Source organism: Gymnoscopelus microlampas (genome assembly GCF_963454915.1).
Source record: "Gymnoscopelus microlampas genome assembly, chromosome: 11".
NCBI lineage: Eukaryota > Metazoa > Chordata > Actinopteri > Myctophiformes > Myctophidae > Gymnoscopelus > Gymnoscopelus microlampas.
The window spans coordinates 46,425,321-46,486,268 of NC_139948.1; the positions used below are offsets into that span (position 1 = coordinate 46,425,321).

A 60,948-nucleotide genomic window follows, 5' to 3' on the forward strand; every position below is an offset into this window, starting at 1 on the left:
ATGACAGTGAATGCAGAGAATTTCCTCCTTCCTCACTCACAGCAATTAATTCACAAAATTTGAACTCATACTGTATCATGGCAAGCTAGCTACACATGTTTGATGTTGTACTTTATTGTATTGTTTTGACATTTCATACTTTTTATAAATGAAAATGGTATCAAAAAGTTATAAGATAAATTGTGTTTGATGAAGGAAAAAAAAACACCGACAAAATTGGAACTAGAACACGTTTATCTAATATATTATCTTTGTGGGGTTTTCTGTTGGAGAAAACACTCTATAGCAATGATTACTATCATAAAGCTTTAAACCTTTTTTAAAAGCTTCTGGTCTGAGGAGCACCCTTTATTAGTTAATGTATGCAATGAGGACAGTGTACATTAGGCTCCATCACCTCAGGTGTGTGTTTATGTCAAGGAGTTGTACCTTGTGATATCCTTCTCTGTAGCATGACTCTATAACAAAACCAAACCCTACATTGAGGCTGCTTTTTGTTCATACGAACAGTAGATTAGTAACCATACCATACAATTTTATTCTACTCACAAAGTGGTAAATTGTTCTTTACTCAAATGGCAATGTTTAAAAGGAAACCTAAAGTGATGTTGATCTTTGAAAGAACCTTGTGTTTTGCAGCTACAGTAGCATCTTTATCAGATGCTGCTGTGTTGAGAGAAGATGGAGGAATATCATGTTTTCACTGCTGGCAAGAGACTGCTGTCTTCAGACGTAGCTGAGACTGAGTTTGTCTCCTATATCAGGGGTCTTCGATGTTTTTCAGGCCAAGGACACCTTAGCTGAGAGAGAGATGAAGCATGGACCCCCATTACATAGTGGATTCATGTTAAATGTGTGTTTTCAGACGTGTTTAATGTTTACATATTAACCTATATATGTTTTGGTTTTGATAGTTCCTGTTCCTCATATGTATATATAGTATTAGGGGAGAACGGGGTAAGATGAGTGACTTTTCACTTAAGTTGTCCTGGAAGCAAGGACAATTTGATAGCAGTAAAATCTAAACATCTACCCTTATATATATATATATATATATATATATATATATATATATAACAAAAAAAAAAGAATGTGTCCTGTGGCTGATCCAAGTCAAGTAAAGTAAATACAGTTTGTTATTCAGAACCTTTTAACATTTTCAATTTGAATACAATATTGAAAACTTCTCTTAAATGAGTATTCATCCCAATTAATAGTAGGACAATTTGCTCAATTTACCCCTGGGCATTTGGTTCATTTTGCCCCACAGCCACCATTTCAGACAAAATTGGTTAGAACAATACTTCAGACAATTCCTTTGCTAAATTATTCAACATAACATTCTACCTGAGGTGTAGGCATCTTACTTTGACCGACACCATTTATTTTGTGTGTAAAATGTGATGCATTTGTAGGTGACGTGTGTTATGATTGTCTAAAGATACAGTATGAGATACAATCGGCCCTATAAGGTATTATCATATTTTCAAATATGGCCCCATTTGGGAAAACAATAAGCTTTTAATCCATCAGTTCAAGTGGTTTGTGTGACAGCAGTTCTCTCAAATGTCCAGCAGAGGGTGATCTCATTACACTGAGTTTCATCACATTACAAGTCTTGGGATTTTGTAACAACATCCAGTAGGCCTAGTCATATTCATAAATAGTGCACAATCACATTGTGTATCAAAGATGTCAAATAAAGCAAAATCAACATGACTGACCAAAGCAAGCGAGGCAAGTTGACCCTGTGCATACTAGCCTATGTATTAGTTTTATACTATTATACTATTATTATATTAGATATCCACTGTTGAAGGCCAACTGATATACTGCTCAAATCAATGTCAAATTCACTGTTGATAGGTCTGTACATGTATCCAATCATATTCATTAAAGGAGTAGTTCACCCAAAAAATGACTTTTTTTTTTTTTTTTATCAACTACACACCCCATGAAGCCTTGAACTCATGGAGATTTTTTTAGTTTTTACCCCTGTTTGTGTACATCCAACAGCCATATATATTATACACAATTATTATAGACACCCATGTTATTTCCACATATAAAGGCTGGGTCGGACAAAAGAAACCTCGCCCTGTTCTCCCTGTTCCTCACACCATGAAGCAGTGCCAGATTGAGCCTGTGACTTTTCCTAATAAACCATTTTTACTAAAGACAAGTTACGCCCTGAGTCACAATTTTTTTTCCCATCCTGCAAAACACCCATATATATGACATTTCAACACACTTGTCACAATTATTGTTTTTTTATTGAGAAAATGCTTGTGCAGAATTAGACACATTATCATGAATATCGATCACATACAACTATAACATAGACCACATGGACAGTGTTTTCCACACACAAAATTGTACATGGGTAAACATGCTGCTAAAAGTTACTCAAACTCAACATGCATTTGAAAACAGAGATGGACAAAATCCGTCAAATAAATGTTTGTCATTTTAAAGACAATAATATTACAGATCATAACAATTGTACAAGCTCAAGATAAGATAGACAAATTGAAGTAATGATTTGAGACAAGCATGGAAGTAGAGTGTACCATAATAGGAAAGGATGAATGGAAATGATGGTCTATTGACCTAAATGTTTTCTATTCAAGATTTGACACTCTTGTTGTGATAGTGTGTTATTTTAACATAATTAAGAAGATGCTTTCCTTATGAAAAGCTTGAACTATAGACATCTCTATTAAAATTAATTATGATGTGATCAGCTTACAGTAAACTGATGAACAGCAGATGCACACTTGAAAATTACTGTGACTAGAGGTTTGGGCCGCTTCGCAGCCCTCACATCTAGGCCCGATCAGCTACATTGCACCAGTGATCCAACTGATATGGCCATATATGGAGATGCGCAGTAGGGTGGGGTGCTGTGGCTAAAATGTGCAACGTAGTTTTATATTAACTGTAAAATATGTAAATACATTGAAGATGGGGAAAGAAGCCTGGGTATTAGCCAGAGCACTGATCAATAGTCTGGCAAGTCTGTGGCAAGTTTGGAGGCAAATGGAGTGATCGTGTGCTGACCAACACCGGACGTATCGGTGGTCATTTCAATTATAGTAGTAGGATATGCATTTGTCTGAAATGTAAAATCCTGCTGCAGCACCTCCTGCAGCACACAAAGCTGCACCTACTACACCTGCACCTAGTGCACCCACAAATGCACCTCCCACTAAACCAATAGCACCACCACCTATTCTCTCTGTTCTGTGGTCATCCTTTGCAGAAGGGGCTTTTACATAACAGCTGTATCCTCTCTCACTGACTTTATCAAGGAGCTTTCTGACCTGCTCTCTGTTCCCTGTATCTTTGTTGTTGAACACATGATATCTCCCTCCACATTTGTCAACCAGTTTCTTCAGGTTCTCGTCCTCTCTGATGAATTGATCTACGTTTGTGTTTTCCAGTCTGTCTCCATAAGTGAAGAGAACTATGATGTTATTGCTGACGTCAGAAGACAGGATTCTCTCCAGTGTCTCCATGGCCTTGCGTTCCTGTTCGGTGAAGCGTCCCAGCTGGACAACATAGAGGAAGACATGTGGACCTGGAGCGCTCAGCAACAAGGCTTCTTCCAACTCTGCTTTCTGCTGTTCTTCTGACAGTGTACTGTTAAACAGTCCAGGGGTGTCCACCACTGTCACCCTCCTGTTGAACACATCTCCTTCTGCCTTTTCACTTTTCAGAGTGACTGGTGCAAAACCTAAACTACAGTCAAACACTTTCCTTTCCATGATGGTGTTTCCTGATGAACTCTTCCCCACTTTCTCCTGACCTACCAACACCACTCTCACTTCAGACCCTGAAAACAACAGAGTTAAACATGGAAATTAGTCTGGATTCTAGCAACTTATTAATGAAGAAAGGAAAAGAAAACTAGGCTATTATATAATTACAAAATATTATTACAAGATTCATTTTGAACACTATAGTATTTAACAAGAAGCACAGAACAACAAATGGTCTTGTCACAATTATAGTTTTTTTATTGAGAAAATGCTTGTGAGAATATACAGATTTAGACACATTATCATGAGTAATCAATTCAACTATAATAACCACATAAACGATAAACCATTATGGACAGTGTTTTCCACACAATTATTTTTACATGGGTAAACATGCTGCTAAAAGTTGTATGAATTACTCAAACCATGCATTTGAAAACAGAGATGGATAAAATCAATCAAATGAATATTTGTCATATTAATGTTCTAAAGACATTAAGATTACAGATTATAACAATAGTACGAGCTCAAGATAAGATGGACAACCTGAGGTAATGATTTGAGACAAGCATGGAAGTAGAGTGTACCATGATTAAGGGAGGAATGGAGATGATGGTCTATTGACCTAAATGTCTTATGTTCAAGATTTCACACTGATTATTTTGTCATTTTAACATAATTAAGAAGATGCTTTGCTCATGAAAAGTATACAAATCTTGATACAATTAATTATGATGTGATCAGCTTAAACTGATGAACAGCAAATGCAAACTTGAAAATTACTGTAATATGCATTTGTCTGAAATGTAAGCTCCTGCTGCACCACCTGCAGCAGCACCTGCTGCTGAACCTGCTGCTGAACCTGCTACTGAACCTGCTGGACCTGCTAGTCCACCCCCGAAACCACCTCCCAATCCACCAATAACGCCACCAATAGCACGACCTAGAACCACAAACACGGCTTTCCTAATGAAGCTATTATCTTTCTCAGCTCTCTTTCTTGCTTCTTCCACTGACAGTCCAGGTTCTTTCATCATGATCATTCTTATTTCCTCCGTTATGGCTTTCTCAGCCTCTTTGAACAATGCATCGGTGTAGTTGCGTCCTCCATTTTTCGTCACCATTTCATTGATCTTCTCCAGTAGGTCAGTGACCTGAGAGGGGCGGTCAACTCTGTTGTTAAAAAGATGATATCCTCCTTTGCATTGATTGACAAAGGTGTTGAGATCTTCTCTTCCACGGATTAACTCCTCTATCTTAGCTCCTTCAGCCTCCAGATCATCTCCCTTGGTGAACAAGACCATTGTATAACATTCTGCCTGTTTTCCAAAGGTCATCTGGATCATCTTTACTGTGTGCGCTTCTTCTGGTGTGAATCGTCCTGCCTGGATCACAATCAGGAACACATGGGGACCAGGAGCCGACATAGAGATGCATGTCTTCATCTCATTCAGTGCTTCTTTCATTTCCCTTTTGCCAAACAAACCTGGAGTATCAACAATGGACACATACTGTGTGCCCGACTGTCCATCTCGTTTTGAACACTTCTCTGTCACTTCAGAAGCAGACATCTTGGATTCAAAAGCCTGCTTCTTTCCCAAGATTGTGTTTCCTGTAGCACTCTTCCCAACTCCAGTCTTTCCAACAAGAACAATCCGTAGGGTCTGAACAGGCTGTACATCTTGCTCTGTTGAGAGTGTAACAAGCATGTTATTGATAATTAGATGTTTCAGTTCTGCCTAATCCAGTCTTGTCTAGCCAGGACTGCATGAAGTCCTACACTTCATGCACTATAGCCACACTTGTGAAAACCTCTTTTGCACCCACTTTTGTCCAAAAATGATTTGTTTATTTGGTAGGGACAGTGCACATTAATGAAATTTGAGTAGAATTTTGAGCTTAACTACTCTCAGTGGTCGCAAGTCTGGTTGTTCTTTAACCATTGTTTGAGTTGGCCTTTAAACTGAAGGTTGTGAGGGTAGGGCTTTTCATACCCTCACAACTTTCACTTTCATTGATTGGTTGGTTAGGGCATAACCAAGGGGCAAGGCTTGGATATTTACGATGAGGCCAACACGGAAGCTTATGAATGGCCAGAGTGGCGCTGTTTTACCCTGCGCCGACCTGAAGTGTCAGAAAGAATTTATTTTAGCGCGTGAATGGGTTTTTGACAAACTTTAGACTAGATTTTCTTACCGTAATAAAAATTGTCATAAATTCTATATGCTTTCAGTCGCTAGTTTAAAGTCTCCTTTCAATCATCATGATATGCGTTTGCTAAATTATGGTCCCATTTATTCTAAAATTTACGATAAAGTAGGCTATGCTCCAGGAGGGGCGGGATGATTTGATTGACAACCTACACAACCAATAGCATTCATTCCCCGCCCCCGCTCTTGATTGACAAGCTACCCAACCAATAGCATTTTTGGGGGTGTTTTTCGGTTCGCTGGTCACGTGTCTGGTCTCAACCAATAGCGTTTGAGTTCCGGACGTGGCCAACTGTATATATTAACGATGGAGGAATGCATGTTCCTGAACTATCGGCTTCATTTTCGTTCTGTAGAAAGCAGGGGAGTGGCTTTGTCCATTCTTTTTTACAGTCTATGGGCATAACAAGTTTCTCGGATACCGCCATCTTGAATATCCCGAACTGCACTATTGGTATGCGCAAAGCCCTATGGGAGTAATAAGGTCCACCCGCATCTCAGCCGCTTTAATAATTTGGGCTGTAATGTGATGACAGACACGGATAATCAATTCAGTAATTTAACTATCCGTCAGTTAAGACAGTATTTATTAAACCGTGATATTGTTGTGTCAAATGCATTAAAAAAGGATTTTGTTTGCCGTGCAGCGTGTGTTTTAAATCTCCAACCCAAGTCTACACCAAAATAATATGATAAAGAAATACAGAACCAGATCGAGGCAGTCCAAATTGTAAGTACATTTACTGAAGTACTGTACTTAAGTACAATTTGAGATATTTTTACTTTACTGGAGTGTTGTGTATTTGAGGCAGTAAACTGCGCGTTACCAGGCCCAGCTGGTTGTTATAAAGTAGAGGAGAAGAGAAGACGTCCGGAGTCCATGTTCCCCATTCATTCATTTATTCAGCATCAACAGCAAGCAGCATCATAGCAACAGCATGAGAACCAGGGGGAGCCGAAGCTCCCCGACCCCCAGCCTCACGGCGTGGTCAGTACTCACTAACTAACATTTTCATACACCTTTTATACTGTAGGTTCACATTACAATACAGGCGGGTGGGGGTCGGTGAGAATCCCCCCACCAGTTGATCAATTCCTCTGATCAGTATCACTATCTGTCTGTATCCTGCCTGTCAGGAAGCCTGGGTGATGTCTTCAGGTTAACAATGGAGATGTAAATCACACTTCACACCCAGGCAACGTCCCTGATTAGCAGACGCCAGGCTGGGTCTGAATCAACATCTGGTTTTGATTTGCATACTGATCATAAAATATAAGCAATCAGGGCCAATATACAACAGGAGTATTTACAATTTTCATTTTTTTACTTTCTACTCCACTACATCTCAAAGGCAAATATTGTACTCTTACTGCACTACAATTATTTTCTGTATTTCTTTATCATATTCTTTTGGTGTAGAATAGGTTGGAGATTTAAAACACATGCTGCACGGCAACTAAATCCTTTTTTTAATGCATTTGACACAACAATATCACGGTCTAATAAATACTGTCTTAACTGACAAACAGTTAAATTACTGAATTGATTGTCTGCGTCTGTCATCCTGCCGTCATCAAACTACAGCCCAAGACTATTAAAGCGGCTGAGATGCGGGTGGACCTTACTACTCCCATAGGGCTTTGCATGTACCCATAATGAAGTTTGGGATATCAAAGATGGCGGTTTCCGCAAAACGGGTTATGGATTTAATATTCAGTTACTGGCATGGTTAGGTTTATGCATGAGTTTAATTAATTAAATGTAGTTAAGACTATAGGCACTGTTTCAGTGTATTCATGGTTTGGTGTGGTTAAGGTTAGGCTAAGGTTATGAGAAGGGCTCTAACTATGGAACAGACCCATTTAACATTAAAAAAAAGCTGAAGCTACTAATGTTAATGGTGGGTGTGTTTCACACATGTAGGTGTTTCTGTGTGTCATCAGGAAGTTACAGTAATTGTACAGGAGCTGTCCATTTTGACACACTGCAATACTTAAATATTAAATCTGGAATATGATCATTCATTGTCTATTTGGGTTGTCAGTATTGAAGCCCATAGGCTATAGCTATAGCCTAAAACCACACAGGAAGCATTCGTTTGGTTTAATACAGTGGTTCTCTAAATGGGGCAGAGGGACCCGCAGGAGTCCATGAGTGGGTTTCAGGGGGTCCTCAACAAAATGTGTTAATGTAGCATGTAAATCAGTCTTACCACATAATGCTTTCAAAAAATATTCTACATGAACAATTTTGAATAATTTTAAAAACAAAAATACACAATGTTTCTATTATGGGAGTTCCGTTCCTTGAAGTACGGAGTTCCTAGCAAAAATATTTTCAGATGGGGGTCCATGGGGTCCTTGACATTAAAAAGTTTGAGAACCATTGCGTCAGGTTGACTGTCCTGCATTCATTCATGTTTGATGAGTTCAGCTCATTCATTGCTTCATCTCCGCCTATCTTAAAACTGGATTAGCAGTTATATTTAAAACCACCCCTGGAGAAGGTTTATTGTTAGGTTAATTTCAGTATTATTGACAACATGGCTAAATCCACTCAATGGGATTAGATCATTGGTTCTTAAACTTTTTAATTTCAAGGAGCCCCATAACTCTCAGAGTTACAGACCTGTAAGGGTCTATTTGGAATATGATAATGAATGATATCAATAGTGCATGACAGCAGCTTAGATCATTCAGACTTTTCAAGGAGCTAGTGTATATTCTCACATCCAGCAATTCGGGTGTATTTACAGTGAATATCTGTTATCTGCATTGATTAGACCCTCCAGAAAAACGTGATTATGCGATCGCATAATTCATTGCATAATCAACCAAATGGCGCAGATTATGCGGGGGTAAATCTTTTTTCAAAAAGGGTGAAAATTCAACACAATAATCGCATATTTCCACGCAAAATATGCAAAGTATGAGGCGCTCGCTTGATTTCACAATACCCACATTTTTCCACATAAAGTTTATGAAGTCATCGCCTCACCAGTTCGTTCAAGTTCACACACAGAAGCAAAACAAATCGTGGTGTGCCGTGAAAAAACAGTGCTCTGGTGTGTGTGTGTGTGTGTGTGTGTGTGTGTGTGGGTGTGTGTGTGTGGGTGGGTGTGTGGGTGTGTGTGTGTGGACGCATGCGTGTGCTGGCTGCAGGCTCTGTGCAGAGTGCCACAGAAGAAACACTCTCCTCCCTTGCTCAATAATTGTATAGCCTAAGTTAACCTGCTCCGTCAAAATTCATGAAACTTTCTTAAAGACAATTTTAAGTTTATTGTACTTGATGCAACATCCATTGCACTTCTTGTAAACTGAGCTTGAAACGTTGCCAAGTTCAAAAAAGTATCCAGAAAACTAGCCCTAGAATGTCTGTGATCTTACATACATTTCATGTATTCCAAATATACACAGCCATAGATCGGTCCTATCCCCGCCCGGTTAGCAGACTGATACGGGGGGGGGGGGGGGGGGGGCATAAAACTTCACAGCGCTGCGTGTGTAGTACACCCAATAATGAATTCCTTCGACATGCAGTCAGATATTGTCCTCTAGTTTCATATCCATTTGAAAGTTCTGGCAGAAAACGTGTGTTTAGTAAAATATCTCCACTTTTCCACAAGCTTCACACAACATTCTCTGTAAGCGACGGGCCAGACCCGAAATGACTGCTGGACTGAACATCCAACACAAAAAATCCCTTGGGAACAGTCTGTGTTTGGGAAGCACATGTACAGTATGGGTCACACAATTGACAGGTGCGTTGTGATTAGTGTGGGTTAATTCATCACACCACCTGTCAATTGTGTGCCCCATACATTTGTGCTTCCAAAAGGAAGTTTTGATATATTCAGTCCTGCACTCATTTCTGGACCCTCGCCCGGAGAGAATGTTGTCTATATTTAGATATTTTACCAAACACACGTTTTCTGGAAGAACGTTCAAATGGACATGAAACTAGAGGACAGTATATGACTCCAAGTCGCAGGAATTAATTATTGGGTGAGTGAGTACAGATCAGTCTGCTAACCGGGCGGGGATAGGACGGATCTATGGCTGTGTATTTGGATTACATGAAATGTATATAAGATCACAGACATGGGCATAGGGCTATCAAAAAACCAGCTCCTCAGACGAAAGTAACAGTATTCCATGGAAGCTGATAGGAACAACACTTGTAAGTGTTAGTAGTTCACTTAGCAATGACATAAGGTAATGTTTTTGCCTTGAAGTACGGTAATTGAAAGGCAGAGAGTTGACAAAGGTTAGCTTTTTGCCTTGAAAATAATGAAAGGCCGACAAAATTATGACTTCTGTTTTGTATTGCTCAACTCACTCAAGGACATCTAAATTAATATCTATCAGACTGCGGACCCCCATCTGAAAAACATTTTGTACCAGGGACAAGATTTGTGTTGTTATAGAATTACAAATTTCTCAACTATTTTCAAGATTACTTTGAAAATAGCAGATCTACACACACAACACGTCGCATTAGTAAAATGTTGTGAGCTTGTAGATGGGCTATTTTCAAATAGCCAGTTTACTGTATATATTATGATTAAAGTGGTTCTTTTTATGATATTTGTCCCCCCACTTTGAGAACCAATACCATAGGATGTAGAAAACTCACTTTAAAAAAAATAAAAACGCATATTTTGCATTTTTTTCGGAAGTTCCTGCAATTTTAGCAAATTCCCGTAATTTCACCACATACATTCACATAAAACCAGCGCATATTCCATCGCATAGTCAAGGATTTTTTCCCGCATCATGGTGTTTGATCCTTACATTTTGAGACATTGTTGGTCCGGGGAGGGGTGGGTGGGTTTATTTTTATTTTTATTATTATTGTTTGTTTTTGTTGTTGAAAAATGTATTCATTTAAAAATGTGATTGTACTTTCGATATAATAAAAACAATTGATAACAAAAAAAAAGAAGGTTTTTTTCCCGCATAATCAAGGATTTTTGCCCACGTTTTTCTGGAGGGTCTAATTGATTAACCACACCATAACCACTTGGTTGGAAGTCTGTTAAGACAGATCTTTCCTCCTTCTAGAAACTAGTGTCATAATATCTCTGTAAATTCAGTAGCATCAACTTCCCCAAATCAATCAATCAATCAATCCATCAAAATTCTTTACTTTCTTTACTTGTTTCTAGAGGATCTGTGGAGATGTGCACCAAAAAGCTCAAATAATTTGAACTTTGGAAACATGGTGGCTGAGTCCTATATTTAGCTCTGGTCACATACCAGTATAGGGGTCTTTAACAAAAGATATAATATATTGTTCATATATCGTTGTTGTCGGTGGAAACCTTGTAAGTCCAAAACTGTGCCTTTTTTGTTATTATTTTAAAAGTGATAAAAAGAGTGAAAATAGCCTATCTATAGGCTCACAACACCTCGCAATGCGAGGTGTTGTGAGCTTGTAGATTGGCTGTTTTCACTATACTTTTGTGTGACACTCTTGTATGATGAAGTAGGGCATTAATTTACAAGAACAAATTACAATTTGAAACTTGGAGATGAAAGGTTTCTGCATGACAGCAACAATATGATGCCTTCATATGATGACCTGAGCAGCAGTAGATAAGTACTTACCAGGACGAGAATGTTTGCTGGCCATGGTTGTGTCGGTAGTTGATTGATGGTGGTCGGTTGGTATGTTGGTTGGTAGTTGATTAATGGTAGTTGGTAGTTGATTAATGGTGTCTTGTCAGTGGTCTGGTCTTGCTGCTAAAGACTTAGACTTTTTCCACACTATTTTGTAATCCTTCCAGTCCCCACCCCTCAACACATCATCTGTAATGCAACCAATGGTAACTTGACAACATGATGAAAGGGGAAATGATCTCGTGAGCTTCATGGTGTTTTATGCTTTTGAAATATATCAAAACGTATTTTGGATACAAGTCCAGTGGGCACCTAAACCCTGTGGCCAACGTTAAATTGGATGTTTTTGTTTTTGTTATTTTTTTCAAATAAAGAATAATTTTATGCTTTGGAAAATGGTTGGAAATAATGTAAAGTATACATCATTTTAACATGGACGGTACATCATTATCAGACCCTTTACCCTTCAACTTCTTGCCAAAATGCTATCACAGGTTTTGAAGCAATTTGTAGCATTTGGCCATATATGAGTTTGGCCCCTCATTTGTAAAATAAATGTCAAATCAAGATTTGTGGCATTTTGTGCAAAACAGGCCCCTCCTGCAAACGTTTGAAAGCCAATCGTAGCCAATCGGAATGAACCTGACTCCCCCAGATCGCTGTACTGTATCTGGGTCTTTGCTTCGAGAGAAATGATTAAGAGACATGAGACAATAGATTTTGCCCATCGTGGCTTAATTTATGCTATGCAGAGGTTAAGTCTACAGAGGCATAAGTGTAGCATGTGTGATACAGATGGTCTGATCTTCATCTCCTTGACATTAGGTTTTATACTGCAATTATCAGTCCTAATTTCCGTCATCAATGAAGTGGCATTCATTGATCATGCCACTTCTTAACAATAGATTTTGCTATGGCATGGCCATCTGTCCTATAACCTTAGTCCATAGGGCTTTGTGTACGTTTCATATTTACTGGCAGTTACTTAATTTTCCTGAAATGATACATGTTTGTGCCCCAATTCCCATGACCATCATCTCAAATTTGGTTTGGCACGTTATGTCTTCCCATGTTTGGTTTGGAGTGCCACCTTATCTAACCTTACTCTTAATCCTGGATGTGTGCTTATCTATCGATGTACACCTGGCTCCATTTTGGGAAATGCCACTCATAAACATGTAAAACAAACAATTAAATTATTTGCTCACACAGTACAGGGCGAGATCTAAGAAAATAATTAAAAAAAAGTACAATGCATAGTACTGAATAGAATAGTAATATCACAGTATACAATAATATGAATAATATTGTAGAATATAACCTATGGTTTACCATTATTTGCATGTCCCTTAATACTATATCAGTAATGCACCACTTTGTTGAGTTTCCCAGAGCCATTTATCACCCTGATGACCTTAATGGAACAGAATATCGTGAGGAGAACCATTCAGAATCATTTCAGGCTTTTTGTATTTACAGAAGGAACCTGCACCACTTCCTCTGGACGTTTCTTCCATGCTCTTACAGCTCAAAGTGTAAAGTAGTGTCTGCTTCTTTGTCTGCTCTGTGTTCTCAGTGGTTATTATAAAACGTTATGTATGCTGAACTTCCACTCTTGGCAGTTCAGGTATAATATGCCCATCCAGGTTCATTCACAAATACACTGCTTAAATAATCTGAGAGCCTTTCCCTGTTTTTGGAGTGTTCTTATTTTCTTGGTTAACATATAGATCTCCTTCCCCTTATTGTCTCCGCCAGTCCGAAAGGCATGGCGAGAGTATGTTTTACCCCCTGTCCGTCCGTGTGTCCGTGTGTCTGTGTTTGTGTCTGTGAACAGCTAATCTCTGGCACCGTTGGCTTGATCGCAGCGAAATTGTGCACACACACTCCCTGGATGCCAGAGCAGAACCTCTGCCCCAAATTTTTCACATGGACCTTTTATAGCGTCACCAGGAGGCCAATTTGTGCAAAACACATTTTTGGACAGTACTCCTACAGATTTTGTTTAAAAATCCTGCAAATCGGTACACAATATCTCTATAGTCATTAAACCAAACGGGTCTTTGAGATTTTTCATAATCCATCCTCATTGGCTAAAATTGCCTTCCAAAGTTTGCAGGAGTACTCAGTTTTGAACAAAATGCCTCAAATCATGAAAAAAGCATGCAATTTCGTGAAATTTTGCACGCACATTCCCACTAGGAGGAAGAAATGCCACTTGAAGTTTTTCAAATCAGCCTCATGGTGGCGCTATAACAGGCCGATTCGTGTTTTTACCTATAACTGCACGATCTGTGTAAAACTTTGTATGTGCACTCCCTAGAGGCCAAGGAAAAACCTTTGCCCTGCATTTTTCAAATATTTCATCACGTAAACATATTTTTGGATATTAAGCCTTCAGATTGTATCAACATTTCACGCATATTGGTACACATGATCTCCATAGTCATGTGATCAAGACCTATCTGTTTGATTTTTCATATTCCATCCTGATTGGCTAAGATTGACATCTAAAGTTTGGAGTGGCCCGTTTTGAACAAAATGCTGCAAATCATGAACTCACCGTCCGATTGCGGTGAAACTTTGCACGCACATTCGGACTACGTTGACGAACAAATGCCACCCTTTTAACATTGCCCTATTATAGTGCCACCAGGAGGCCGATTTTTGCAAAACTTTTCTTTTTTTATATTACTCCTACAAATGTTGTCCAAACATCTCATGCAAATCGGTACACATTATCTGTATAGTCAAGTGATCAAGATGGTTCCGTCAGATTTTTCCTATTTCCATCCTGATTGGCAAATTCCAAACATTGCTGGCCCACAACAACCTAACTGACCTGGCGGAGACCTGTGCTCCTTGGAGCACTTTTTCTAGTTGTATTTGTTTTCAGCCTGAGTTATAGTTGTACACATTAGCCATTATGTCTAATTAGCCATTACATCTTTGGGTACAGCTTCAAGTTAAGTGACAAGGGTTCACGGGTCAGAAGGAGGAGGCGGAGACAGTGATCGTTCAGCCTCTATGTGGTATATTTACTGGAGCCAGTGTGTTGTTTGCTGTATAGAAAAGAACAGAGGCCTATTTGGAATTAATAAACATATTCAATAAATATAATAATAAATTAAATTCATATTCAAGTACCTATTGCAATAGAAAACAATAAATCAATCTTCTGAATGAAATCAATCCACATCATCATTCATAATTCAATTCAGTAGTCAATAATTCATCATTTCAGATAATAAATTGAGGCATCAAGATGAAAAATATAATAGATCATTTGAGAAGGATAAACAAACTCATTCTATATTCCATAATCAATAAACCAAAAGGGAATATACACCTAACTTAAATGAACTGCTTATAATTTCAGGGACGAACAAACAGGTGAGAATGGCTTCAATTGGTCAACATTCAAAAGTCCATAACATTGTGGCACAGTCTCGGAATAGGTGTATTCGTTAGCCCCCGCTGTGCGGGGACAACAAACAAACTTGGCTAAACGATCTACTCGTGCTGCACTCTGTGCAACAACAAGGCTCTACTTGTTTACATCTGTCTAAGTTTACGTTGAGCAGCTCTACTCTTCGTTTGCAATCCATAGCCCTTTTCTCATTTAGCGGAATTGCTACTGTACTCACTGACCAGTGTCTGACCTCTCAGCAATGCATGTCGTAAAACTAGAAAGGGAACTTGGAAAGAACCTTTCACATCACGAGAGGAGATGTGGTCACAAAGAAGGCTGTAGATCATCGTTCAGCACTGAGAAATGACACATGTGACCTAACCACATCCTATGCCTTGCAAACAACACCTGCCTCTCTGCAACCACCATCGAAACGAAAATATAGTCAGAGACAACTATTTCTGCATTGGCTTATCTTGCATTGTGGGAACAAACACCACCATCTTGTTTTGAAACAGTGAAGTTGATGATTGTGGTATATATGAAACTGCAGCTGATAGCTCTGTCTGGTAGGGTGTAGACAATAGCACGAGAGGTGAGGAAGAGGTCACAGAGAAGGCTATAGATCATGATGAGAAAGGACAGATGTGAAACCTTCAACCTAACCACTTTCCCTGAGAACACACTGCAGCCGCCATCTCTGCAAGTCTCCTTTCAAACAATAGTTAAGTCAAAAGTACACATCACAAAGTACATTTAATTTTTTATATCAATGCATTGCTGTAAAAATAGTGAAAGCTGCAGATCTATAAGGTCACAAAGTGTTACAAGATCAGCTATTTTCACTATTTTTTAAATAGGGCTCATGCCGTTAATATATAATGTAATGTTTTAGTGCCGGGTGTTGATTCTTAGAAATGTAGTGAAGTCAAAATACACATTTGTCTTTCCAATGTGGAGAGAGAGAGAGAGAGAGAGAGAGAGAGAGAGAGAGAGAGAGAGAGAGAGAGAGAGAGAGAGAGAGAGAGAGAGAGAGAGAGAGAGAGAGAGAGAGAGAGAGAGAGAGAGAGAGAGAGAGAGAGAGGACTTAAGTACTGTAGTATATGTTCTAGTTACTGTCCATCACCGGTGTCATATCATGAGCTGTTACTTATAATCTGGTGAATAAATATGTGTTTTATTATTTATTATAATAAAAGCTAAAGCTGGCTGCAATTTGGAACTGGTCCCTGTAAAAAGCTGATGGTGAAATGCAGTATACTCTGTATTATCAGCAGTGGTGGAAAGTAACTAAGTACTGTACTATTTACAATCATTGATTATTATCCTTGAGTATTTCCAGCTTTCAGTACTTCTACTTCTACTCCACTACATCTCAGAGGCAAATATTATACGTTTTACTCCACTACAATTATTTGAAAACTTTAGTTACTAGTTGTAGATTTGGATTATTATTACAAAACATACATTAACCACTTCACCCCTATATACATTTCGGCCATTTGAAAATAGCCGATCTACAAGCTTAATACGAAAAAGTTTTATCAAAACTCATATAGCAAAATAAGTTTGCTATAAGTTTGCTATTTAACTAGTGTGGGACCGACCGACAGATAGGATTTTATGTATTTATTTCGTTTCAGAGAGGTCAAACATATCCATATAATATGGATATGTTAGACCTCTGTGAAACTAATAGGTGTAGTCAAGGCCTTACAGTCACTTGTCTTCAAAACATGTATTCACATTTTTTACTTAAGCAAAAGTATCAATACTGCAATGTAGACGTGCTCTCTTACAAGTAAAAGTGCGTAATTACAAATTTACTTGAGTAAAAGTACGAAAGTATTGACATCAAAATGTACTTCAAGTACCAAAAGTAAAAGTACTCATTATTTATGCATAAGAAGAAGTTATTTGCATATGTACGTGTGATTGTGTGTGCACAGCTCCTGCTGACCTGTCCACAGTTCCCATTTTCAGTTCCTCTACCCCTGGTCAGGGTGGGGATCTGGCTTCTTTGTTTACAAAGTGTCTGTTTACCGTTAACCTCTACTCGGTTATATGAAGTTGAACTCTCAAACCTGGTGCTTTTTGCCGTCGTGTGCAAACCACTTACTAAATCATGCAAGAACATTATACAAGAGCTTTCTGTCCTTGTTGTTGTGTAAATTGGATTTGATCTAAAATGGGTGACTTGAATATTCATGTCAGGTGCCCTATGGCCTCACACTTGATTTAGTTTTATCCTTTACATGTTTTTAAGTCCTGTTGAAATATGTGACTAAGTACACCACTCATCGTGTGTGTGTGTGTGTGTGTGTGTGTGTGTGTGTGTGTGTGTGTGTGTGTGTGTGTGTGTGTGTGTGTGTGTGTGTGTGTGTGTGTGTGTGTGTGTGTGTGTGTGTGTGTGTGTGTGTGTGTGTGTGTGTGTGTGTGTGTGTGTGTGTGTTGTGCAGAGCTGCGCCCCTTGCAAATAAACTCACCTGCTAGATGACAAATGGGCCCCTGGACCATCTCAAATTGGCCTGAAACTTCCTCAGAAGAAAAGAAAACGTACATGATAAAATCCAATGTTGGTAATTCATATTTACAGTTTGAGTCCAAACCAGCTGCATTCAACAGATAACTATGCACTCAATGATAATATTAAATGTTTATGATTGTGACAGTCTGACTTGGGTCCATATTTACCTTAATGCAATGTTGTCTCATCAGCACTTGACCTATACAATGGTGGATAATAAGTGGCAAGATATACATTAATTGGTAGGCTAAATTAAAAGTTGATAATGCATTGAGGTGGATTGTTTTATGTAAGTAATCTTATCATTGTGACATAACACAATGCATGCAGATTGAATTATTTCAGCAGTGGTGGAAAGTAACTAAGTAGGCTACATGTACTGAAGTACTGTGCTTAAGTACAATTTGAGGTACTTTTACTTTACTGGAGTATATCAATTGTTTTTACTTACTCCAATACATCTCAGAGACAAATATTATACTTTTTACTACTTATTATTTGAAAACTTTAGTTACTAAATACTTTTTAGATGTTGATTATTATTACAAAACATATATCAACCACTTCAGCCCTGTTTAAACTTTGGCTATTTGAAAATAGCGATGCAAAGCATTGTGAGCTTGTAGATCTGCTATTTTCTAAATATTTTTTATCCATTTTTGACATAATAATATGATAGCTTGGGAAATGGGACATTCTGCATATTGAGTACTTTTACTTTTGGTACTTTAAGTATATTTTGATGCCAATACGTTTGTACTTTTACTCAAGTACATTTTTATTACCAGACTTTTTTTTCTTGTAGCAGAGTGTTTCTACATTGTGGTATTGATTGTGGTATTGAACGAATTTCACCCACTTTTTTACCTTGTAAACCTGTGATGTGACAATAAAACTGATTCTTATTGATGCTTTTACTTAAGTAAAAAATGTAAGTACTTTTTCCACCACTGTAATTCAGCACTATCATGTGTTACAAAGTGTCAACCGCTGGCTCACTTTATGCATGTCTCTCTGGAGACATTTTGCATCAATGCATCAATGCAATAGCCTGGTATCCAGCCTGCTTCGCTACGTTCGGCGGACTTTTTTTTCTCTCTTCGCTTCTCAGTCTGGAATGCACCCCATTGACTCGTTTTGCAGAACTACACTGGAACTACATATGTTACGTTAGGCAACGTCGTTGCTGATTGGATGTTGTTCAAACGAATGACGAATCACAATGATCACACTGTTTTTTTTGTCCCGCCCCGCACCACAGACCAATCAGAAGCCACGGCACGACTCGAAACGTTTGTCATGTCCCGCCTCCCTTGGAGATAGGAGGCATTCCAGACTGATAAGCGGAGAGAGAGAAAAAAGTCCGCCGAACGTAGCGAATCAGGCTGGATCCCAGGCTATCAATGCAACATGTATTTTGAAATGTGGCACTGTGTCCACCAGGGGGCAGGATAGGCACACCCAACATGAAATGGATTAATAGGGGCACAGGAACATCTTGTGACAATTATAATCTCAATTCACCTTATTCTTGGCCCTTCTCCAGGGCGGCACCGTTGCCCTTTTCTGCTGCTTCACTCTGGTCACTTCTTCAGTAATCAGTGTGTTGCCAGATTTTGCAAGAAAAACAAGCGGCCAGGTCTATGAAAACAAGCCCAAAAGAAGCAACTAGACTAAGTTTTACCACTTTACATTGAATATTTGAAAATAGCAGATCTACAAGCTCACAACATGTTACATTGCGACATGTTGTGAGCTTGTAAAAATCTTGTATGGGGGTCCCTGGCACATATATTTTCAGATGGGGGTCCGCAGACAAATACCTAGTGCTCCTGCTCATAACTCTATGGCCTGCTCTATTGGCTCCGATATTGGTACTTCCGGCAGACCTCCGGGTGCTTCAAACGCCACTGAGCAACATTCATTGAAATGAATAGCTGAGGAGGCAGGCAGTCCGCCCTATAGATATATTATAACTCTGTAGCTGAATTCCAAAACCCAAAATCTCGGCCACTCCAGCTTGACCCGGAAATAGCTTAGGCCCAATTGGTCATTTGCTTTTTGGAGGAGTCGAGTGGAGTCGAGGAGCCGAGTCGGCCCTCCGAGTGTACCCCCCACCACCCCCCTCGCCGCCCACTCGATGGCCATCACTCACACACACACACACACACACACACACACACACACACACACACACACACACACACACACACACACACACACACACACACACACACCACAGTGAAGACACACATTTTCATAATGCTGAATTATAGAGCTTCAGTTGATAAAGTAACTGAAAAGACCGCAACAAGCCGCTGGCTTTATTGCATTGTGTGGTATAACGCATAATACAATTATATACATTGTAATATTGCACACTTTTTTTTCTTCTGTCTCAAAAGCTAAGAATTGTTAATTTCTCTCTGTGCGTGCCTCAATGCACGGACTACTTTAAATGACTGTGGCAAAGATTATGTTTAAATAATGTATATGATGTAATTCAGAGTCAGACATAGGCCTACTCTTTTATATACATTGGCAAAGCAAATTAATAAATACGTTTGCTCATCCTGGCGCTTCATTCACTATTTCAGGAATAAATGGCTTTGCACAACAATTTGAATTATAAAGATAACGATGTGGCCATCCACATTGATGAATTGTCTATTCTTATGTTGTACTATTCTATAATGAATGAAGCAGCAGAAAAGGGCAATGGCGCCGCCCTGGAGAAGGGCCAAGAATATAGGTGAATTATAATTGTCACAAGATGTTCCTGTGCCCCTATTAATCCATTTCATGTTGGGTTTGCCTATCCTGCCCCCTGGTGGACACAGTGCCACATTTAAAAAGAAACCTTGTTGCATTGATGCAGTGAGCCAAGGGCCGACACTTTAACACATGATAACTCGGAAACACTCTGAATAGAAACACTACAAGTTACAAGTAAAACGTCTGGTAATAAATATAATAAGTACTTTTATTCCAGAGTTTTACTTCTAACAGAGTATTTCTACATTGCAGTATTGATACTTTTATTGAACTGATAAGTTCCTTCTTTTTGGGAATCAATCACACGCATCTTGCAAGTTCAAACAGCTCTTAATACATATACTATAATACAGGTTGTTAACCACCTAAACCCTATATTTAAACTGGACCTGAGAAGTCTCTGTACTTGGACGGCTTTTTTCTGACTACACCAAATCTCTTTGCCAAAGATAGCCGATCTACAAGCTCACAACGCATCGCAGCTATTTTGGCTATTTAGGTTCCCCTCAGAATATTAATGCTGGGGTTCAACTGGTTAATAGAATATACAAAAACTATATATATCTGATTGATTTAAATCGGAATGGAATAAAAGTGTCCATGAGCAACACTGGCAACACTGCTGGTTTGGGGAAAGACTATTTATCGTACAGCATCAGCTGGCCATACTGTTTCTACAAGAATGATTTCTGATCCTACAGTCTGGCCTGTACGGTTGAATGGTTCACCTGATTCTTTTAATACCACTGATAGTCTGCAGGTGACATGTTCAGGTAGCAAACAATGAATTCAACAATGACAGTATGTTGACTCTATTTCAGGACTTTTCCTATGTAAGCAGCTTGTAGTGTGTGTGATATCGTTGCTGTCGGGTATCTCCATATTTCAACTTTTGTCCCCCCTGTAAATGAATGTCCTTTCATCATTCATTTTGTTCTATTCTACAATCTGTCTGTCTGTCTGTCTGTCTGTCACACAAAAGTAGTGAAATTACCCTCAATCCAGAAGCTCACACTATTTTTTGTACATAATTTGAAAGAATATAAAAGGAGCGGTTGTGGACATACAAGGTTTCCAGCCGTCAGGGACGATCTGGGTGCAGTCACCTGCATCCACTCCCAAATGAACTGGATAAATATTGCAACACGCCTCGCTCGCTCTCCCCCTGGGGAAGTGTTCTGATTGGATGGAAATAAGCGCCGTTCGAGGTGCTCGCCATGCCTCTCCACTAATCAAGCGTATATTATACGCACACAGACACACAGGCACACACACAAGCGTGCACACAAAGGCGATTATACACACATACACGTAGCAAATACGAAAGGTAATGCAAGCAGTTAACGATATACCAGAAAGTGAATACACATGACACACATACACTTATGTAGCCTGACACTCAGCCTGAATTTTCATTTCGTTTCACTCCATTATTCAGTCTGAAAGCCCTCTCAATGCAGCCGATTGCTGAGATGGGGGCGTGGCCAAAGTTTTTTTTTTTCAAAGACTCTTTGGCGATTGGTTCATACTGGATTATCCCGATCCCGATTCGTCGATCAGATTTTCAACCGAGGCTGAGACCTCCTATGAGAGCGTCACCAGACCAGAATCGCCTGAACATATTTTTTTAATGGGCATGGCTAGCGATTCACGGGCTGGAGCCAGGCTAACACTTATGCACTTCGCACGCACTTCGCATGCACGCACGCACGCACGCACGCACGCACGCACGCACGCACGCACGCACGCACACAACATCCTGAAAGTATGTTTGCACAGATGATCTGGCCATTATGCTGTGACAACCGACATGGAAGGCGATCTCAACCAGGATATGGGCATCTTGGCTACCTACCTCCACAGATGGCGCCTGCAGCTCATAGCCGGTGTTGACGGCCTATACCATCTCAACAACAGGGAAGCGAAAAAGGAACTGAAAAGGAACTGATCGTTGACAACAAGCGCCTGGAGTTCCAAAAAGCCCCAAAGTGCCTGGATAGGACGCTTTCACACAATGAAATTGTTAATTGCAATTATTTTGACTGACAATTAATTGTCAACTTAAATTTTGAATCGTGACAGCCCTAGAGCCAATTTATCCGACGTCTCACTGGTACGAGCTCGAGAGCCTCGGCCAAGACGCTACAAATTTCCACGAAACCCCTTGTCTTCTCTGCAGCCAAATACTGTGCCCCAACCTGCTGTAGGAGCCCACATCAACACGCTCTCCGGATTATAACCGTCCGCCTAAAGCCCACCCGTGTCCCACCTGCCAGTCCTTGCGGGAATTTCCCCGGGCCGGCCTCCGGCGAGAGGCTGTTACCATCAACCTGGTGAAGAAAGCCCAGATACATGACGGGCATATCCTTCATCACACTACAACGACAACAGCGCCGTCAAACATACTCAAGTCCCGCCACCTGTATAACAAGGCACAAAAGATGCTCCGCTCCGTCTAAAAAAATATATTAATATGTATATTGAAACGATACAAAACTATGGTATGCCAGGTCAACAAATGAACCCGGCATCTGTCTAAATAACATACTATCTAAATTACATTTTAACCGTTGCATCTATCGTTGCTGAAAATAGGCGATCTATCTACCATTTTCTGTGAAGGTTTTTTCCCAGAATACGGTCATGCTGGGGTTTAATGCTTTAAAGTCCACCATACCAGTCCTGACGATAAAGGATAGTCCATTTTTATTTTAAAACAAAATGCCAGACGCCAGAGTGTCTCTCCTCACTCTGCTCTGCACAGTTGTCTCTCTCCGTGGGGGGTGGGGGGTGCATGCTGACCGGTTCCCCCCACTGGGTTCTGGGATTCTCCTCTGTCTGGGCCTCCTCAAGGGAGGAAGACGCAGCTGCTGGGTTGAACTCGGCCCAACTGGATGTCCTGGTGAGATGATGTAGGCACACTACCAGATGATGCAAACTGTGGAGACTACTAGACCAAACCAACACACAGATGCTCTATCTCAATTAGGGGACAATTACAGAGTTGGGGAGGGGGGAGCTCAAATTAAGTCACTTTATAACAGAAATCCTTCCCAGTCGGCATGGGGTAAGTCCATGCAAACGGAAAAATGAAGTGTTCAGTCAAGCTCCCTGAGTTGCCTATGAAACGAAAGAAAACACAATGTCTGGCTGGCTGGCTGACTGGCTGTCTCTCTTTCTCTCTCTCTCTCTCTCTCTCTCTCTCTCTCTCTTTCTCTCTCTCTCTCTCTCTCCCTCTCTTGCGCCCTCATCGTCGCCATGGTGACTGCAACAGCTCCAACCAAAAGGTGAAGCACACACAGCCTGTAATGAGTGAAATTAAAATGTAAGATTGAAAAAAAAAAAAAAAAAACTTGGATTCCCCCCCTCCCCTCCCACATGAATGAGTCAGACGTGATGCAGAGGAGAGCTTTTAGCCAAAGAGTGGCTAAAAGGTAGCATTTGGTCGCTGTCAGGTGGAAACCTCCTATGTCCAAAACTTTAAACATTTTCAGAAAAATGATAAAAAAGCACTGGTACTCACATTTTGTACTTAAGTAAAAGTGCCAATACCACAATGTAGAAACACTCTGTTACAAGTAAAAGTCTGATATTCAAAATATACTTGAGTAAAAGTACAAAAGTATTCACATTAAAATATACTTAAGTACTGAAAGTAAAAGTACTCATATTACAGTGTACCATTTCACAAGTATCCAAATGTACTGTATAAAAATGCTTTGAAAATAGCAGATCTAAGCTCACAATGCTTGCACATTACTTAAGTATGCATAGGGCTGAAGTGATTAATGTATGTTTTGTAATAATAATAGAAATCTACGTAACTAGTAACTAAAGTTAAACCGTAGTTACTATTTAGTCAGAAGCTCTTGTTAATACTTTTCATTGGTTCAATATTTATAAAACCCCACAGACACACTCTCTTTCAAAATGTTTAGAAAATATTGAAATATAGTCGCGAGGCAACGTGTTGTGAGCTTGGTAGATCAGCAGTTTTCGCTACTTTTATAAAACACTCTTTTGCGACAAGGTAGGGCATTCATTTATTTAGAAAGACAAAAAACATAGAACGCTGAAATACGGAGATACAAGGTTTCTGCTGGACTGCAACGTTGTGCTGAAAGTACTGCCAGTGTCATTCAAAGGTGCAATTATCCCAGGCTGCAGAGAGCTGTGGCAATTTTCTGCTTTTACGTTCTCTAACACATACACACAAACACACACACACTCACACAAACAGACGTATGCATGCCCGCATGCACGCACGCACGCACACGTAAGCATGCATGCATGTGCGCACCCATGCACACACATGACAGATATACAGTATGTATCCAAATACGTGATGTTAACATCAGTTAGGGAATGGTTCAGCACCACCACCGATGGACAGCGACACTTACTGAATTAATGGTTCAGCACCACCGCTGATGGACAGAGACCGGTCTAGGTTTGAGCTAGGGAGCGCACACAAAATATACCCTTTCTGTGGCTGGTCAAAGGTCGTTTCTAACCTGTCAGTTGACAGCTGGCCTTCACAGGTACAGTATAGTAACACACACACACACACACACACACACACACACACACACACACACACACACACACACACACACACACACACGCACACGCACACACACATAAACGTTTGCACATACACACACACACACACACACACACACACACACACACACACACACACACACACACACACACACACACACACAGTTGACACTGACGTCTCGGCAACCATGAATTTAGTCATTATAAATGTAAGAGTGTTTTCATTAGGTGGGAGGGATGGGGAGATAGGATGACACACACACACACACACACGCACACGCACACACACACACACACACACAGGAAATAGTTTTCAGAGGGATGAGCATGGAGGCGTTTAATCAGTCCAGCCCCTTGTAGAAACATTGATTTGAGCCCAGCAGCCATTACGCTTCTGTGTTACATATAACACAGGAAGAGATGACAATGAGGAACAGTCACATTAAACTGCACTACACACTGCAGTGTGTTTGTTCACACACACTAAACTAAACTACACACCACAGTAGATTGTGTTGTCGATTGCTCCACGCTGAGTACTTTGTCCACCACTGACTGTACCATCTACTTGTCTCACACACACACAGCGCGTGCACACACACACACACACACACACACACACACACACACACACACACACACACACACTTTGTGTGTGTTTGTGTCTGTCTGTCTGTCTGTCAGATTTTTCATATTACATCCTAAGATTGGCATCTAAAGTTTGCAGAAGTGGCTCGTTTTGAACAAAATGCCTCAAATCATTCTTATTGCAGTGAAACTTTGCACGCACATTCTCACTAGGCCGAAGAAGAAATGCCACCCTTTTCACATTGACCTATTATAGCGCCACCAGCAGCCCGATTTGTATTATATTCTATATATTCTACACTCCCACTCGTGTTTTATTGTTTTATTGGATATTGTTTATTCGATACATTTATTTGTTTTAGCCCTTGCTCATTTGATTTTCCTATTTTGTCTCATCTGTTTATGAAAGTAGGTAGCTGATATATTGCACTTTTACTTTAGCGCTAGGTATACTCTTAAGTTGCTTGTTTTAGAAGAGAATGCACTTAATACTTCTGGTGATTAGTAGTTTCGTTCCCTACCTATGTTGAATGCACTTATTGTAAGTCGCTTTGAATAAAAGCGTCTGCTAAATGACCGTAAAATCAACATATTGGGTCTGAGCAATAACATCATCAACATTAATCCCTCAACTTCTACAGATTCCACTCACCTCTATAATGACTGAAGTCTGAACATTGTTGGCCCACAATAACCTATACCTGACCTGGCGGAGACCTGTGCTCTGAGGAGCACTTTGTCTAGTTTATTTATTTGAACACACACAACACCAGAAAGAGTGCCATGTTTTCTGCTTGTTTACAATATACTAGACCATACCCGTAGGGGAATATGAGCACCCAAAGTGTGCAGTTTGGCTTATGCGCTGAGAACAGACAGTTTATCAGGGATCGAAAGTGAGTTTGTACTGTAGTCGTGTCCCGTTGTGGAGGCACAGAACACACACAAACACCCGTCGGCCGTCGCGAGCGCGCACAAACACACAGCGCGTTTGTTTAGATCCAAGTGATTTTCAATGATAGCGGCTACACCAGGCGCGCGGATACGCAAGTCCCCCAAGTAGACTTTTAAAATAGGACTGGATCTAAAAGTGCGACTAATGTGCATCGTGTGTGCGAGAAAAATCTGGTGTGTTTCCAGAATGTACTGAGAGAGTGGGCGGGGTGAGGCTAGTTGCCATATTGGCTTATTGTAAGCGCTTTAGTGGCAATATTGGTGGTATTGTGTTTTGGCGTTGGTTGTGAAAGTGCAGGTGGGTGTGGGGACGCGTTGTGAGCTTGTAGATCGGCTGTTTTCCAAGAGGCAAGGTATATGTGTGGAGGCGCTTCGTTTGGCCTTCTTTTCATAGACCTCGTTGCTTGTAGGGTTCGTTTGGTTTGGCCTTGTTTTCATAGACTGCTTGTTTCTCTCGCTAAACCTGGCAACGACGCATGCGCAGTTTGATCAAGAGTCCCCCCAAGACACAACCACCGTGAGGTTACTAGAATTATAGTAGGATTATATAGTTCCTGTCTGGTGGAAACCTTGTATGCTCAAAACTGCTCAAAACCTGTGTTCTTATTTTGCTGATACTTTTACTTGGTTTAATATCAATGGAACCCACAGACACACTTGACCACTTTCACATATCTTGTTTTATTTTTAAATAGAAAAAAAAATATGATTTACAATCTCAAAACGTGTCACATCACCACGAGTTGTGAGCTGTTGTGAGCATAAAAAAGCTGGAAAATGGAGATGTGAGGTTTCTGACCGACAGCAACGATATTATAATATTTTACCTACAGTACTGTGTACCAATGTTAGGAACAAACTGGGCTCCCAGACAGATCATTTGTCAAGCATAGCGCTTGGTAACAGCCTGTCATGACACCTGAGTTGAGGGTGATAATGTAGTCCCTGTTCTCCGTGTTCTTTCTGTCTCATTAAATGTGTTTCAGCTTCACATCAACTTCAACTCCACGTCTCACCACAGGCTTACAGGTGTAAAAGAGTGGGATATATACATATATATATATATTTATTAAAAAAAATGTATCCCACGATTTTGCAACCATTTTTCACCCAGTGCCAATTGTCTAAGTGATCCTGGGCGCTACACTCTCCCTGCCAGATAGGGAGCCCAGAGCCGAGCTCATGCCTCCTTTAATGCATGAGAGCCAACTAGCCTTCTTATCACCTGACAGGGGGGAGTTTCCCGGGTAGGACACGCTATTCCAACCAGTTCCCTTCCCCTCCATCAGGCGCCCCGGCTATCAAGGGGGAGGCGGTATAGCGACCAGGATTACTGCATGTTTTTTGTGAGGGTACCTACCCACGGGGAGAACATGCAAACTCCATCATCTCTATCCACAACAAAACGCAAAAAAATCCATCACAAAACTGTCTATTGACACCCTGTCAAGGAATGCAGTCTTGCGGTGAAAGGCAGCCTTCCAACACTTGCTTTTTATAGTTGCGGGTGGCATATAATGATGCTCTCAGAATCCTGCTTTTAAATGTTGATTTATGTTGTAAAAATAAACAATATCTAAACCACAGTCACTGCATAGGCAAGTCAAGGCAACTTGATACAGCACCTTTCATACACCAAAGGCAACTCAAAAGGTTTTACAGAATAAAAACAAGTACAATCAGAGTGCAATAGTGCACTTTAAAAACAGATAGAGCATAATAATGAATACAATTAAAATAAGATAAAGGATCATATATAACAAATACTCCCACCTTTGATACAAGAAATAACGTGACAGCACAGCTCATTTAAAGCCCAGGCAAGACCTAACTGTTCTTAGCCAGCATTGGGTAGAGTGAGCAATGTGAAATAAATATGGACTTACAAACGGCTATGGTTGGGGCTTGTCTAGCCTACTACATGATGCTATCATCACCATGACACATAGTCTGATATTGCGTTTGGCCCCGTGCCCAAAAGATAAAGCAAAGAAAAGTCATGGGGCAATTCCCAGCGGAAAAGGTATACCGTGAACGCCGAAGGCCTTAGTTGTTCCTCCTACGTCTCGTTCAGCCTGGCTGCTCCTCAGCGCTCTGCAGCACATCATCTTATGAATGATTCAATACACACACATAGTTATTATGCTGGAACTGCTGGAACGGCCTGTCCAGCATATTGTACACATTGCAGGTTACTTAACCCATTAAGACCTGAGGCCCATTCTACAAATGCCTTCTAAATCAATAGTTCTCAAACTTTTTTGTGCTTGACCCCCAAAATGATATGTATTTGGCTGCGGACTCCCCATCTGAAAATGTTTTGGGCCAGGGACCCCGAAAAGAGAAGATTGGTGTTAATAAAAATAAAATCAAAATTTTTCAAACACTTTCAAGATTTTCCAAAATGTTCAAAAATAGCAGATGTACAAGCTGGCAGCGCGGCACGAAGTGACAAGCTGTGAGCTTGTTTATCTGCTATTTATCTGCTATAGAGCGTCACACAAAAGTAGCTAAAATATCAGACTTACGAGCGATGCATCACATTGTGAGCTTGTAGGTCTGCTATTTTCACTGTTGTTGAAAAGTTTAGAAAGTGAGGGTGAAAGTAATTAAGTGTGTCTGTTGGTTTTTATTAACCATACAGGGTTTAAGGTTAATTGTCGCCATCAGGCCGACAAGCCGGAAGGCAGACATTATGTTTTCACCACTCGGAGTCTGTCTGTCTGTCTGTCTGTCTGTCTGTCTGTCTGTCTGTCTGTCTGTCTGGTTAAAGGAGAAAAAAATCTGAGGGTACGGTCCATGCTCTAGATTGCTATTTTATGTATTTCTTTTTTTCATATCTGACTTTCCTAATGACAGAAAACTGTCCACGGTGTCTGTGTGAGATGCGCCCCTGTGGATGTCTCGCGAGCCGAGATTTCGCCCGTGATCAGAATGTAAACACTACGGTGGCCCAAAACACTGTGGCGAGGTTTCTGTCATTGTGAAAGTGTGAACCAAAACATTTTTAAAAATCGCGATAAAAATACTTGATCTAGACTAGAGCATGGCCCGTGCCGTGCGCTCTGGATTTTAGCTGCGGTGGACTCGGGATGGAGTTATGAAATTTTGGATTGGATCTTGGATTGTCTCTTCCTGGCAGTCTTAAAGTGCGGTGCTGGATGATTCTCTGCCTGGCAGTCTTAAGTGCAGCGCTGGCGTGAACGCAGGGTGTGAAACGACCCTCGCAGCAGGTGCTTTCACTCAGCGGGCGGTTCGACACCTGCTGCTGCAAACAGTGTTTTCTATGTACACAGCATGGCACACACACACACGCACACGCACACGCGCACGCGCACGCACACACGCACACACACACACACACACACACACACACACACACACACACACACACACAGCTGAAAGAGAAGACACAGACAGCAAACTCACAAAAGAAGAATGCGAGTCTCTTGCAGCATGTTGAGCCAGCGGGGGGGGGGGGGGGGGGGTGTATTTCAGACTCATCATGGCCTCCAAGGACTTTCGCTTTGAGCGCAAACAACCTCAATCTTCTTTGAACGTGTCAAATTCCCACCATCTGCTCAACAGATCTTGTGTAATGTGACATGCAGAGCCTGTATCTTTTATAAGCCTTCTGCTCCTATCAACAGGGTTCGATTTAGTGGAAGAAAAAAGGGGTGCTAATACGAGTATTTGGGGGGCGTGGCTATGTCCCACCGTTGTCTTGGAGTTGCAAACAACACAGTTATCAGCATTGAGTTTGTGAGCAGGATTTGTATTTTTTCAAATGCAAATATATAGTTGTAAAAGAGATCCACACATTGTTAGACTTTTGTACTAGGGAGGGTTGGGTTTTTTACATGAAATGAAATGAAAATGATGAACTTTGTAATCTTGCAAACATTTCTTTTGTGCAGATTTTTGTAATTGTCCATGTAAATGAATCATCATTGCAAAAAAAAAGTAAATAAAATAATAATTAAATAATTTAAAAAAAGAAGCTCCTTTGTTTGCAACTCCAACACTCACACCATGTTGATTGCCTTCTCATTTACTCATGTACTAACTAGGGCATGGTGTCACTGTAGCGATACGATGCCTTTTGTGAGCTTGTAGAGCTATTTTTGGTCACATTCTGGCAGATTTTGAGATATTTGGCCAAAAGGGATGCCAGGGTTGTAGACAACACTGTTTTTTGCAGTAGTGCAATAGTGCAAAAAAACTGTCATTATGTCTCACTACCTACACATACTGTATCTAGGCTACTACTTGACATGTGCAGAGGAGGGATGAGCATCTGGCAGAAAACTACAAGTGGAGATAGATATTAAATCCCCTCGAGATGAGGGGTCATACACTGCCGCCAATTTTCCTTTTTCTCGTCTGTAAATATGGCTATTTGCATTTGTTGATGACAGTATGCTCTGTTGATGAATTGAATACATAGAACCATGCACGATGGAAACAAGTCCCCGGGACTTTTTTTGTGTCATCCTTTTAGCCCAAGTGTTTTACTGTACTTCCGTGCTATTTACATTTTTGACTAATAAAGTATTCAATCAATAAATCAATGAGGGGTACATAAAGGAGAAGGATGCTGAAGATGGAGCTGCAAGGCACGAGGAGAAGAGGTTTATGGATGCGGTGAGAGAGGACATGCAGGTGGCTGGAGTGACCGAGCTAAACGCAGAGAACAAAAGCAGAGGGAAACAGATATCTACTACTATGTTTTAGATTTGCACACCGCTGGAAGCAGAACAACTTACACTAAATGTACTAACTTAAATGAACATAAACATAATTCTGTCCAATTAACAGATTGTGAAAAGAGAATCACAGAACTGATTGTTTGGTGATCAATTTGTTTATTTCAACTCCTTTGAAGAAAAAAAAAGACATTTGTTGACATTATTATTAATTAAAGCATATACAAATCAAAACTAAATTAATTTAAAATCCATAGTACTTCCAATGAAGCAAGGTTTGTTTGCACTATGACAGATCATCTAGTAGTTTCATTGATTGATTAGTGTTTTTATTGGCAAAAATGCATATAAATTACGTGACCAAATATTTGTACACATCAAAATGATACAAATAAAAATAAAAACCTTGAGAGGTTTAAGTATTCAACTCTCACAGTTATATAAACACCCCAGATTTTACTGTGTATATCGGTACCACAAAGAAACATGTTGCTCTTTGATCGAAACCTCTCAATTCTGTGCACTCGTTGTCGTATTATAATGACAGTAATCAAGTGGCTGTTGCAGATTCAAATTAACCAAACGTGTAATTATGCTTCCAGTACTCGGCAGCGTTCACACCTGCTGCACAACTGGAGAAAGGAATGGAAAATGACATTTTCAAAAGGACGTTAGGTTAGAGACAAGTGTAATCATTGTCTCTTGATTTCCCCCAGCGAAATGCTCCAGATCATTTACAGAAGTTTTATTTCAGTGCACCTGCAAGTGCTTAATGTCTCTAGAGAATATTATGTTCATGGAGGAATAATGACTTATATATCGTCGCTGTTGGGTGGAAATCTTGTATATACAAAAACGCTCCTTTTATCATTACATTAAAAACATTTTTAATAACAATATAGTGAAAATAGCCGATCTACAAGCTCACAACACATTGCATTGCGACATGTTGTGGGACATTAATTTACGAAAAAAACATAACAATTTTGAACATGGAGATATGTGGTTTCTGCATGACAGCAATGAAATGCTCCATTGTGCGTTCCTCGTACAACAAAGGCTTAAAGGTGCCGTAAGTGTTTTTTTCTTTTTTTTTGTTACAAGTGTTAAAGGTAGGGTAAGTGATATTTTTTGGTTAAAACAAAAAGTATTTTGTTAAAAGGTTAAAGCACTATATTCTGATAGTAATCATTGCTATAGAGTGTTTGTTCAGTAACAGGAGACTCCCCGTCTCTCCAGCTCTTTAATAAACAGAAAATACATTTTCCGGTAGGTGTCAAAATCTCAGCCAATCAGGAGAAAGTACCTATTTTTAACCTTCATTTTGAGTGTTCCAGTTCCAATTGTGCCTGCTCATTTCTTAGTGTCATCACTTCCAATTTCACTTGTTTAATCTATATCCTGATTGAGTTCTCTATCCTGATTGGATAAAATTGGAAATGAAACTGAAACTGAAACGAAAATGCATTTTCTGTTTTATAAAGAGCTGGAGAGACAAGGAGACTCCTTTTACTGAACAAACACTGATAGCAATGAGTACTATCAGAATTTAGAGCTATTTAACACTTATTTTAACCAAAGAAAATCACTTACCCTACCTTTAACTAGCTCTATATTCAGATAGCAAGCATTTACTATAGAATGTTTGTTTAGGAAGAGGGGTCTCCATGTCTCTCCAGCTCTTTAGTAAACAGAAAATACATTGTCAGGTTGGGATACCAATTTCATCCAATCAGGAGAGACAACTCGTACATGCTACAGGACAAACGGGTGGAATTGGAAGTGATGAAACAACAGGGGACAGTACACTATAGCAATGATTACTATCAGAATATAGAGCTTCAAGTGTTCACTAAAAAGCATTTAGTTTGAACCAAGTAATATACTGTATCACTTACACTTATTAGGTGATAATGATCGCGGTTCGCTAAGCCTATCCTGGTGTACAAGCTTTATATAAGAAAAAGGAGCTAAAACAAAACAGCTAAACTATACTCACATTTTATAAATGTTTCTGTTGCTGTGGACAATAAAACACATTAAAAACAAATATTTCAAGAGTTTCAAAATGCCTGCGCACCAATCTGAAAACGAGTTTAAACACAACTAGAGACTAGAGAATTCAACACACTTTTCCCCACCGAATAAAATAGTATTAATAATAATCTTCCAGCTTTGTATCATTTGATATTTTTAAAGGCCACATTTTACGTAAAAAGTCAAGTTTTCTAATTGTTTTAGTATTAAAGGTAGGGTAACATTTTATATTTTCAAAATAATGTCTATGTCTATGTCTCTCCAGATCTTGATTAAACAAAAGATCTTCAGGTTTGGTTACCAATTTTATCCAATCAGGATAGAGAACTCAGTCAGGATACAGATTAAACAAGTGCAATTAGAAGTGATGTCATAAAGAAATGAGCAGACAAAATGGGAACTGGAACACTATAAAAAAAAAAATCACACCCAGTGTGAAGAGAGTGGTGCCTTTGATGCAGATCTATACAGCCCCGTATTGATGTTGTCATCAATGTTAGTTTATTGGACATAGTACATACATACACCCGGACACACAGACAAAGTCAGATATAGGAGTGGTTGGCACCACTCAATTAAGCTGATAAAAGGGGTACTCTCTCCTGATTGGCTGACATTGTGTCACCTAATGTATTTTCTGTTTATTTAAGAGCTGGAGAGACAGGGAGATCCCTGTTACTTTAACCAAAACCACTTACCCTACAAGTTAATGTCAATACTGAATATACAGTGCTTTCTTTCTTTTTTCTTTGCCTTTCCTCTAAATCTGAAAATTATAGGTTTACACCACATTTATTTACTGAGAGAGAGAGAGAGAGAGAGAGAGAGAGAGAGAGAGAGAGAGAGAGAATATTGTTAATACAAAGGGGTGCATTTCTCCTTTCCGACATGTCGCCTTTCCGACGTTGACGAACCCTATACCTAACCCTAACCCTAACCCTAACCGCACGCGGAAGCCACTAGTCGGAGTGGTGAGATGTCGGAATGGAGAGTGAACACCAATACAAAGCATAACATGAAGCATGTGTTCTGTACAATATGTTACATCATTGGCTCAAGGCTCATTGGGGACATAACAGGTGGACCTAAGATAATTTTTAATTTAAACGAGTTGGTTTCTAGACGATCGGTGGCACACATTGATTAGGACTGCATCCATTGAAGTCGTAAAGGACTTGAAGCAAAGATATTGTGCAGTGGTTTACCCATGTCATCTAGATCTGGGTAGCCTGGGATCAATACCTTTTTCGGGTTTATGATCCGGTCGGGAGCGGAAGTAACCCTGCGTTACCAGGCGCGTCATCCGCGTCATCAGGCGCCCAGAACCCGCAAGCCTCACCCTCCGGTAACTCTGGCCGCGATGAAGGGCTTCGTAATAGGGCCTACCTAATAAAATCCTTGATGTGGCTTAGTTTAGCTAATTTTTAAAAAACTAAATAAATATAAATGTGAGTGTACTTTCCGGAGACTATTTAGCGTCTGCTTACCTTTGTTATCCCACAGGGAAATTCTATTCCATTTAAGGGATTGGGGAAACAAACAGGGGGAACCAAAACAAAGCGGCTCCGCCAAACCGGAACCCGCAACTTCCGTACATAATTGCTTTTTTTTTTCTTTATTCAGTAGGCATGGCCTAGACCTGATCACACAGGCCTTTAATAATGAATGCCAGGCTTTCCTCCGAGGTGGAAAGACTGGTGATGCGAGGTTAAGATCTGGGCTGGGCTGACATGATTTAGGCTTTCCTTGATTACAATATTCATGAGCTATTAGCCAATTCAGTTCCGTGTGTTTCAGTCTAGTCCTTTCAGATTCGGAGCAGTCCGGTTAGGTTTGAGTAAGTCACGTCTAGTTTGATTTGGTTGGATCTATTTCAGTCGCACATTTCAGTTAACCTGCCTGGAGTGTTACTAGTTAGTATACTAAAAATATTTGGTGTAGATGGAAAAAAGGAGTGGACCAATCACAGAGCCAACTCACAAGGTTAGAGAGTTTAATGGACGACTTCACCCATTTTCAACCTATCTTCATATAATTGGTCCTCACTAATGCTCATTATAATATGATGCCATTTTTGTCTACCCCGTCTGTGTCTCAGAGGAGGGCTGTGGACAGTTCAGAAACCCGCCCTACGGCCCGGACGGTTGGCGTAGCCGTCCGGGCACCTGGGCTGGTAGTCCAGCCTGACAGCGTGTTGCGGGTTTGACTCCCGATCCCGATGACCTTTGCTGCATGTCACCCCCCCCCCCCCCCCCCCCCGTCCCCGTCTCTCTCCCCATTGCCTGTCCTATCAATAAAGGCAGAAAAAGACCCAAAGAATGTCTTTTAAAAAAAAGTTTGGAAACCATTGTTCTCGCGTTAATACGAATCAAAATATGTATTTTTTTATCTTGTTTGAAAAAAAGGGCATTAGTGAGGACTAAATACATGAAGGTAGGTTGAAAATTGGTGAAGTCGTCCTTTAAGTGTTTTTTAAAGGGATGTGAGTTCAGGAGATGCGTTTGATGTTTCTCCAGAGGATGCTAGTCCAGTATGGTGTCGGGCTCAGCATCCATGCACGTCTCCCAGGGGTTGCGGGGCATCTGAGGCATGGAGATGAGCAGCAGGGCGGCGCCGCCGAGCAGGAGCAGCGTGAAGGAGGTGCAGGCGCAGGCGAACGACCAGGAGTAGTAGTACTCGATCCAGATGGTCTCGTCGCTGGCGATCATGCGCTTCACGGACTGACGCATCACCTCCACCGAGATGATGATGCACAGACCTGTAGGCAGGCAGAAGACAACCATGGAAGTCAGAGAGGAAGGATTCCCGTACCGTTTCTTTCCTTTTCTTTTTTTCTTTTCTTTTTTTTCCTCCCAAGTAGTAATCGTTATGCTAATTAATTCCTCCCACTGCTGTTGTACCCTACTGGCGCACCTGCCAGTGAGGAGCCCCCATCAGGAGGATGTCTTCCATCCTACTCCTCCCGTTCAACATTCCTCGCTGACAGGCTCCACCCCAACCTGAAAGATCCCCCATAGCTCCCCGCCTGGCTTCCCTCCCCTGAACATGGCCAAATGTGTTTGATGCTCTTTCACACCGGATGCACCGCGGAGGTACTTGGTTAAAATCCTCTGGCGTTTAGCATTTTGTTTTATAATGCAATTTTGAGTCATAGAGACACACGGGCGGAAACGGAAGGCCTACAAATTCACGCCCACTTTTGAGATAGCGCCGCTACTCGAGGTCCGTTAGAACGACGAACTGCAGCTCTCAATGCATTCCCTATGAGAGGATATGAGAATTAGCCTACTTTTAAAATTATCCTGCATTAACTGGAGACGATATTGATTTAAATAAAAATATGTTTCCAAATGTATGGAGTGTCTTTGTCAACATATCTTCTTGTTTTCTTAATAGTTGATGTGTTTCACATTTAATTTGCCACTTTAACAAGTTACCCATAATGTTAACACAGCAGAGGGTAGACGGCAGACAGAGAAGTTGTCGCATTTCAGTGACATCACTGTCTTTACGAGCGCCGAGCGCCGACCAGTGGTGTACCCACACTGTAGAGGCAGGACAGGCGGTCGCCTGCCCAACTAAGATCTCGCCTCCCCTAAAAAAAAAAAAATAACCCGAAAATGTGTCATTGCGTGCTTAATGTCCTCAAAGTCACGCACCCAACAAGCTTTGAACTGAGCAGATTGGACCTTCTGTTCCAGAGATAATGACCAAAACATATTGAAAACGTCCACTTTCGCCAGTTTTCTGGGTATTGAAAACCTCAAGGGATGCGTCCGTGACGTATATACCATGCGACCACTTAAAGTCTAGATCTCCGATGCTAGCGGTTTTGACATAATGATGGAGTATATTATAGTATATTGTGGGTAGTATATCGAGATGACAGATATGGGACATTAAAAAGGACAAATCAAACAAATGGGACACTTTATTAGAACACCAAAAAAGTCGCTACAGCCTCAGTAGTTAACCAATGAAATGACGGTATTTTACAATGCCTCTCATAAAGATTGCATTGAGTGCTGCAGTTCATCTTTCTAACGGACCCCGAGTAGCAGCACTGTCTCAAAAGTGGGCGTGAATTTGTAGGCCTTCCGTTTCCGCCCGTGTGTCTCTATGGGTGTGATGGTCGACTTGGAAGGACTGTAGCGTAAGAAATATAGTGTCTGAAATGTGTCATATCACCACACACACACACACACACACACACACACACACACACACACACACACACACACACACACACACACACACACACACACAAGAGAGAGCTTCTGTTATAACAGCATCTTCTCTGTAGTACTAGCAAATCTAATCTGCGTCATGATGGCGCACAGAACCATCCATATAGCACGGCAAAAACGCAATGCCTGACCTCCGACGGCCGTTCCATAGCTGACCTGCGAAGGCGAAAAACATTCCGGCGGGCCGGAGCAGGTACTCGCGTCCCTTCCCGAAGGAGAAGATGACGCAAACCGTGCCGAGGATCATGAAGAACAGGCTGAAGATGGCGATGGCAGCCGCCGAGATGTTGTACTCTGCAGAGAAACGCACACAAACACAAGCAGATCTTGGAATACATCTGGATAATAGAGCAGGTGCGCTTCCTCTGAACGCTTTTTGAGCGGTGATGGCAGGTGATCAGCCTGCAGTCACTTTAACTGAGGCTCATTTAGAGGATAAGTACAGTATCTATTAGGGAGGTAATGATATAGTAAGAAAAATAGTTACATTTTTTATAGTCGAAAAATCGTTTTGAATTTTCAACGATCTACTATATCGTTATGCAAACAGCAAAATATCGTATCGTTTGACTTTGTATCGTATCGAATCGTTTTGCAATGCAAATAATCGTATCGAATCGTTTTACAATACAAATAATCAATTTTATCAATACTAAGTACTTTTAAGAAGAAAAAAGAGAAAGAGGGGTTTATATCCAGTATCCAGGTATTTATTTTTCACACAGAATTTTTGGGTAAATAAATAGTTACTATATCGATTTTAAATCATTGAATAGAATCGTATCGTTCTAAATTAACCTGTCCTGTATCGTTCATGTATCGTATCGACTAAATCCTTGAATTGAAACGTATCGTATCGTTCTATATTAACCTGTATCGTTCATGTATCGTATCGACAACCAAGTATCGTGATACGTATCGAATCGTTGTTAACACATATCGTTACACCCCTAGTATCTATGTCATAACTCTCTAGTGCAATATTTAGGTGCCTAAATTCTCTAAATGATACAAAAAGAATTGTCACTCTGTCACCCTCTCTCTATCTTTCTCTAGTTTTCTCTCTCTCTGTGTGTCTCTCTCTCTCTCTCTCTCTCACTAACTAAATCAGTCGTTCTCAACGTTTTTCTTGAATAGGGCTCAAAAATCTTGAAAGCATTCAAGGCCCACCCTTCTGGCCAGTTAGCACGACAGATGGAGCACCAAAGAGAAAGAGTTCTCTTGCTGTTGCAGTGGGATACAAGGTGTAATGCTTTGCATACTGGAATGGTCACATGAGCAACATAGATCAGATTGAGGTGCAGTTTAAACTAATCGAAAACTAATTGAGAACTGATTGAAAACTGATTGAAAACTAATTGAAAACTAATTGAAAACTAATTGAAAACTAATTGAAAATAACCAACAGTGGAAAACAGCGGCACTCCAAAAAATGTAATGATGCAAGACATATGGCTCATGATGTATAATGTTTTTATTCAGGCTAATGCGTTTCGGCCGTCAGCCTTCCTCAGAGCAGATTAAAATGTAAATCACCTCATTCAGGTTAATCACTTAATTTCATGTCTTCAAGACTTCTTTGCGTAATTACATTAAATCTTGTTATTTTTTTACTTTTTTGACATCTTGTGTTTACTCTTATGATGTCTTCATTTTAATTTAATTTGTTTAGATGTAGTGTGGTCAGGGATGGTGGCAGTGTTGATTTCGTCGACTAAAACTATGACGAAAAATGTTAGTCGAGTACCTTTTTTCACTGACGAAAACAAAATAAAAGCTAGACTAAAATGTTAGTGAGGGAGTAATGGAGAAGAGATCCAGTAGAACTAAAAATAATTTTATGCTTGGCTGCGCTCGGGTGTTGCGCTCTAAAAATAGCAGATCTACAAGCTCACAACGTGTCGCGCTGCGACGCGTTCTGAGCTTGTAGATCGGCTATTTTCAGCATGCAACCAATTGTTGACTAAATCAACTGTAGATTTAGTCGACTAAAACCAAAACATTTCAGATGACTAAAATATGACTAAAACTAAACAGAATTTTATTCAAAAGACTGTGACTAAAACTAAATCAAAATGTGCTGTCAAAATCAACACCGGATGTTGGGAGAGTCCTTATGTGCATGTCCTTGTTGATGTTACAGAGCTGATTGTTCTGTGTTGTGTTTTATTGTAATTGTAGTTGTTTGTGTGTTGTGCCCCGAGGACCCACATGAAAACGAGATGATCGTCTCAAGGGGGTTATCTTCTAATTTGATAAAAATAAAAATAAAATAGAGGAAGCAGACAGGAGAAAGACAGCAATACACAGAGACGGCAAGAAGGAGTCGTAGAGCACTGTTTCTCAACATGCGTTCCAGGGACCACCAGCAGGGCCCCAATGGACTCTTATGGGTCTGTAACTCTGAGAGAGTGTATAAATGGAAGTCATTTTCCATCTGAGGTCATGTAGTTCCAACTGTGCCAGACCATACTGAATAACTATATCTTGCCTAATGTCTGCAGCATCCAGCGTGAAGACACTAATGTGTTGAAAAGATGCACCTCAATCTGATTTAGTATATGTTGCTCCTACTGTATGTGATCATCCCAGTATCCAAAGCAGAGAGAGAGAGAGAGAGAAAACTAGGGCAGAAAAAGAAAGAGAGAGTGGTGACAGAGTGACAAAAATTGTAGTGTCATTTAGATAATTTAGACACCTAAATGTTGCACTAGAGAGAGTTATGACATAGATAATTATCCTCTAAATGAGCCTCAGTTAAAGTATGGCAGTTATTATTATCCAAACGGGCAAATAAAGTCATCTCCCATAACAGCCAACATGCTGGGGGCCTGGAATAGGATGGCTTGTTGTCACGTAGCACTGCTGTCACGTGGAACCCGATTAAGTCTGTTACTGTTACTGTTACTGTTCAGGATATGGGGAAAAAAAGAACCTGTATTCCAATGGATCTAACGTAATTATTGTTTAGTCTCAAGCTCTTGTTAATACTTTTCATTGGTTCAATAAAGCAATACGCCACTAGAGGTCGCAGTTTTATTTTATTATGGCTGAGGGGCGTAGTGAAGCACAAGGCGCTAGCTGAGGGCCTCCGACCCCCTAACATAACCCTGATTTATACTTAGTTGCAAACCTGTGTTGTGCACAAAAAATAGGCGATCTACAAGCTCGCGCTGTGACGCATTGTGAGCTTGTAGATCTCCTATTTTTGGCTTCAGGGTTAAGTCAATACATGCTCCTTCCGTCTCAGAACTTTTCCTCAGAACTCGCGCACACCCGAGCCGAGCTAGTTGGGAAAGCCTGTCCGAACCGGACATCGAAAGAAGCACGTATTGAGGGGGAAAAGGGCGCATTTCTTTTTAGAAATGGCAATCATAAAATGTATCCTCTCAAATGTATCCTCTCAAGTGTAGTAGCGTGTGTGTTTGTGTGTGTGTGTGTGTGTGTGAGTGTGTGTGTGTGTGTGTGTGTGTGTGTGTGTGTGTGTGTGTGTGTGTGTGTGTGTGTGTGTGTGTGTGTGTGTGTGTGCGTGCGTGCGTGCGTGCGTGCGTACGTGCGTGCGTGCGCGTGAGTAGTCACCTTTCTGGGTCTTGACTTCAAAAAGTTCTGCCTCCTCCCCCGATGTGAAATGTTTGAAGTAGGAACAGTTCTTTACTGAGAGAGAGAGACAAAGAGAGAGAGAGAGAGCGAGAGAGAGAGAGAGAGAGAGAGAGAGAGAGAGAGAGAGAGAGAGAGAGAGAGAGAGAGAGAGAGAGAGGGTTAGGCTAGCCAAGCTCACAACACGTAAATATCCTATTTTCTGCACACAACATCGTCATAATAATATGACGGGGGATGAATTAGACAAGAGAGATGGAGAGATTTCGGTCAGATTGTCAACTGCTTCTCCGAGTCAAATAAAATCAAACTTTATAGCACATAACCCAAGCTGCAAAGTGCTGTACATGGTTAAAACAAAACAAATCAAAGCATCAAAACAAATAAGACTTCAACGAATTCTATGCCGAATGACTTGATACCAGGCACGGCACTCCCCACCATCCTTTCTTTGAGACATTAAACCCATAAAATACATATGTGTGTGATGTGCGAGAGTGTGTACACGTGCGTGCGTGTGTGCGCGTGTGTATGTGTGTCCAGGCAACAGGGGAGCTGTTTGTTTCTCTGTATGTGAAAGACTCACTCAAGAGGTAACCTAGCAACAGGCTGCTTCCGCGCCGTCAAAGTCCTGAGTGCTAAATGAAACGGGAGGGTAAAAAATGCATCCATTCGCCCTCTCAGAGTCACATTAACACTGAGGAATTTACTGGGTGAGCCTTGCCGGCCTTATCTGTTTTCCCCATGTAAAAGCTTACTGTGTGTGTGTGTGTGTGTGTGTGTGTGTGTGTGTGTGTGTGTGTGTGTGTGTGTGTGTGTGTGTGTGTGTGTGTGTGTGTGTGTGTGTGTGTGTGTGTGTGTGTGTGTGTGTGTGTGTGTGTGTGTGTGTGTGTGTGTGTGTGTGTGTGTGTGTGTTTACTCCAGTTTAAAAAAAAAAACAGTTACCATCAAGTACCGCACTCCGGATTTGGAGGTTCCATTACTTTGCCTTAGCATTTAAATTTTATTTATACTACACAACATCTGTCATTGAAATATTGTTCTTTTTACTCCCCTACAACTCTTTGAAAACTTGCCATATGTAGATTATGATTGCAAAACATACATTAGCCAATTAAGGCCTATTTTATACTGCGTCTTTTCAAAAATAGCCGATGAACATCGCGACGAGTTGTGAGCTTGTAGATCGGCCACAAATGTGTGGGGGAAAAAAGATGAAATGGGACATTCTGCTTTCAGTATATTGATGGCAAGACTTTTGTACTTTTACTCAAGTGATTTTTTAAATCCAGGACCTTCACTTGTAACAAAGTATTTCTACATTGTGATTTTACATTTGTAAAAATCTGAGTACTTCTTCCACCACTGCCTGTTTGGTAATGTGTAGCACGCGCTATGATGTAATGGAGGCCACACCAAGGTCTAATAAAATGCTAATTAAACTAAATTGAAGAGATAGGGTTTTAAGCATCTGGTAAAAAAAAAAAAGAAGAACATCTACAGTTTAGTTTTTAATTAGTATTTATAAGACACATGAATAGTTTTTCATTAGTATTTTATAAGACCAATTCATGGCTTTTAATCAGCATTTCATTGTTGCTGCTCTCTATGTTGATGTTATTGCACTGACGTTTTCATTTGCGGTAACTTTTTCACTCTTTTTTTGCTGCTGAGCAGAATTTCTGAATGTTTTAGTTTTTTACCCCATCCGTTTTTCCTTTATTTCTCACTGTATTGTAGATAACTTTGTGAATATGTATGTTAAGATCACAGCCGCTAGTATTGTTAATGTGTGCCTCTTCAAATTTAAAGGTTTGGTGAGAAAGGCCTCTTTCACTTACATTGGAGCTAGAACAGCCTGTAAACCGCTGTTAAACTGACATTGAACTTGAGGTCATTTAAACACTTAACATGGACCTGGATACTGGAAAAGGTTCCACCGTTCCAGTATAAGATAGGTACAGTAGTATAGTGTATGTAGTGCAGGCGTTTCTTTTTTTTGCACATTCATTTAATGCACATGACTGGACATATATTGTTACAATGGAAATAAGCCCTGGACTTTATTGTGTTTTAACTGTGTTTTGATTCTTTTCGAATAAACTAAACTAAACTCTGCACATGTCCAGTTTGGGCCTTGTTTTGTCCCTGATGTGACTGAGGCTTCGTCCACACGTACACGGGTATTTTCATAAACGCAGATATTTCGTTTTCGTTTTTGAAAACCTCCGCGTCTACACGGCCCTGTTTAAAAAAATCTCTCTGTCCACACGACAACGGCTAAACGTTAACGGCTAAATGCAAAAACTCCGTTTACCGTGTCCACACGGGAACACATAGCCGGAGTTTTTAAAAATCTACACTGTGGCTTGAGTTTTCCAAAAGATGCGTTTACATGGAGCAAAAACGCGTTTGCGTGTGGACGAACCCCCCAAAACGCATATAAAAAGCTACGTTTATGAAAATACCCGTGTACGTGTGGACGAAGCCTGACTGTTTCTGCTTGCCACCGAGTGTGCCTGTCTCTCCCTTGCCCTGCTCCTATCAGCCAATCTCCCCGCCCCTCTCCCTGATTGCCCTGAGTGCTGTCACCTGTGAGGAGCAGCTGAGCCTGGTTGGGTGACGAACTCCTGACACCATAAAAACTGTGTTTTTGTGTGTGATCACTGCTGGGTCATACTATTGTAGTGCCAGGCAGCTTCCCTGTTAGTGTTTGAGTATTATGTTGTATTGTATTGTTGTTGTGCAGGGAAGTACAGACAATGTCAGAGGGGCAGGGTCTGAAATTTAGATTTTGTTCCGAAAATGGACGATCTACAAGCTCAACGTGTCGCGACGAGCTTGTAGAGCGCTCAACTAAGTATAATTTACTGGAGCTGCCGGCGTACGGCATGGATTTCTACACAGGGAGGGCAATTATTTTCAAAATCAAATGCTGCATTCAAGTGCAGGAGAATTAGACAAAGACAATTCTCTTGAATGCTGCCTTTGGGTACAGCATGGAAAGGAGGCATTTGGCATTTCTTTTACCATAATAAAAGTTGCATTCATGGTCTGGGTAGAGCACCTTTTTGGCACGTTGGCAAGCACTATACACCCTCTGTTCCTGACAGTATGAGAAGTCATTTATAAGCATTATTAAAGGTGTTTAAGTGATAGTTTTGGTTTAATAAAACAAAAGACTATTTGTTAAAATAGTTAAAGCTCTATAGTGTGATAACAGTCATTGCTATAGATAGTGTTTGCTCAGTAACAGGGGTCTCCCTGTCTCTCCACCTCTTTAATAAACTGAAAATGTATTTTCAGGTGGGCTTCCAATATCATCCAATCAGGAGAGAGTACCCATTAATCATCTTCAATTATTTAGTGATTCAGTTCAAATTTTGTCAGTTCATTTCCTTGTGTCATCACTTCCAATTTTCATCTTCTAATGGTGTGTTTATATTGTAGACAAACAGGATGCTCTCACCTCTGAGACTTAAACTCTCTCACAGTTCTGATAATAATCTACCGCCTCGTAATAATCAGCATGAACGCACGCACCCACGCGCAAACACATACGCACGCACGCAAGAAAGACACACACACACGCACGTTTGTATACCTGTACGTGAGGACATAAACCTTGTAGGATGGTGATTTAAAAAAATTGCATATTTAACAATTGTTTTGTTTGCCCTTTTCAACCATATCCCTAAAGCCGAAATAGCCGATCTACGAGCTCGCAACGCGTCACAGTGCGTTGTGAGCTTGTAGATCAGCAATTTTCAGATAATTCTGAAATGGCAATTCTGCATAACTCTAACCCTAACCCCTGAGCCTAACCTGTAAATGTCTAATCCCAATCCTAACCCCAACCTGAATATTTTACTAATTGTAAACTTTACTCCCCAAATCCTTTTTTAACCATTTAACAACCATTTATCTTGTGAAGGCCTGGAAAATGTTCCCTATTTCACACATTCTACTACACCTGTGGGGAGATTTGGTCCTCACGTGTATAGTTATATAAGCACACGCACACATGAAAGACAACTACACACAAGGGAACACATGCACATAAGACATCCACACACATAAAACTCACACATTTGTTCATGTTATTTCCCCAGCTGAGCACAGTGATTGAAGCTTGGTAACGGATCTGGTTTCTACAGCTATCATGCTGTCATGTGTCATTTTGTGGGAAGGTAATTTCACAAGTCACCGTGGGGGGGGGGTTCGCTTATACAAATTAAGTACAGTAGTTGAGTAAATGTACCAAGTTACTCTCCAGGACTGGTGGTGGGAGATTCACTGCATTGTTGACATTTCATTTCAAACCTTTATTTATGCTCAAAAGGCACTGAGGCTACCCTCATTTACAGTGACGACGAGCGAGCAGCAGCAAACAATGAAACAAACAGACAGGAAGACATATTAAGTGGTGGGAGAAGTACTCACATGTTTTACTTAAGCAAAAGTAGCAATACCACAATGGAGAAATACTCTCTTACAAGTACAAGTCTGGTATTAAAAATGTACTTGAGTAAAATTCTCAAAATATTGGCATCAAAATATACTGAAGTACTAAAAGTTAATGTACTCTTTATGCAGAATGTCGCCATTTCACAAGTTTCCAAATGTACAAAAAGCCTTTGAAAATAGCTGATCTACAAGCTCACAAGGACAGATTGGTTTCCTCTACAGAAACAGGTCCTGTTTTTCTTTTTCCAGCAGAAAAACTGTTATTCAATCTGTCATAATGTCTGTGTTTGACTATGGTGATGTGCTGTACATGCATGCTTCACTCTCCACACTGAAGCCTCTTGAAGCAGTCTACCACAGTGCCCTACGTTTTATCACACCCATCACTGTATTTTATATGATAAAGTGGGTTGGCCATCTCTCGCACGTAGAGAGCAACATTGTATTCTTTTTATTTATAAGGCCTTGTGTGGTAAGCTTCCTCTATACCTATCTTCGCTCTTAGAACCAAAGGTTACTGGACATTCAACACGTTCACAAAAACACATTAGATATACCAGTCCACGTAAGAGCAGTGAACAAGGAAAGACTGCCTTCATGTACAGTATTATGCTCCACACAAATGGAACAAACTTCAGGACCATCTGAAACTGGAGCGATTCGTCTCAATAGAGACATTTAGGGTGCTTCTCGAGGACACATTTCATAGTAACTGCACCTGTTTCATGTAACACTGTTTATTTGCATCTGTGATGATTGTAATATGATTCAAATGTTTGTTATTGTTTTTCATTATGTATGTATTTTATGTTATCAGGGCTTCCCTGAAAAAGAGAGCTTGCTCTCAGTGGGCTTCCCTGAATAAATAAAGGAAAAAGAAGGAAAAGAAAGAAAGACAACACGTTGCAAAGCTAAATATACTTTGGCTATATTTTCAAATAGCCAAAGTATATATAGCGTTGAAGTGTTGAATGTATGTTTTGTAATAAGAATCCAAATCTACAAAGTAACTAGTATACTACAGTTTAAAAGAATTGTAGTGGAGTAAAAAGTACAATATTTGCCTCTGAAATGTAGAGAGGTAAAAGTATTGAAAACTGGAAATACTCCAGTAAATACAAAATGCCTAACATTGTCTACTTGAGTACATGTACTTACATTACTAGTTACATTCCACCACTGCTAACATATATATATGAAATACTACTAGGTAGGTTAAAAACAATTACACCATTAATAAACAGATACACATTGCTGTAAGTGATGGCATAGAAACCAACTTTAAAATGTGTTGGAGGGCATTCCAGGGGTTGAGGGCATTAAACGAAAAAAGAGCATTTGCCAAACTCAGTGTGCGCCCCAGGGATGTCGAGGAAAAGTAAGTCAGCTCTCATTTTTCCAGGACAACATCTCAGACAGACACAAAGGATGTTTCCTTATGAGAGTTTTTGACTTTGACTTTGATATCTTTATTGATAATAAAGCATGTAAAATTACGTACATTAGTCACACCATTATCAAAAGGATAGCCGCAAAAAAAGCCAGTGGCTTATTTCCATTGTGGTCCTTTCATGTGTATGTGCAAATGATGTTGTGTTGCATGATGTGATGTGTATGTATGTGTGTATTTGCACTCGAGTCCACGCACCCAAAGGTGCCAAAAGTGTCCTTGTGCATGTCAGTCCATGCATTGCACCCATAGGTGCAGGAACATGTCCTTGTGGGAAAAGTGTGGGTGTTTTAACTCATTCAAACCAGGAAAGCCTCTGTGTCATTTTTTATTTTTGCGTTGGCTATTCAAAAATAGCAGATATGCAAGCTCACAGCGCGTCACTTTGTGCCTTGTCACTTTGTGCGCGCGCTGCGAGCTTGTACATCTACCATTTTTGGAATGTTTTTAAACAAATATCAAACCCAGGGGTAGAACAGGACATTTATACATACAGTAGTAGTAGTGCAGCTTTAACCATAACAACCCTGGGGACTCATCATTGTGCACTGATTGATTGAATTTACTTTATTAGCAGTTTGCAAAAACTGCAAAAAACACAGGAAAGAACAGTTCAACACAAGGTCTGCCAAGAGGATTTTAAACCCAAGAAAGCCTATGGCTTGTTTCCATTACAAACTCCATTACGGAACATTTAATGTCAGACACATAGAGACCTGAGGCCGATTCTACGAATGCCTTCTAAATCAGTAGTTCTCAAACTACCCCTAGATTGATATATATTTGGCCATCGTTGAGAACATAATCCTGTTATTATTGTTATCATCACTACTATACTGATATTAATACATAATAAAGATCATAATAATACAATGTTTTTATGTTGGCCAATGATGGGATGCCCCAAATTGGTTGAAACATGTTTAACTCTCTCCACTGTTGTCAGCCCCCTTACAGTATTAGACAGCTGTACAATTATTAATCTAAAAAAAAAACAATTTGGGGGTCCTTGACATGAAAACCATTGAAAACCACTATGTTAGACAGAGGACAGAGTTACACTAATCTTCCCTGGTAACGTTTCCAGAGCTGGAGAATGTTCATGACCATAGCAAATGAATGGAAAGAGTGTTTCAGTGAAAGTGTGTGTGAAGGTGTTTGTTAGTATCAGGATCAGAGAAGGACAGTTGTCCTCGGTTCCAGTCCAGCATGGACTCTGATCCTCCAGGGATTCTGCTTCACTGAGAGAACAGTGTCTGACCCTAATGAGGAGACTGCTCTGCATTCACCTGACCATAACCCTATTCTCCATTATTGACCCCCTCTGTCTCCCCTCCTCTGGTGAGACTCTGATAACACACCTACTGACCATCCTGCATTGTCTCTATAACCTCAACATCCCAGCTGTCCCTGTCCCTGAGTTAAAGCCCTCAGAACCCAGGACATCGGCATAGTAGTCTAACCTCTCTGTATGACCCCGGCCAGGGATCGAACCCCCGACCTCCCACTCTCGGGGGGGGGGGGGGGGGGGGGGGGGGGGGCACTCTAAGAGAGCTTGTAGATTGGCTATACATTTTCGCTACAAATACAGGTGCAACGTCCATGAGATTTTGATTTGCCTTCCAAGGTTGAAAAGAAGGAATGAGTGAACAATCAGTGACCAAACGTGTGCTCATCATCCCCATGACGTTCAGTGGAGACCAACAGGTCAAGGGTTTCTCTCCCAATGCGACCTCATCATATCAAAAGCAGAGATATACGGGTTGTGATCCCTCCCTGAGGCTTCCACACTTTATTACAGGCAGCTGCTGCCACCTCTCTTTTAGTTCTCCTCACCCTCTAAACCCACCCCACCCCTCCAACCCCCAGACCCCACGTCCCAGTGGTGCTGTGGCTCATGAGGTGATGACAGAGATGAACGGAACACTTCATTAAGGCTTGTGCTGATCCTTGTTGCACCCGGGGGGTTGTTCTGTCAATGAGCCTGTGCAAGGTCTCTCCTCTCCATTACACTGTGAGGCACACACACGCACACGCACATGCGCACACACGCACGCACGCATTCATGCATTCATGCATGCATACACTAGCTGTGTGCATCCCGGGCATGGATAAACCATTCATCCAAACAATAGCCTGCCTAACTGCCTACTCTATCTAATGTAAAAAAAAACATACTTGACGCAACCAGCCCTTATTTGACGTGTCTATAGACAAGATTCACCTACATGTAGCAGCTATGTATAGACAACTCTGTCATACCTGCCCCAGGCTGGGGCCTGCACTCAGTTAAACGTGCACGCACGCACGCACGCACAGACACACACACACACACACACACACACACAGACAAACACACAAAGCATCTTAATGTCTAAAACAAGAGATATGAAACACATTACACTAACTGGTCCATTGTGACACTCAGAGTTGTACTTTACCTCCAGGTAAGCTGAGGGGACCGCAGCCCCTCCTGTCGGGATCCTCCTCCATGATGAAGATGGTCTTCTTGCACAGCCTCCACAGGCCAAAGTGAGCCGCCTGCCACCAGACCAAGGTTATGAGAGTTAAAGGAGCACTTTACACCATTTTGCAACATATAATATAGTAGGTTTAAAGCTTCTACTTGATCGTACTGCAGTGTCACACAAAAGTACCAAAAGTAGCAGATCCACTCAAAACGCAGTCAGAAAAGCGACACTTGTAGATTTGCTACTTTTGCTGTTTTTTTTTTATTTGAATCCTGAAGAGTAACACTTTTGGACATAATGAGGTTTCCACCCCACAGAGACAATATAATTGGTCCTCACTAATGTTCATTATGAGACGACACCATTTCTGTCTGCTCACTATGTGTCTCAGAGGAGGAGGGCTGTGGACAGTTCAGAAACCTGCCTACCAGTGACATCATCGGCGGGCAGGTTTGGTCATTTCAAACAATATTTTGAACTTTAAAAAATGATGTTAATGCAAGAAACAATGGTTTCTATTTTGGCATGCTAACCTTCCAGGAAGAGAGAGGCTGTAGTTTCTATTAACTTGGAATGCTCATCGATGATGTCACTGCTGTTAGCCCTCATGCATTGAAGGAGGCACGAGTTCAGCTCTGGGTTCTCCCTAGGTTGGCAGAGGGAGTGTAGCACCCAGGATTACTTAAACGATTGGCACTGGGTGAAAAAATGGGGTTGCAAAAATGATGTCACTGCTGGTAGGCAGGTTTCTGAACTGGCCACAGCCCACCAATGAGACAGAGCGAGTAGACAGAAATGGTGCCATCTTCCATTGAGCATTAGTGAGGACCAGAGCCTTCTATTGGAGAGTTACGTCGACTAGGGGGCAGAAACAGTGCCGGTCAAGTGGTTCATGTAAACTCGAAATAGTGACAAACGCTCATAGACTCCAGTGTATTACGTAAACTTCCGGTTCAGGGCTTTGTCACTATTCGCCAATAGAAGTCTCTGTAGAAGACTGGCCCGATGAAGTGAAAGGAGGTGACATAACTCTCCTTATATGGCTCTGGTGAGGACCAATTACATGAGGAAAATGTTTAAAATGGTGAAGTTGTCCTTTAACTAAAACTAGGGAAAGAAGTTAACTGCAATAAAAAAAGGTTTTACAAGAAAGAAAAATGACTAACTACCGGTAACTGAAACGATCAGGTGTGTTAACAAAAATTGTAATCATTGAGAAAATGACCTTTTTGTCAATATTTCATGCACAAATCATTTAGCTGTGCCAGAATTAAGCCTTTTGTTAACAATTGTCAAAAATAGAAGATCTACAAGCTCACAGCTTGTCGAATCCTTACGCGTTGTGAGCTTGTAGATCTGCTATTTTCACTTTTACCATAATAAACTGAAAGTAACCCTAAAACTGATAAAAGCTAAAGTAAAACTAAGTATTTTCAAAGAAAAATAAATAAAAACTAAACAAAACAAAACTAAGAAAGCACGCTTCATACAAACTCATCAAAAACTAGAAAAAGTGCTCCTCGGAGCACAGGTCTCCGCCAGGTCAGGTAGGCTACTGTGGCCTCCTGGTGGCGCTATATTAGGCCAACGTGAAAAGGTTGCCATTTCTTCTTAGGCCTTGCACGACAATCGGACACTGCATTCATGATTTGAGGCATTTTGTTAAAAACATGTGTTTCGCTAAATTAGACCTGTTGGTGGCGCTATAACAGGCCAATGTTAAAAGGGTGGCATTTGTTCCTCAACATAGTGTGAATGTGCGTGCAAAGTTTGAGCGCAATTGGACGGTGCGTTCATGATTTGCAGAATTTTGTTCAAAACAAGCCAATAATGCAAACTTTAGATGTTAATCTTAGCCAATCAGGATGGAATATGAAAAATCAAACACATCCGTCGTGATCACATGACTATAGAGATCATGTGTACCGATTTGCGTGAAATTTGGATACAATTGGAAGGAGTAGTATACAAAAATGTGTTTTACACAAGTCGGCCTCCTGGTGGCGCTATAAAAGGCAGATGTGAAAAATGCAGGGCAAAGGTTTTTCCTTGACCTATAGGGAGTGTGCATACAAAGTTTTACACAGATCGGTGCAATTATAGGTAAAAATACGAATCGGCCTGTTATAGCGCCACCATGAGGCTGATTTGAAAATGTTCAAATGTTAGTTCTTCCTTGGCCTAATGGGAATGTGCGTGCAAAATTTCACGGAAATTGCATGCTGTGTTCATGATTTGAGGCATTTTGTTCAAAACGGAGCACTCCTGCAAACTTTGGAAGACATTTTTAGCCAATCAGGATGGAATATGAGAAATCTGAAAGACCCGTTTCGTTTAATGACTATAGAGATACTGTGTACCGATTTGTGGGATTTTTGGACAAAATCTGTAGGAGTACTGTCAAAAAATGTGTTTTACACAAATCGGCCTCCTGGTGGCGCCATAACAGGCCCCTGTGAAAATTTTGGGGCAGAGGTTCTGCTCTGGTATCCAGGGACTGTGTGTGCACAGTTTGGCTGCGAGCAAGTCAACGGTGCCGGAGATTAGCTGTACACAGACAGATCGAATGACGGACGGACACACGGACACACGGACGGACGGACAGGGGGTAAAACATACTCTCTCGCCATGCCTTTCGGCCTGGCGGAGACAATAAAATTGAAATTGAAAAGAAAAAGTAAAAAAAAAAAACAATTATGGAAAAATGCAAAACATGTACTAACCTGGCAGGTGACGTTGACACGCTCCACCCAGGGACTGAGCACGGCCCAGTGGTCCGTCACTACGGCCACCACCATGGACGCCATGCCCACCACGATCACCACCGACGTCAACTTCACCTTGGTCGCCTGCTCCCCGAACATGTCACCGTGTGTGTGTGTGTGTGTGTGTGTGTGTGTGTGTGTGTGTGTGTGTGTGGTGAGCAACGGTGCAACAGTTAATCAAACCGATTTACTCGATTATTAATTGATTGTAAAGTAAATAATCAATTTTGGGGGGAAAAGTTAAATTTAGATTTATTTAGTTATTTTCCAAATCTTTTGAAAATGGCACCGTTGTAAAACAAAGTTTCAAATCCGCCTTAAGTATCATACTAATCAACTCAGTCATTATAAACAATCAATTAGATCTGCGTGATATGTGAGTGGGTTCGGGGTGTTCTTGAGGTGGTATTTGGGGGCTCGTCCAGGACGCTGTGAGGAAGATGCAGGGTCCAGGGGGTCGTCCTATGTTCTCCGCAGCTTCCAGACGTTGTTCTGATGTCCTCTTCGTTCGCCCGTCCGACACGCTTCCTCTCTCTCGAACTGCCTGTTGCGTTGTGGTTGGTGAAAATGGGCCAGATAACAGTGCCCTAGTTTTTACCTCTCTCTCTCTCTCTCTCTCTCTCTCTCTCTCTCTCTCTCTCTCTCTCTCTCTCTCTCTCTCTCTCTCTCTGTCCCTGGCTGCCTGTGCTTCTCTGAGGCCGTTGCAAAATGAAGATGTAAAATCGCGGTCAACCGGGGAAGGCTCTCAACATGTCAAACAGTGGTGGCTAAGCCTGTTGCGCATGTGGTGACCCTTCTTGGGTTGACCGCGATTCGGGGCATTTGAAGGATTCTCATCATGTGTTGAGCAACTTAAAAGCACGAATACAGAATATGCAGCGGAAACACTTCTCTCAACATTCGACACTGTGTTTTTCTGTTGTTGTTTTTTTATATTTCAGCGTTGTGAATAGATCTGAGGTGGAAAGTATATTTTACTATACTGTAGGCCTACTTAAATAATGCGATTTTTGAGTTATCGTTGCTCAACTCAATTGGACTAATTATTTTCATATGGGGGGACCGCGGTCAGGTACATGTTAACATGGGGGTCCTTGACATAAAACAGTTTGAGAAAACAACAGCTCCAGAACATTCTCTGTCACTCTCTCGCTGTCAAGGATATTCTCGTTTACCGTCCAATCCGTTTCCAGCTCAGCTGTCTGGGGGGGGGTGCGGTGCGGGGTGGCCGGGGACCCCCCTGGGAGGGGAGGGGAGGGGGGAGGGTCTGAATGAGCTGGTCTACTTTCCCAGCCAATCAGCATCATGAGCCGAAGACAAGGGTCCCAGCCGAAGGCAGAGCCTGATCCAGATTTGAGGAGACGAGGAAAAAAACAAAAGGCCTAAAAAATAAAAATAAAAATGAGGAGCTCAGGTGGTCATGCTGTGATGTGCCTGACAAGGCCGTGGCCATGAACAGTAACAAGGTACATTCACTTGAGTACTGTACTGTACAAAAAAAGTATATATTTTTTAGTATCTGTACTTTACTTGAGTATTTGTTATTTATTTTTGATAATAGTGAAAGAACCTGACACTTCCAATGGATCCAGTGTAGTTATTTAGCCAGAATCAGAATCAGGTTTATTGTCACATCACAGGTTTACAAGGTAAAAAAGTGGGTGAAATGTGCTTTTCGTACATTGTTCCCATACCACAAGCTCTTGTGAATACTTTCCATTGATTCAATATTTACAAAAACCCACAGACACACTAATCCACTTTCATTTTCAAAAAGTTTTTGAAAATAGCGAAAACAGCAGTTCTACAAGCTCACAACGCGTTGCGATGTGACAGGGTGTGAGCTTGTAGATCTGCTATTTTTCACTAGGCTACTGGAGATACAAGGTTTCTGCCGAACGATACGTTGTCTTCTACTACTGTTCAGTATGTATTGTCTGCCAACAGTGCACATATGATTGATAAACAATATGAATAAATATATGGATTACTACATTGATTTCAAGTACCAAACAACCTCTTGATTGATTGATTGATGTACTTTATTTAGTAAGACATGAGAACAGTACATGGCAGTACATAACAGTACATGGAAGTACAAATTCGCAACTCTAATCTCTGATGAAACTGTAGGGTTGTATTGTGTGGTTATTCATATTTAGTATTGAACACTTTGATGGGAAATAATGTATAAAAAACATTTTCATCTCTGAGGCACAGTTAGCCTTTGTGCTGTGAAATACTTTCCTAAACGGACAAGCTTTATATAACCCCAATGTGTCCCATTTTAACCAGCACTCTGGCCCATATTCTGCCTCCACTGCTCTGCCATGGCCCTTGGTGTTTTACAGTGGTTTAAGGTAACTAGGTACTTTTACTCAAGTACTGTACTTAAGTACAATTGTGAGGTCATTTGACTTTACTTGAGTACCCTATATATATCGATTTTACTTTTAACTTTACTTCTACTCCACTACATCTCAGAGGTATATTTTGTACTTTTTAATCCACTACAGTTAAGATACAAAGCTACAGGCTACCATTCATTTTCAATGGAAGCCATTAAAATACAAAGCAACACTTGACGTTTGTAGCTGCTTCAAAATCTACAAGTTACAATCCAAGTAGAGCCATGGCTTCAACTGCAGCTACAAAGCTACAAAACCAACCAAGCAGGGACGTGCACAGATAGACTCTAGGTGGTGCTAGAGCGCCTGCCCTTTGCCCTCTTGACCAGAAGTGCCCTTTTGAAAAAAGGGCACAGCAGGGGTCTTCAACAGGGGGTCCGGGACCCCTAGGGGGTCCTCAGAGTTACTACAGGGGGTCCGCCAACTCTTTATGTGATATGATTTTTCTTTTTACCATAACCACTCGAAACCTAGCATCCCTTTTCTGAGGAGAACTTTAGCCAAAAATAGCAGATCTACAAGCCCACAACGCCTCGCGCTGCGAGGCGTTGTGGGCTTGTAGATCGGCTATTTTTGGCAAAGAGGTATAGGTGTAGAGGGAAAAAAGAGCAGACCAAGTAAACAAAAAAAAGTATAATTTACTTGAGCACCTGCCCCTCAAAATGTCTGTGCACGCCACTGCAACCAAGTGTTGTTTAAACATTTCCACTCACCTTTCTCTCTTCACAATGCCTGCTTATAATGGGGGGAAACTAATAATTTCCATCTGCCAGTTAAATGTTCTTTTTAAGCCCTGGCTTTATATTTTCCTTAATATTTTTTCTCACTCATCGGACTCATTGATGACGTCAACGAGCGTGTTGATGAACACGTCAACGGCGACGCAGGGACAGATATGCTATCTATCAAATTACATTTGTTCTACTGCTATGCCACAAACATGTGGAATGCCCTACCAACAGTCATAAAGCGTGAATCCTTTAAAGCGGCTCTAACAGAGCACTTACAGGTGGCTGCAATTCGGAACTGGCCCCTTGTAAAAAGGAGCCTATCACCAGAAATGCCCCCCCCCCCCCCCCCCCCCCCCCCAGAACTGTTTTACTGTACATATTTCTCTTTTTGGTTACTACTCATTTATATGATGCTTTTGCATAGTATTGTATATTTGTCTGCCACTAAATGTTCCTATGAGTTGAATACACATGGACCCCAATGGAAACAAACCATAGCGCTTTCTTGGGTTCAATCCTTTTAGCATTGTATTTGTATTAAACTGTACTGTTCTGTGCTTTTTGGTATATTTTGTAGCTGCCAGTGTGAGCACAGCATCAGACACAGAGTGAGTGGACAGAAATGGTGCCATCTTAGAGCATTAGTGAGGACCAAATGTAGGAAAATAAGGTTGAAAATGGGTGAAGTGCTCCTTTAAGTAAAACATTCTTCCACCGCTGTGTGAAGCTGCCTGCCTCTCCTTGCTCGGGACCTCTCTCTCTCTCTCTCTCTCGCTGTGAGAGCCACTGCTCTCTCGCTCCCTCTCCGTCCCGTCACGCTGCCTGACCTTTGAACCCTCCCTGTCTGCATATCGTCGCTGTCGGGCAGGAACCTTGTATCTCCATATTTCAACTTTGTGTTTCAACATGTTATTTTGTTCGTTTTTTTTTTCTCTGTATGAATGACCAAGGCTACTTAGTCGTACAAGAGTGTCCACAATGGAAACAAGCCCTGAGGACTTTTTTTGTGTTATCCTTTTGGACTTAATGTCTAACTGTACCATGTGCTGTTTACATTTATGACTAATTAAGTATCTAAATCAATCAATCAATCAATAAATCGCTCAAACGTGGTGAAAATAGCCGATCTGCAAGCTCTGTGACATGTTTAAAGTGAAAGTGGTTAAGTGTGTCTATGAGTTTTATAAATATCTAACCAATGACAAGCATCAACAAAGAGCTTGTGACTAAATAATAACCGCATTGGAACAGCGGTTCTTTTTTTTACATTTTCCTGAAAAGTTACAAGTTACGAGGTTTCCACCCCACAGAGACGATTATGCTCCCTGGGCTGGATGTTTGTGGAGGAACCAATTACCATGCAGCTCCTGGGTTGCCCGGCAACAGCCAGCATCCTGTCAGAGTGTGGTGTATTTCCTTTTCTTTTAAATACTTTATTATACTTGTTTGTTGTCCACTACATCTCAGGGGCAAATATTATGCTTTTTATTCCACAGTAAATATTTTACAGCTTTAGTTACTACTTTGCAGATTTAGATTATTATTACAAAACATGCTTTAACCACGTAAGTCCTATTTTATGCTTCAACTATTCAAAAATAGCTGATCTACATGCTCACAGTCACAACGCACCGCAATGTGACGTGTTGTGAGCTTGTAGATCGGCTATTTCAAAAATAAATGACAAATTTGAGTAGTAACTGTCAGTTACATTGGTGGGCTGTGGACAGTTCAGAAATGGTGTTGTTGTTTTGTGCTATATGTTATGTGTTGTTTTTGAACAGACTGTGAAGGCAAATATCCCTTTGGGGACAATAAAGATTGTAATTATTATTAAGTACATATAAGCCTACTGCATTTGACAGAGCAACTTTCACTTGTAGTTGAGTAATATTTAATCAGGACTATACCAATAGTGGCATTGAGTACACTCAATCCCAGCATTGGTATAGTCCTGATTAAATATTACATATCCTGTGGTGGACATAGTACGTACTTTTTCCACCACAGGATACGATCACCTCTGGACAGCAGCTTTCATTAATCAGGATTGACTTGGATCGTCTCGACGCCGATTAACATCTTTCATCTATGCGATCTCCCCCCCCCCCAAAAAAGAAAAAAAAAAACTTTAATTGGTGTCTAATTTTACCCGTAGCCGAATAGATTGGATGGGACCTTCAGAGGGACCCTGGCTGTATTCATTTGCTAATGACAGGCAACATTATTCAAGCAGAATTAGATTAAGCGTGGCCCCCTGGCTATTTCTATGAGGGTCACGTTAATATGCAGCTTCAACACAACAGCCGCTGTGGACTCTGCCGCTGTCAGGGAGAAACCTTGTATCTCCATTATTTCAACTCTGTATGTTTTGTTTCATACATTAAATAAAAAAGATAATTGCGTAATGTGCCAGTGATTTTTAAAATGTCTTACCTTTTTCAAGTAGTCACAGAATATTTATCTCCAGTATGATCGATCCCCTGATGGTTGCTAATCACTGAGGGTTGCACTGTGTGGTTTCACAAATGTCAACGAGGTCATCGTGACCTCGTTGACATTAATTGTCTGCCTTTGAAAATAACATGTCTGGGCCAAAAATACATAGAAAAAAAAAAGTACACAGGAGACGAGATACAGCCCTTTTAAGTAATAAGTTAAACAAGAAGTGGATGGAGCAGCAAATCTTCAGATCACGATATCTTGGGTTCTGAACGTTTTCCCTAATTTTAATAAACAGAAAATAAAATGTCAGGTAGGTGACAACATTTCAGCCTATCAGGAGAGAGTACTCATTTATCAGCTTCATTTGTATTGTTCCAGTTCCAATTATGTCTGCACATTTCTTTATGTCATCACTTCCAATTTCACTTGTTTAATCTGTATTGAGTTCGCTATCCTGATTGGATAAAATTGGTATCCTGACTTGAACATGCATGTTCTGTTTAATATAGAGCTGGAGAGACATGGAGACTTACTGAACAAACACTCTATAGCAATGAGTACTGTCAGAATATAGAGCTATTTAACACTTCGTTTAACCAAAGAACATCACACACCCACCTTTAACATCTTGTACAAGAGTGTAGTGCAAAAGCAGCGAAAAGAATGTGCCGATCTACAAGCTCAACACACGTATATTGCACCGATCAGAGCAATGGTCACTGAGTTACGGCCATTTGAAGTGCCACAACACTGCTGTAACACTGCTACAGCGCCCCATATGTTTTTTGTTTTTTTTTGTGTGACTATTGTCATGTCACAGTGTTTGTGCCACGTCTGGTGAGAATTGGAGCATCGGCGCTCCTTTGGCCCCTTGGTGCCCCGTGGGGGCCACCAACACGTGGCCCCTGGTGTGACTCTTGTCATGGCAGACCCACCTCAACAGTGTTTGTGTCAAGTTTAGTGCGTATCGGAAGCAACGGCAAGCCGCTGTTTTTTGACATACAAGGTTTCCACCGGAACAGAGGCGACACAACACTGTGGCCACCGTGGGATTAATTCGGCCACGCTCACATCAAGTGTTATTGCACACGCTTGCAGCCATCGATCCACAACATTATGAGGCCTTAAAAAAAACAAAAAAACAAGGAATTATGTGACGTGCGTGGGAGAGGGAATTGCTTATTAACGAGCATAGTTTAAAGGAACATTAGATTAGCCGGAGATTTGAAGGGCTCATGGTTGGTGTTGTCCATTTTTACCTGACAGGTAGAACTATAGCCACAATTAAATGTCCCATAGGCCAGGATACTGTACCACATTCAGCTATCTGTGTAAACCTGGATCAATCACTGACCAGGTGGACATTTAAATAAAAATGTTAAAGGTAGGGTAAGTGATATATATATATAGCATGTAGATCAGCTAGGTTTAAGTACTATATTCTGATAGTAATCAATGCTACGGAGCGTTTGTTCGGTCGCAGGGGTCTCTCCAGCTCTTTAGTAAACAGAATATAGTACATTTTCAGGTAGGTGACAAAATTTAAGCCAATCAGGAGACAGCACTGAAAATGTATTTTCTGTTTATTAAAGAGCTGGAGAGACATGGAGACTCATGTCACTGAACAAACACTCTATACCAATGAGTACTATCAGTATATTTATTTTAACCTACAGTAAATACATCGCTTGCCCTACCTTTAACTTCCTGTTGATTTTACTATTTGAAGATACGGATCCAGATCGGCTGATCCAGTTTTCCTCCTAATAAGAATAGCAAAATCAACAGGAAGTTAACATTTGTATTAAAAAAACAAACAGTGCTGGGTTTGGTGATGCTCTATATTGTCTGAATCAACGTTGTTTACGTTCGTTTACGTGCTAAAAGAGTGACTTTGAGAGCTGTTTCACAGTAAAATCAACAGAAAGTTAGACAATAAGACAATGTGAGGAGTATATTTTGAATGATCAATGGCAAGGTAAAAATACACAACCCAAACCTCTACCAAAGTGGTCTTGCCCTTCAAGTACAGTAGTACTCAAGTAAATGTACTTAGCTACTCTCCTCCGCTGCCTACCTCTGCTTGACTGATTGGAGCCATTCTTGTGTCTGTGAGGCTCTGGTCGTTCACACAAAGGCCAATGACGGGCAGAATGGAGCTTTCAGGGCTTGATTGGACCAAAGAAACACCCCTGGAGGTTTGATTGACTCCTGTTCGTACAATATGTCTCTCTTTAATCCGACAAGTCTGTTCTTTTTTCTCGGCCAGGAAGCTGTTGAAAAGAAATACGAGTAGGCTACAATTTGTAGCTGTCGGGTGGAAACCTTGTATGTCCAAAACAGTTACCTTTCAGGAAATGAAAAACCTGCATGTGTTCCAAATGGTCCAATGTAGTTATTATTTAATCACAAGCTCTTGTTGATATGAAATATAATTTGTCACTGTCGGGTGGAAAGTTAAATAATACCCACAAACATATATTTTTTCTTCAAAAGTATCGAAAATCGCCGATTTGCAAGCTCACACCTCGTTGCGATAAATCGGCTATTTTCTCCTACTTTCAATTGGCTATTTTCAATACTTTTGCACAATACTCTTGTAAGACAAAGTAGAGCATTAAATGAACAAAGGATACAATGCAGCGACGTGGCTTATGTCTCTGTCTTGGGGAAATGTGATGCCTTGCTACCGTTCTGATCTCAGAGCGCTGCCGTTTTCTGCAACACACACTGATGTATTTCTTTGCCAAATAAAGCCGTGACTTGAGAGGCAGAAAGTCGGCCATAAGTCAGTGTGAGATGACAGTGATTCAATCTGCCACGGCGGGATTGAATTGGCTCTCCACGCGCCTATCGCTGAGGGGAACGCAGCAGCGCTGGAAATTCTAGAGAAATGCATTTCAACTGAATGCCCTCAAATGAAACCTTGTACCGAACATTAGAATGAGTCCACATAAATACCAATGTGGGAATCTAGGTGACTGGTGCACCCACTGCACCTGACCTGGTCACATGACCAGGAAGTATAAAGGTCTAGTTCCTCCCAGTAGAGAGCCATTTGTCTCTGCTGTAGGCTGCATGGAGTGCTAATGTTAGCTTATTGTTTGAGCACATGTTACTGCTGGCTTTTGTTTGTTTGGTTGCCTATTTTCTGTTGGGCACATGGAGGCTTCCCATGCTCTTTAGCACTTTAATTTAGCCAACATCATTGA

General features: G+C 40.8%; 2 protein-coding genes across 2 annotated transcripts; both read right to left on the minus strand.

Annotated features, from left to right (window-relative positions):
* Window positions 1–2,295: 2,295 nt before the first annotated feature.
* Window positions 2,296–11,696, minus strand: LOC311054799 (GTPase IMAP family member 8-like). The gene is made up of 3 exons (XM_084070802.1): window positions 11,582–11,696; window positions 4,588–5,448; window positions 2,296–3,835 (listed from the first exon to the last, which is right to left on the minus strand). The coding sequence occupies exons 1-3, from the start codon at window positions 11,604–11,606 to the stop codon at window positions 3,087–3,089; spliced, it is 1,635 nt and encodes a 544-aa protein (XP_083926928.1). The 5' UTR covers window positions 11,607–11,696; the 3' UTR covers window positions 2,296–3,086.
* A 23,981-nt stretch (window positions 11,697–35,677) lies between these two features.
* cacng1b (calcium channel, voltage-dependent, gamma subunit 1b) lies at window positions 35,678–52,251 on the minus strand (the record flags this gene model as incomplete). Its single annotated transcript, XM_084072926.1, has 5 exons — window positions 35,678–35,913; window positions 37,559–37,696; window positions 40,982–41,056; window positions 49,358–49,457; window positions 52,111–52,251. 5 exons carry the CDS (start codon window positions 52,249–52,251, stop codon window positions 35,678–35,680), a joined length of 690 nt encoding a protein of 229 aa, XP_083929052.1.
* Window positions 52,252–60,948: the final 8,697 nt, after the last annotated feature.

Excerpts from the sequence above, each read along its gene's own strand:
- LOC311054799 (XM_084070802.1), bottom strand. The coding sequence starts at position 11,606 with ATGGCCAGCAAACATTCTCGTCCTG. Across the intron at positions 5,449-11,581 it reads CAGCAAACATTCTCGTCCTG|AGCAAGATGTACAGCCTGTT; the intron begins GTAAGTACTTAT and ends CACTCTCAACAG. Across the intron at positions 3,836-4,587 it reads AGCAGCAGGTGCTGCTGCAG|GGTCTGAAGTGAGAGTGGTG; the intron begins GTGGTGCAGCAG and ends TGTTGTTTTCAG.